Here is a 72,089-nt window from a genome sequence, read left to right as displayed (position 1 = left end):
GCTCACCAATGGTTTACATCTTGTGGTGAACCCTCTGTATTCACTCTGGTGAAGTCTTCTCCTGATTGTTGACTTTGACACACATACACCTACCTCCTGGAGAGTGTTCTTGATCTGGCCAACTGTTGTGAAGGGTGTTTTCTTCACCAGGGAAAGAATTCTTCGGTCATCCACCACAGTTGTTTTCTGTAGTCTTCCGGGTCTTTTGGTGTTGCTGAGCTCACAGGTGCGTTCCTTCTTTTTTAGAATGTTCCGAACAGTTGTTTTGGCCACGCCTAATGTTTTTGCTATCTCTCTGATGGGTTTGTTTTGATTTTTCAGCCTAATGATGGCTTGCTTCACTGATAGTGACAGCTCTTTGGATCTCATCTTGAGAGTTGACAGCAACAGATTCCAAATGCAAATAGCACACTTGAAATGAACTCTGGACCTTTTATCTGCTCATTGTAATTGGGATAATGAGGGAATAACACACACCTGGCCATGGAACAGCTGAGAAGCCAATTGTCCCATTACGTTTGGTCCCTTAACAAGTGGGAGGCACATATGCAAACTGTTGTAATTCCTACATCGTTCACCTGATTTGGATGTAAATATCCTTAAATTAAAGCTGACAGTCTGCAGTTAAAGCACATCTTGTTTGTTTCATTTAAATCCATTGTGGTGGTGTATAGAGCCAAAAATGTTAGAATTGTGTCGATGTCCCAATATTTATGGACCTGACTGTATGTGGCAAATGAGGTTTAATGTTGATAAATGTAAGGTTATGCACTTGGGGGCTAAGAATATGCATGCATCATACATACTGGGGGGGAGGGTACAACTGGGGGAATCAATGGTGGAGAAGGATCTGGGAGTTCGGGTAGATCACAAGTGTTATGGACCACCTGGTCCACAGGACAGGATTCCCCAGGGCGCGGAGTCTAAGCCCCAGTCCGCTTGTTCACCAGAGCCCCTGATTGTGGGGATGGGCTTGGAGCGGACAGTGACCAGGTCGCGGCCCCTGAGTACACCCACCTGAGGCAGAGGAATCACCAGAGGTAATGACAGGTGGAGAGCCTGGTGTGAAGAGGCAGACAGGTCTGGAGAATAGCAGCTAATCTGTGCGGGTCAGATGGATGGCTGAGCAATAGCGTGGTCAGACGGGCCGTGTCGGTAACGGGAGGACAGCGTGGTACAAGACAGCAGGCACAGAGGAATCAGGTCACTCGCTGGGTCTGGTAACAGAAGTTCAGATCAGAAGGGATATCCAGAAGAGTAGTCAAACGAGCCAGAGGGTCAGGGCAGGAGAATATCAGCAAGGTCAATTTCAAGCAAAGGTCAGCAACAGTCAGGAATTAACTCACAGATCACAGGAACAAGATCAGACCATACGGCAACTTGTGTCTGTGCAGGGCTGGTTTAAGTAGTCCGCCCTGCGCCTGACAGGCGCAGCCTAGGTCCTAGGCCCAGCGCCGTCATAGGTGACGGGTGTGCCTGGGTCCTAGTGCCCTGCTGCCTGCATGCCTTGACAGACACCTACGCATGTGCAGACCCATGCGTCACGATGGTCCCTGACAACAAGCTTAATAATGGCATGCAATGCCAAGCTGCGTTTTCTAAAATGAGAAAAATCCTCTCTTGTATTAAAAGAGGTATAGACTGCAGAGAGAGAGAGATATCATATTACCTCTGTACAAATTATTAGCAAGACCTCATCTGTAATATGCAGTTCAGTTTTGGGCACCAATTCACAAAAAGAACCTTGGGGAACTGGAGAAAGTACAGAGAATGGCAAGCAAACTGATAAGAGGCGTGGAGGAGCTCAGCTGTGAGGAAAGATTAGAGAAACTGAATTTATTCTCTCTTGAGAAGAGGAGATTAAGGGGGGATATGATCAAAATGTATACATACATCAGTGGTTCATATAGTGAACTTGGTGTAGAGCTGTTTACCCTGAGGTCATCACAGAGGACAAGGGGGCACTCTTTACATCTGGAGGAAAATAAATGTAATTTACAAACATGGAAAGGTTTCTTCACAGTGAGAGCTGTGAAAATGTGGAATAGACTCCCTCAAGAGTTGGTTCTGGCCAGCTCAGTGGATAGCGTCAAAAAAGGCTTGGATTCTTTCTTAGATACACAGAATATCACTGGATACTAACATTTATAGGTAAAGTTGATCCAGGGAATATCCGATTGCCTCTTGGGGGATCAGGAAGGAATTTTTTCCTAGCAGGAGCAAATTGGATCGTGCTTTACGTTTTTTTTTGCCTTCCTATGGATCAACTGTGGGTATAGGATTATAACTTTTTTTTTTTTTTATGGTTGAACTGGATGGACTTTTGTCTTTTTTCAGCCAGACCATGTAACTATGTAACAAGGTCAAGGGTATTACCACTGGAGTGCGTGAAACTGTGTGTCCATTGTGTCAGGTCAAAAGATGAGGTTAAACTGGGCTATTGTCAGGGCAGGGTCACGCACTGACTGACGACAACCACCACCCACAGACCGGAGTCCTTCAGGGCGCGGAGTCTGAGTCCCAGGCTGCCCTTCACCAGGGCCCCTGATGGTGGGGATGGACTTGACGCAGCCAGGAACCAGGTTGCGGCCCCCGAGACACCCCAGCTGTGCTAATGGCCGCCGCCAATGGCGTGTAGTTGGTAGGGACCAGATAGACAAAGAGTAGTCGGGTAGGCCGGGTCGATAACAATGGGACAAACGGTACAGAACGGTAGACAAGAATAACAGGTCACAGGCCGGGTTCAGCAACGGAAGGTCAGATCAATGGAAAACGCAGAGAATGGTCAGTCAAAAGCCTAGTCAGATTCCAGGAGAGCCACGAGAGTATAAACAGAGCTATAGTCACACTAACACACAAGACACGAATGCAAAGGGCACGTGCGGACAACAGGCTTATATGTGATCAACCACACCCCTCTGGGGGATGGCCCGCAGAGGCCTGAAGGCATAAAAGACTCCCACCATGCTCTGCAGAAATCCAAGATGGATGCCAGCACACGGAGCAGCATAACCTCTGGGAAAAGGTAGGACCTTGACAGTACCTCCTCCTCAAGTACCCCTCCCCCTCCGCGGCTCAACAAAAGGCTTCTGAGGAAAGCGGGCATGAAAAGCGCTGAGGAGGGCAGGAGCATGAACATCCGCAGAAGGAACCCAGGAATGTTCCTCGGGACCATAACCGCGCCAATGAACCAGGAACTGCACCCGGCCCCACACTGTGGAGACCACGAGAGAATCTCGGCCGTTCGCCAATTAAAGGTCGGATTGTGCCTCTGGAGCCAGGGATACCCCAAAACCACTGAATAGCGCGGGGAAGAAATTACCTGAAAACAGGCCAACTCCCTGTGAACCGCCCCAATAGCTACTTCAACCGGCAGAGTCTCATGGGTAACCTGCGGCGGTTGCAGGGGCCTGCCATCTATCGCCTCAAGAACCAATGGGGTAGCTCAAGCCTGCAGGGGAATGGAGTGCTGGGCGGCAAACGAGCTGTCCATAAACAACCCGCCGGCCCCAGAATCTACCAATGCCTGGGCCGTCACCAAGCCCTCCACCCAAGAGGGGACAACGGTGATCAATGGTTTATCCTTGCGGAACGCCGGGGACGAGGAGACTCCACCCAAGATCTGTCCCCGACAGGATCTCAGGTGCGAGCGTTTCCCGGACGGACCGGACAGGACTGCCGAAAGTGCCCACCAAGGCCACAGTACAGACAGCGACCCTCCCGACGCCGCGCGGCCCGCTCTCCCTCGGAAAGGCGAGCAAACTCCAGCTGCATGGGCTCACCACCAGACAAGCCATCCCCAGGAGGCGTGGGAGGAGAGGGAGGAATGGGTGGGACAGAAAACGCAGGCGCCAGTCGGTTGGGAGGCCTCCGCAGGTGTTCCTTAAATGAAGGCCTCTCCCTGAGCCTAGTGTCAATCAGAATTAGGAAGGAAATGAGTGCTTCCAGCTCCACAGGTAGTTCCTTGGCTGCAATCTCGTCCTTCAACGCATCGGAAAGACCATGAGAAAAAGCAGCTACCAGAGCTTCATTGTTCCAGCCCACCTCTGCCGCCAGGGTATGAAATTCTATAGCGTACTCGGCAACAGTCCGTGAACCCTGATGCATGGACATGAGTAATTTGGCAGCCGAGGCGGAGTGCGCTGGCACGTCGAATACCCTACGGAAGGCGTCGACAAAGCCAGAAAACTCGTGAATCACCGGGTCATTCCTCTCCCATAAGGGATTTGCCCAGGCCAAGGCCTTGTCTGAGAGCAGCGAGATGAGGAAACCCACCTTTGACCTCTCAGTCGGAAAAGCGTGGGGTATTAACTCAAAATAAATGCCCACCTGGTTGAGGAATCCACGACACTGACTCGGCTCACCCCCAAAGCGCTGTGGAAGAAGGGCTGAACCAGTCATACCTCTGGGTACCGCAGCAGCCACGGCGGTGGGTGCAACCACCGGAGCAGCAGCGGGAGCAACCACCGGAGTGACGCGGTGCGTGCAAGCAGAGTTTGCAACGCCTGAGCAAACTGAGCCAACAGGAGATCCTGTTCATCAAGTCTGGCGACTAACATGGGAAGCAGAGGTGTACCTGCACCGTCAGGATTCATGGCATTCGTGTAATGTCAGGGCAGGGTCACACACTGACTGACGACAACCACCACCCACAGACCGGAGTCCCTCAGGGCGCGGAGTCTAAGTCTCAGGCTGCCCTTCACCAGGGCCCCTGATGGTGGGGATGGACTTGACGCAGCCAGGAACCAGGTTGCGGCCCCCGAGACACCCCAGCTGCGGTAATGGCCGCCGCCAATGGCGTGTAGCTGGTAGGGACCAGATAGACAAAGAGTAGTCGGGCAGGCCAGGTCAATAACAACGGGACAAACGGTACAGAACGGTAGACAAGAATAACAGGTCACAGGCCGGGTTCAGCAACGGAAGGTCAGATCAATGGAAAACGCAGAGAATGGTCAGTCAAAAGCCGAGTCAGATTCCAGGAGAGCCACGAGAGTATAAACAGAGCTATAGTCACACTAACACACAAGACACGAATGCAAAGGGCATGTGCGGACAACAGGCTTATATGTGATCAACCACACCCCTCTGGGGGATGGACCGCAGAGGCCTGAAGGCATAAAAGACTCCCACCATGCTCTGCAGAAATCCAAGATGGATGCCAGCACATGGAGCAGCATAACCTCTGGGAAAAGGTAGGACCTTGACAGCTATTAACACTAACAGGAATGTTAAAGTCACCAAGAATGATAGTGGGTATTTCAGAGGAGAGAAGCTAGGGTAACCAGGCAGAGAAGTCATCAAAAAAGCATGATACTGGTCCGGGAGGCCGGTAAATCACTGCAGTCCTCAGAGAAATTGGAGAAAATAGACAAATACAGCGCATCTCGAAAGAAAAGAGGGATAGAAAGGGAGGGGTAGGAAGGACATGGAAGGTGCTCTGTGGGGAAGGAAGGAATCCAACTCAACCTCCTTTCTGTCCACTAGGTCTAGGGGAGTAATTCAAATGGAGGCCACCATAAGAGAGGGCAGCAGGAGAAGCAGAATCTTGAAGCCAGGTTTCAGTTATGGCAAGTATGTTAAAGCAATGGGAGATAAAATGGTCTTGCACAGATGTGAGCTTGTTACAGACTAAGCATGCACTCCAGAAGGCACATGAAATTGGGGGGCTGTTTTTTGGAAGCAGGGGAACAGAAATTAAACTGAGTAGATTGCGGCTGTTGCCAGAGGAGGAAGAGTGCCTGATTTGGGTTTTCAGTTAGAACAGTGGTTCTTAACCTTGTTGGAGGTACTGAACCCCACCAGTTTCATATGCGCATTCACCGAACCCTTCTTAATTGGAAAAATAAAATATGATTTTTAAAATTCAAAACATAGGTATATATTTATACATAGGTGCACAAAATGAACAAAACCGTTAAGAACAAAACCATTAAAACATGATTTTCACACAAAAACATAATAATGAATATTTACTGCACGAATCGTATGAGTCGGGTGTGGGTCTTCACCTCCGCCGAACCCGCGAGACTGACTCACCGAACCCCTGGGGTTCGATCGAACCCAGGTTAAGAACCACTGAGTTAGAAAATGGACGGCCAGGATTGGAGGAAAAGTCCCCAGAGATTAGGAGAAGAAGGAGGGTGGGGAAAATAAGATGGGAGCGGGATGTATATGAGCACATGTTTGACTTCCCTGGTGTTTATGTCAGCGTGTGGGATCAGTATTTGCAAGAGGTGATGGGTGCAGTGTAAGGGAGAGGGTAGGAGTGATGGTGATATGTATAAGCTGTGGGTGGAGATGAGTGGTAAAGTAAAAACAATTTGATGACAGAGAACACTAATGTGGGAAGGAAGAGTAGAGGGAGCATATTAGTGGAAATCAGGCTTCATAAGAAAGAAAATATCAAATGTTGATTTGCTTGCTGTTGTATCTTCATTGCTCTTGTATCTTCATACAGCTTTAGTTATCCTGCTTTAGTTAAATTGATGTGTTAAAACTGAGACAACAGTCATTAAAGAAACACTCCGAAGAGAAAGATAGTGGGCACAATTCACTAAGCGGTATCTTACCGCATCTGAGTATGCGGTAGGACACTGCACAGCATTTAAAAAAAAATGTTTGAATTCACTAAAAAAATTACTAAAATATGCAGTAGTTACTTTATCAAGTCATGTGGTATTTTAGTAGTGAAAACCATGCATTAATGTTTCAGCTGTCAGTGGGGTTCCCCACTGACAGCTGAATGTAAAAGAAAGAATTGCTGGCAATGAAAAAAATTGTTTAAAAAACGGTGTGGGCTCCCCCCCTCCATCCATAACAAGCTCTTCGGGTCTGATATGGATTTTGAGGGGAACCTCCATGTCAAAATTTAAAAAAAATGGTGTGGGATCCCCCCCAAAATCCATACCAGACCATTATCCGAGCATGCAGCCCAGCAGGTCAGGAAAGGGGGGGAACGATTGAGCACCCCCCCTCCTGAACCATACCAGGTCTCATGCCCTCAACATAGGGGGGTGCTTTGGGGCAGGGGGGCTCCTCCCCAAAGCACCTTGTCCCCATGTTGATGGGAACAAGGGGCTCTTCCCCACAACCCTGGCCGATGGTTGTGGGGTTCTGCGAGCGGGGGGCTTATCGGAATCTGGAAGCCCCTTTTAGCAAGGGGGCCCCCAGATCCCACCCCCTCCCTATGTGAATGAGTATGCAGTACATGGTACCGCTACCCATTCACAAAAAAAAACCTGTAGTGTGAAAAAAGACAGGAGACAGTCTTTGACAAGTCCTTTATTAAAAGAAGGAAAATAAAAGAATGTCCCCCGTAGTAGATCCAACGTTAATCGTGCTGTCCGATGCCGCTACTTGAACAAAAAAAAAAGGCTCCGTTCACGACGCTGGCTCCCGCCGTCTGACTGCTCCGCTGGCTTGACAGTTCTTAACCATTTGCTGCCCGGCCAATGGCCGTTTGGCAGCCGGAAAAATCCCTCAGCATTCCTGGTGGACGCCATATGGCGTCCTCCCGGGCATGCGCAGTTTGCGCGCCTGCAGAGCCACGCAGCGGCGCGATCTCTCAGCGGCCGTGTACCTCGGACATGGCCGATGACAGATCTGAGTACCGGCCCCATTGCCAGTACCATGTGACCTGCTGTGACCAATCACAGCAGGTCATATGACAGTTGTATACAATGGATGGCTTCATTCATGCCATTCATTGTATACTAGTGTGCCTAGCTGTGAATGGTCACAGCGATCACATGCACAAGCTGGACCAATCACAGCCCAGCTGTGTCATGTGATTAGCCATGGCCAAATCACAGCTAAGCACAAAAAAAAACCCCTGAATGAATCAATGGCATTCAGGTAAATGCTTGCTTATAGCAAAGTAATTCTTTGCTATAAGCAAATTGTGTAAAAAAAAAAAAAAAAAAATACTGATCACTTCCCCAAAGTAATACAATGTTACTATGGTAACATTGTGCTACTTTGGTCATAGTGAAATATGAAAAAAAAATCTTAAAAAAAAAATTTTTTTTTGGAAGATTTTGAGAACAGGGCTAGGCGTTCCAATCTGCGAATCCGCAGTATACCTAAAATCATGGAAGACCTTCAATCCTCTATCACGGCATTATTCCAAGAACTTGTTCCATCCATCCCCACTGAACGCCTAGAGATGAACAGAATCCATAGAACCCTAGCCCCACGTCCAGAAGAGGGTCCTCTGAGAGATATACCAAGGAACAACTACTGATGGCTTCATGCCAGGAGACCCTGGCTATCCAAGGACACCGCTACCAACTTTTCCGCGATCTCTCTCCGTTCACCTTGCAACAACATCGCATAGCTTATCGGTGGGGGTACCCCTTCTCAATTCCTTTCTCTTACAATGGATTCTCATTCCTGCAAAGCACCTGACGATCTTCATGCTACACTTCAAGACCTGCTCCTAACACCTGTTGAAACTACCATTGACGGCTCCAGATGCAGAGCGGCATCTTGCTCCCCACAAAAGCTTCCATCCTCCCCAGGACCTAAGACCCATAACCACATCCATAATAGAGGCCGTTACATGTCACTGGTCCCTGCTACTGAAGATTCAATGGACTAATAAAGTCACTGTGGATACACAGGACACTACTCCTACTACTGTCTTACTACTCACGTGAGCCTGCCAATGTTTATTCCAATACTATATTTATGCCTGGTGACTTTCCAAACACAGTTGAAAATCTCTATGTATCTATTAGATAGCTAAGACCTATACATTTTATATTTTCCCCTACCCTGAACCCCCTTTCCCCATATCCCATTTCCCAACCCCCACCTCCCCCCCTTCCCCTTTTCTTAGCCCTCCCTTCTAATCTTCCCCCCATCTCTATTTTTATCCCCCCCCCCTTATTTTCCACCTTATATGTTCTATGACTAGAGTTGATCGTACTTACACTGTGGGGCCTAGGCGGCACATGGACCTCCCACAGTGACTACAGGCATTGTGGAGTCCAGGCGTACTGACTAGCCCCACGGTGTAACAATATAGGCTTTCCAGTGTCTCACACCATGAGCCTCCACATTATTTATGATACCCAATCTGGCCTCTGGACGGCTGTCCAAGGAGCCCCCATGACGTCCCATGATTGTCCTTTCGGGAACGCTTGTGGTGGCATTTGACACCCTCTCCTGGCCTTATTTACACAATATACTACAGTGATGGGGGTTCGGAGGGCACTTTACAAATTGGATCTCTGCCCTATATACTAACCCTAAAGCCTCTGTATACTACTCGAGCTTCCGTTCGGAACCCATAGAACGTGGTACCCATAAAGGATGCCACCTCTCCCCACTTCTATTTGCTCTAGCAATTGAACCCCTAGCTAAACTTATTCATTCCAACCCTAATATTAAAGGCCTGGACTTTAGCGGTCTACAACATAAATTCTGCCTTTTTGCGGATGATGTCCTAATCTTTATGACATCCCCCGATTTCCACCCTCAAACTGCTGGACACATTATCTCGCTTTGGTACAATATCTGGTTTGGTGGTTAATCCACAAAAAAAAATCTGCTCTTAATATTTTCCTTCCGCCTTCTTTATTAACCCAGTTACAAGCCACCTTCCCTTTCCCCTGGTCCACTTCCTTCATATCTTACTTAGGGGTCAAATTTATTGCAAACCCTTCAGACCGATACGCCGCAAACTATCTTCCCATGTTATCTCACCTTACAAACCTAATGTCAAAATGGTCATCCTTAACCTCGGCCTGGCTGGGCAGAGTGACGGTACTTAAGATGACTGTTCTTCCTACAATTCTCTATCTCTTCAGAGTCCTACCCATACAAGTACCATCTCATTTCATACGCTTTCTACAATGCAGGGCTTCGCACTTTGTCTGCAACAAACGTAAAACATTCCAAACTCACACTATATACCCCTAAATCTAGAGGAGGACTCAGCATGCCCAGCTTCTTAAAATACTACTATGCTGCACAGCTAGTACAACTGCCTAAATATCATGCCACTAATTCCCAATTATTTGCAAGACCCATGGCCTTCCGCCAACAGAATTGTTTTGTTGCTTGCAAATTAAGCATTTCTTCATTTCCCAGTTACCTCTGACAGCCTTATCCACTAGATTTTCCAGCCTGTAAGACAGACCCTCATAGACGGGGACTCATCTTGGAACTTTATACATGTCTTTTGGAGCCCTTAACAACACCCTTGCCTTACACTAGTAAATGGGAAAGGGAACTTAACACCACTCTGGTGCAACATTTAGGAGGCAACAAAATCTTACTCCCCTAATATTGTAGCTATGGAAACTAATTATAAGGTGCTAACCAGATGGTACTTGGTCCCTGCCAGGATCTCTAAGTTTCTCCCACAATATCCTCCTCAGTGCTTTAGAGCAGCCTTTCTCAACCAAGGTACCCTGGGGTGCCTTGAGGTTCCTTCAGGGGTGCCTTAGCAAAATGTCTAAAAATTGCTCAAAACCTTTATACAAGCCAGCAGGTGGAACAAGCCTGACTTTTAGTTACACAAACCCACAGGTTTTTATTGTGCACCATTACAACCTTCTAACTGCCAGCGTCCTGACAACCAATTACATCATCAGTTGATAAGGAGGATGTCAGCTGCCTGCACAGCATCCTAGTTTGACCCTCTCCTGCCCCTCTCCATCAGTCCTGGGGTCACATTAGCTCAGTGATGGATAAAAACTTAGGGAGAAAATAAACACTGAAATACTACTCAGTACCAGTGTGCAAAAGTGTATTTGCTTTGGAAGAATAAATCACCTCTAATTTTGGGTGTCCTACATGTGTGGATGTTGCTATGTTATATAAAACTATTTGAATAGTTTTTTACATTTCAAGACTGTCCATAATTGTAAAGGGTGTCTTGGGACTGTCCATAATTTTAAAGATTGCCTTGACTGAAAAAAAGGTTGAGAAACACTGCTTTAGAGGATGCTCTAGTTTAGATATGCACGGCCATATATGGTGGGAATGGTACATAGTACAGATCTTTTGGTCTGCAGTGTTTCGGATCCTCTCAACAGTCTTTGAAGTATCACTAACTCCTGATCCCACAGTGGTTCTACTGAATAACAAACCCTTGGGCCTTACTCATCCCCAATCCAAACTTCTTTTTCAAATCACTAATACCTCCAAACAAACCATATTGAGGGCCTGGAAATCTCCCTTGTTAAATATCACAGCAATAAAACAGGATTACGCAGGTGATGATCCACGCTAAAACCGAAGCAACCATTCTGGACAGAGTGCCTGCTTACGAAAAACTATGGAAACCTTGGGTCACTCACTTTTTGCCTCTGGATTTTGATGATACTCTACTGCAACTGTGATGGTTCGACAGTAAATTAAAAGACCCAAGGCACCCCAGCTGCTTATGGTCCTGGCCCCTCCTAGGGGACTCCTCTCTTTATCTATCACTTTACCCTTATCTCTTCATCTGTATCCCCCATACACCCTCTACATCCCCCCCCTTTACTGACTCCTGATCTATCCTATACTCTTTTCATATTCTTTTTACAGGTTCTTTGATGCAGTTTTTGGGTACTTCCCTGGTGGTAGTGTAATGCACAGCCTCTCGCCCCTTCGGAGTAGAGTACCCATATGCTTCAGGATAGGTGATTACTTTATAATATCTAATTCAATTTAGTTGCTCAGATCTCCAGTTCATCCTGTCATATAGGTTTATGTTATTTCTCACCAAGTTTAAACACCCTGTATCATATGTTGTACTATTTGTCGATATGTATAATATGTTCTCTTACTTGCTGTTTTTTTTAGCCTATGTTGGGCTGCATCATATTTCATACTGATTTGTGTTTGTATCCTATCATTTTAAATGAGAATGGGAAAGATATTGTCCTCATTTGAGTCAGTACCCTATGTGCAATTCCACTCCAGACCACTGCAAAAGCCCTGGATTTCCGTATGTCTCTGTCTCATCCAAAGTACTGCAGAGCCTGAATTGGTGCTTGGTGACTCAGAATTTGGAGAAAGGGAGATCCTTTTGGCTGGTGGTGTGGAAGGTGGTTACCACCGATGATGGGTTCTACCCATCAATGTCCTAGGCTTGCTCTGAGGTATTGGACATTCAGGCTTCAGCGCTCGCCAGTAAGGATTCAGTGCGACAATGCCACAGCAGTGGCATACATCAACCACCAGGGTGGTACCAGGAGCTGGAGGGCTCAAGAGGTGAGTTACATTCTGACTTGGGCAGAAAGTTATATGCCAAGTTTGTCAGCAGTGTTCATTCTGGGCGTAGAGAATTGCCAGGCGGATTATCTCAGCCACCGACGGTTGATTCTGGAGGAATGGGCTCTGCATCCTGAGGTTTTCTCTGCAATTTGCCAGTGATGGAATTGCGCAGATGTAGATCTGTTGGCATCCAGGTTAAAAAACAAGGTCGACCTCTTTGTTTCCAGAATGAGGGACCCACGTGCGGCAAGAGTGGATGCTTTAGTGATTCCTTGGAGTCTGTTTTCCCTAATCTATACTTTTCCTCTGGTCCCTGCTACACAGGATTCGAGATGATTCTGTTCCAGTGATTCTGATTGCCCTGGCTTGTCTCAAGGTCCTATATTACACACGGCTTTATGGCTAAATTTGTCTGCATGGCTATTGAAGCCCAGATCCTAAAGGATAGGGGGGTATCGGATTCTTTCATTCCCATTATGTTGGGCACTAGAAGATGGTTTATAGGAACATTTATTATAGAACATGGAAAGCTTACATTGCCTGGTGTGAGGTCTGGAAATAGCATACATGGAAATATGTGATTGGTCTGATCCTATCCTTTCTTCGATAAGGTCTGGAAAAGAAATTGGCTGTTGGTACTATTAAACACTTCACAACCGCGCTATAGCCGAAAGACGGCTACAGCGCGGTTATACAGTTTTGGGAGGGCGTCATATATCATCCTTCCAGAATGCGCCCTCCCACACGCCCCAAGAGGCACGCACCTGGTGCTGTGATCGCTGTGTCCTATGGACACAGCTGATCACATGATGAGGTAAAAGGCCAATCACAGTGGCCTTTTACCATGTGATCAGCTGTGTTCAAAGACACAGCAGATCACCGGTTATCGGCAGCACTTTCACAGTGCTATAGGCAGCACTGTCACAGAGTAAGGAAGGTACTGCCGATAACCGTCAAATGCCCTGATAATCAGTGCCCAGCAGTGCCACCTATCAGTGCCCATCAGTGCCACCCAGCAGTGCTGCCCAGCAATTTCGCCCAGCAGTGCCATCAGTCAGTTCCGCCAGTCAGTGCCACCTATTAGTGCCCATCATTGCTGCATATCAGTGTAGCATCATCCAGGCCTCCTCATCAATGCCCACTATTGCTGCCTCATCAGTGCCACCTCATTAGTGCAGCCTATCAGTGCCCATCAGTGCTGCCTATCCCTGCCACCTCGTCAGTGCCCATCAGTGTAGCCTATCAGCCTCACCAACACACGTCAATGAAGGAGAAAAATTAAAATTTTATAATAGAAACAAAGAAAAACTTTTTTTTTTCAAATTGTTTTCTATTTTTTTGTTTATAGTGCAAAAAATAAAAACACCCAGTGGCATTTAAATACCACCGAAAGAAAGCTCTATTTGTGTGAAAAAAAAATATAAAAATGTCATATGGGTACAATGTTGCATGACCGCGCAATTGTCATTCAAATGTGAGAGCACTGAAAACTGGCTTGGGCACGAAGGGGGTTAAATTCCCTTTTAGGCCAGGTTTCAGCTTTGGCTATTTCTTTCCAGAGGCCCATTGCATCTCACTCTCTAGTTTATGCACTTTGGCAAGGAGTAATGTGTTTAGCTCCACCTATTAGGCTACATTTATGTCCATGGGACTTAGTGTTTGAGGTTTTGCAGAGACCACCATTTAAGCCTATTAGGGAGATTCTGCTAGACCCAAAAGGTTTTGTTTCTAGTGGCAATAACTCCTGCAAAAAGGGTGTTGGAGTTGGCAGCTCTTTCTTGTAATGAACCTTTTCTGATTTCGCATCAGGATAGGATGGTATTGCAACCTCAACCGTCTTTTTTTAACCAAAGGTGGTTTCTAGTTTTCATTTCAATCAGGACATTGTTCTGCCTTCATTTTTTCTCAGGCCGCAGTCAACAAGGGAGAGATCCTTGCATACCTTGGATGTGGTACGCGCTATAAGGGTCTTCCTGAAGTTGATGGTGCAGGTCAGGAAGTCGAATGCTCTTTTTGTGCTGCCTGATGGCCCCAGGAAGGGGCAGTCGGCATCCAAAGAAACTATTTTGCATTGGATTTGCCAGATGAACATTTAAGCTTATGGTTTGAAAGGTAAGGTCCCACCCTTTCAGGTAAGAACTCACTCTACCAGGACCATCTTGGGCAATCGTCATCAGGCATCAGTTGCTCAGATTTGTAAGGCCACTACATGGGCTTCTGTTAACACGTTCACAAGGTTCTACCTGGTGGACAGCAGAGGACTTGCGAACGGCTGAGTAGGGTTTTTTGTGTGATTGCTGGAGTTGGCTACCATGGTGTCACCCTCCCCTCAAAATATCTTTATTGCTTTGGGACATCCCACATAGTCATGAATAGCCTGCTCCTGTGATGTACGATAAAAATTGGAATTTTTCTACATACCTGTAAAATCCATTTCTTGGAGTACATCACGGAACACAGAGGTCCCTCCTCTCTTTCTGGAATTTCATTGCTTGCTACAAAACGGAAGTACTTCCTGTGGAGGAGGGGTTATATAAGGGAGGACTCATCTCTGATTGGTTGGCCAGTGTCCATTCACCTATAGGTGGCATATAACCCACATAGTCATGAATAGCTTGCTCTGTGTCCCATGATGTACTCAAGAAATGGATTTTACAGGTAAGTATGTAGAAAAAATAATTTGTTTTGTAGAAACTTTATTTGAAGTGCACAAAAGTGACAATTCATTCATTTCATTGTACAGCAGCGTGATGCACTGCTGTACAGTCACATGTGATTCTGTACAGTGCACTGTGATGAAATGTCTGCATTTTAGCGCAGTTCCAACCTGCTTTGCAGTGAAAATAGGACACACAGTAAACAATTGTTTTCTGTGTGTCCTTGCAGTGACAGGCATTTTATAGTGCTAGAAAACGCCGGTCACATTGCATAGCGTGACTTGGACCTCAATCAACTGGGTATTTTTAATCCTTATTCTACTAGTCTAGTAAATAGATAGGAAGGTACAGTTAGGTCCATACTGTATATATTTGGACACAGGCAGAATTTTATTACTTTTGACTCTGTATGCCACCAGAATAAATTAAAACGAAACAATCCAAATTAACTTGGAAGAGCAGACATTCAGCTTTAATTCTAATAATAATAATAGGGGTTGAACATAAATATCAAGTGTTAGGAACTGCAACCATTGTTATACACAGTCCCTCCATTTTCAAATATATCAAATATAATTGGACAAATGAATATAATCATAAATAAAATGTAAATGTTTTATATTTTGTTGAGAATCCTTTACTGGCAATGACTGCCTGATGTCTGGAACCCATGAACATTACCAAAGACTGGGTTTCCTCTTTTCAGATGCTTTGCCTGGCTTAACTGTAGCTGTCTTTAGTTGTTCTTTGTTTGTGGGTCTTTCTGCCTTTAGTTTTGCCTTCAGCAAGTGAAATGCATTCTCAACTCGGTTGCGATCAGGTAACTGACTCAACCATTGCAGAATATTCCACTTCTTTTCCTTCAAAAGCTCCTGGGTTGCTTTTGCAGTGTGTTTTTGATCATTGTCCATCTGTACTGTGAAGAACCATTCAATCAACTTTGCTGCATTTGGCTGAATCTGGGCTGACTGTATATCTCTAAACACTGCAGAATTCATTCGGCTGCTTCTGTCTTCTGTCACATCATCAATAAACACCAATGACCCAGTGCTACTGGAAGCTATGCATGCCCATGCCATCACACTGCCTCCACCATGTTTTACAGGTGACATTGTGTGCTTTGGATCATGAGCTGTTCCAAGCCTTTTTCACACTTTTTTCTTCCCATCATTCTGGTACAGATTAATCTTAGTTTCATCTGTCCAAAGAATGCTTTTCCAGAACTGGTCTGGGTTTTTTAGATGTTTTTTGGCAAAGTCTAATCTGGCTTTTCTATTCTTCAGGCTTATAAATAGTTTGTACCTTGCGGTGAACCTTCTGTATTTGCTCTCGTGAAGTTTTCTCTTGTTTGTAGACTTTGACAATGATAAGCCTGCCTCCTGGAGAGTGTCCTTCACTTGTCTGGATGCCTGCGATCATCCACTACTGTTGTCTTCCGTGGACGTCCATGCCTTTTTATGTTGCTGAGCTCACCAGTGCGTTTTTCTTTCCTCAGAATGTACCGAACTGTTGATTTGGCCACTCCTAATGTTGGTGTTATCTCTCTGATAGATTGGCTTCATTTTTGAAGCCTTACAATGGTCTGTTTCACTTGCATGGACAGCTTCTTTAAACGCATGATATAGGTTCCAAGCAATAGATTCCAAATGCAAATACCACACTTAGAATCAACTCCAGACCTTTTATCTGCTTAATTGATAAATAATGGAGTAGCCCACACCTGGCCATGAAACAACCTTTGATTCAATTGTCCTATTATTTTGGTCTCTTGAAAAAGGGGGGATGGCTACTCTTAAGATCTGTAATTCCTAAACCATTCCTCCAACTTGGATGTACATACCCTCAAATTAAATATATATAGTCCTAACTGTATATTATGCAGTATTTACTTGTTTTAAGCCTTTTGTTTTTTACATTTCTTCAGTTTTTTGTTTCTAGCCTAGGCAAATGATGTCATACATTTCAGGAGTCTTAAGAAGGGGAAGAGGGATTTTGGAAGGAAGGAAGAAAATGCTACATGAATCATCTGCCCTTACTGAAGATGGCTCAGCATCAGTGATTTCTCAGCAAAATAAAGCATGGAGACACAGAGGATGAGATTACTTTGAATATTAAAAATTTATTAAATATAATTATTATCCCAGGACCTTCTGATGGTGACTGAACAAGGGCTTGTATAGAATAGGCCATTTTGTTACCCATAGGAGCCATTCACCCTGTAGCAAGAAAATCTGAAAATGCCAATGTCGAAAACTTTCCGTTTCTATCAATCAAATATCCCACTTCCTACGATCATTGTGGCCAGACTTCACAATGGGCCTTATGAGAAATGGTATACACAAAATATGGGTCAAAGAGGGGAAATTTCCACTATACATGGGCTTCTGTTTGACACCTGCATTAAATTCTCTTACATGAGAATATAGGACACTGACCTCGACCTTTAAAAACAGACAGAGCCTTGGCATAATTGTTTCCAACTATCTTATAACGGCATTTTGAATGTATCCTTGATAGAGGCCAATGGGAAAGTATTTACCAGATGGTATTTGGTCCCCTCTCGCTTGTTGAAACTTTACTCAAGCTCATCGTCTCTCTGTTTTAAGGGATATCAAATCCAACGTACGATGTTCCATGTCTGGTGGGAATGTCCTCGACTTTGGAGTTTTGGGAACAGAGTTTTTTTTCCTTCTACTGTGTCAGGCAGTAACTCTACTCACTGAGCTACCTGGGATGCTGGACAACACTTTGCCTCATCTATTGGATAATCCTGCCTTGTGCCTTGTTTGCTCTTGAACCTTGAACTCCTTGCTCCTCCCATGAACTTCCTATATAAGCCATGTCCTTGGACTTCCTCCTTGCCAGATTATTGTGCCTTTCCAGCCAATATTCCTGCTACTGTTCCTGCTGCTGTCTACACCTCCGCTACTGACCTTTGGCTTGTTCCTGACCACGATTGATCTGCTACCATTTGTGACCGACCCTTGGCTTGTGACCGACTCTGCTTTCGTCTGATCCCTAACCTGTTGATCCGCTATTGGTTCCCAGTCTGCTCATTCCCTGGTGGGGTGATCCTGAGATCTGCGACCTGGTATTAACACGCAGCCCAATCCATCTCCACCATTAGGAGCTCTGGTGAATACCGGTTAATACTTAGACCCCGCACCTCAGGTGAGCCTGCGTCATTCCCAGGGGGATCCGCTGGTGTACCTATCCTGCTGGTTCCAGGTAAGCCTTTTACTGCTATAGCAACTGGTCTCTGAACCTGACCTTACACCGTGACAGGTAGGTCATTGGAGTCTCCATTCCGCCATCACTACAGTCATGGCCGAAATTGTTGGCACCCTTGATATTTCTCCAGGAAATCATGTATTTCTCACGAAACGTATTGCATTAACACATGTTTTGCTATACACATGTTTATTCCCTTTGTGTGTATTGGGACAAAACAAAAAAAGGGAGGAAAGAAAGCAAATTCGACATAATGTCACACAAACCTCCAAAAATGGGCTGGACAAAAGTATTGGCACCCTTTCACAACTGCGGATAAATAAGAATGTTACAAGCATGTGATGCTCCTGTAAACTCACCTGGGGCAAGTAACAGGTGTGGGCAATATAGAAATCACACCTGAAAGCAGATAAAAAGGAGAGACGTTCACTTAACCTTTGCATTGGTTGTCTGTCTGTGCCACACTAAGCATGGACAACAGAAAGAGGAGACGAGAACTGTCTGAGGACCTGAGAACGAAAATTGTGGCAAAATATCAACAATCTCAAGGTTACAAGTCCATCTCCAGAGAACTAGATTTGCCTTTGTCCACAGTGCGCAACATTATCAAGAAGTTTGCAACCCATGGCACTGTAGCTAATCTCCCTGGTCGTGGACGGATGAGGAAAATTGATGAAAGATTGCAACGCAGAATAGTCCGGATGGTGGATAAGCAGCCCCAAACATGTTCCAAAGACATTCAAGCTGTCCTGCAGGCTCAGGGAGCATCAGTGTCAGCGCGAACTATCCGTCGACATTTAAATGAAATGAAACGCTATGGCAGGAGACCCAGGAGGACCCCACTGCTGACACAGAGACATAAAAAAGCAAGACTACAGTTTGCCAAAATGTACTTGAGTAAGCCAAAAGCCTTCTGGGAAAACGTCTTGTGGACAGATGAGACCAAGATAGAGCTTTTCGGTAAAGCACATCATTCTACTGTTTACCGAAAACGGAATGAGGCCTACAAAGAACAAAACACAGTACCTACGGTAAAATATGGTGGAGGTTCAATGATGTTTTGGGGTTGTTTTGCTGCCTCTGGCACTGGGTGCCTTGACTGTGTGCAAGGCATCATGAAATCTGAGGATTACCAAAGGATTTTGGGTCGCACTGTAGGGCCCAGTGTCAGAAAGCTGGGTTTGCGTCCAAGATCCTGGGTCTTCCAGCAGGACAATGACCCCAAACATACGTCAAAAAGCACTCAGAAATGGATGGCAAAGAAGCGCTGGAGAGTTCTGAAGTGGCCAGCAATGAGCCCAGATCTAAATCCCATTGAACACCTGTGGAGAGATCTTAAAATTGCTGTTGGGAAAAGGTGTCCTTCCAATAAGAGAGACCTGGAGCTGTTTGCAAAGGAAGAGTGGTCCAAAATTCCGGGTGAGAGGTGTCAGAAGCTTATTGATGGTTATAGGAAGCGACTGATTTCAGTTATGTTTTCCAAAGGGTGTGCAACCAAATATTAAGTTAAGGGTGCCAATACTTTTGTCCAGCCCATTTTTGGGGTTTTGTGTGACATTATGTCATATTTGCTTTTCTGCCTCTGTTTTATATTTGTTCCAATACATACAAAGGGAATAAACATGTGTATAGCAAAACATGTGTTAATGCAATACCTTTTTTGTGTGAAATACTTGATTTTCAGGAAAAATATCAAGGGTGCCAACAATTTCGGCCATGACTGTATGTGTAGCTCCGTTGAACAAACCACCTGAGAAAATGTCCCAAGCTACTCAGAGACTGATATTCTTTATATTCTTAGTGGTCAAATTAACTGTCTCCAGATTGTGGAAAAAGGCTTCAATCCCTGTTTCTCAAGTACTGCAGAAAGTTTCGTAGACCACATTACCTCCCTCACCCTTCTGCTTCTCCTAACTTCTGGAGCTATAACCCCGGACCACCATCATTTAACAGTACCTAACACACCCATCACACTGCACCCTCTGGCTGCAGCCACAATCCACACAATTTAGTTTCCATTACTCTACTTTCTAAGGCCAGACTCCCTTTCTCCTGCACCCTTTGTAATGCCCGCTCTGTCTGTAACAAACTCACCTCTCTCCACAACATTTATCACTAATGCATTTAATCTACTCACCATTACTGAAACCTGGCTTCATAAATCCTTCTCTGGACTTACAGTGGGAAGTGGGAATCCTTCTAGCCACATATAGCACCTATCAGGTACTTCGCCCACCTCCCCCTCTATCACTCTCATTTTAGGCACATTGCATTTGTCTTTTCTCTCAAGTCGCTCTAAGGATAACTGTGATCTACCAGCCCCCTGGACCGGTATCAGCCTTCTTTGATGACTTCTCTGCCTGGCTACCCTACTTTCTCTCTCCTGAAATCCCCACAATCATGCTTGGTGGTTACAACATCCCTGTTATTACTAACACTCCTGCTACTTCCATACTTCTCAGTCTAACCTCCTCTTTTGACCTGAAGCAATGAACACATGCTTCTACTCACTCTGACTGCAACACCCCTGACATTGATCTCTCCCACCTTTGCACTCTGTGCAACCTCTCCAACAATCCTTTCCCTCTCTCTGATCACCACCTTATTAGTTTCACTCTCTCCTTCTCTTCTACCTCCCTTCCCTCTAACCGCCTTACAATTACCTGTAGAAGCCTTTGTCATCTCCATCCTTCTCTTCTCTACTGTGCTGTGCTACTGACCACTTCTATGACAAAATCTCACCCCTGTCTTGCCCCAACCTAGCCACTTCTATCTACAACACTTCACTTTCATTCTCTCTGGACAGACTGGCTTCCTCACTACACACAGAATCAGGCCCCGACCCTGTAACCTTCCTTGGAAAACACGACACCAAAATTCTGTAAAAACATAGCCGCACTCTTAAGCACCAATGGCGTAAGACTAAGTCTCAGAAAGATTTCAACCAATTCATATCTGCCCTCCAAAAATACAATTCCTACCTCCTCACTGGCAAGCAGACCTATTTTATCACTCTCATTAACAATTTATCATCCTGTCCCCGACAACTCTTCTCTACCTTTAACTCTCTACTTCACCCTTCACTGCCTTCTCCCACTAACTCACTCACTGCCCAGGAGATTGGCAATCACTTCAAACATAAGTTTGATACAATTTGTGAGGAGATCTCTGCTGTACAAATGCCTTCTCAACTTAATTCTCCATGTCCACAGGTACAATCAGTACTTTCCTCATTCAACCCTGCCACTATAGAAGAGGTTGCTAAACTTTTTTTCTAACATCCACCTAACCACCTGCCCACTGGACCCTGTTCCCTCACAGATACTATGTTCACCCTCTAGCTCTATCCTACACTCTCTAACTCATATCTTCAATTTTTCCCTCTCTTCTGGCATCTTTCCCAACTCTCTAAAACATGAACTAGTTACCATACCATACTTAAAAAGTCCTCACTAGACCCCACCAATCTTAAAAATCTATGCCCCATCTCCTTACTCCCCTTTTTATCCAAACTCCTTGAACGTCTACATCCGACTGAGCAACCACCTCACTGAGAATAACCTTCTTGATCCCCTTCAGTCTGTATTTCACTCTCAACACTCTACAGAAACTGCTCTCCTATAACTCACAAATGATCTGTTAATGGCTAAATCCAATGGACACTACTCTGTACTCCTACTCCTGGACCTCTCTGCTGTCTTTGACACAGTTAACCACCCCTCCTCCCCAAAAAAACTCCATGTTTTTGGTCTACATGACTGTAATATTCACTGGTTCCCATCCTACTTATCCAACTGCACCTTTAGCGTTACTTACAATTCTACTTCCTTCTCTGCTCTTCCTTCAGGGTCCTCCAAGGTTCTGTTCTTGGATCTCTCCTATTCTCAATCTACACCGCCTCCCTGGGTCAGCTGATAGCTTCCCATTGTCAAGGTCCTACCTTTTCCCAGAGGTTATGTTACTCCATGTGCTAGCATCCATCTTGGATTTCTGCTGAGCATGATGGGAATCTTTTATGCCTTCAGGTCTCTGAGGTCCATCCCCCAGAGGGGTGTGGCTGAGTACATATAAGCCTGGGATCTGCACATGCTCTTTGCACTTGTGTCTTGTGTCTTTGTCTTGCTACAGCTCTGTGTATACGCTCGTGACTCTTCTGGTATTCTGACTCGGCTTGTGACTAAGACCATTCTCTGTGTTTCCCTTTGATCTGACCTTCCGTTGCTGAACCCGGCCCGTGACCTGTGATTCTCTGTCTACTGTTCTGTACTGTTTTGTCCCGTTGTTATTGACCCGGCTTGTCTGACTACGCTATTGTCATTCTCACCAGCTACACGCCATTGGCGGTGGCCATTACCGCAGCTGGGGTGTCTCGGGGGCCGCGACCTGGTCCCTGGTTGCGTCAAGTCCATCCCCACCATCAGGGGCCCTGGTGAAGGGCAGCCTGGGACTTAGACTCCGCGCCCTGAGGGACTTCAGTCTGTTGGTGGTGGTTGTCGTCAGCCAGTGCGTTACCCTGCCACTAGGCCTACCTGTCCGTTCCACAGCCCTGCCCTGACATTACACAAGTGCCATGAATCCTGACGGTGCAGGTACGCCTTCACTTCCAATGTTGGTCGCCAGACTGGATCAACAGGATCTCCTGTTGGATCAGTTCGCTCAGGCGTTGCAAACTCTGCTGGCACGCACCGCGCACCTTACTCCTGGTGTTATTAGGCCGGTGGTCGCTCCCGCTGCTGTTCCGCTTGCTGTGCCTACCGCCGCGGCTGATGCGGCACCCGCGGTGTCCAGAGGTATGACCGGTTCAGCCCCTCTTCCACAGCGCTTTGGGGGTGAGCCGAGTCAGTGTCGTGGGTTCCTTAACCAGGTGGGGATTTACTTTGAATTAATCCCCTACGCTTTTCCGACTGAGAGGTCAAAGGTGGGTTTCCTCATCTCACTACTCTCAGACAAGGCCTTGGCCTGGGCGAATCCCTTATGGGAGAGGAATGACCCAGTGATTCACGAGTTTTCCGGTTTTGTCGATGCCTTCCGTAGGGTATTCGATGTACCGGCTCGCTCCGCCTCGGCTGCCAAGCTGCTCATGTCTATGCATCAGGGTTCACGGACCGTGGCCGAGTACGCCATAGAGTTTCGTACCCTGGCAGCAGAGGTGGGTTGGAACAATGAGGCTCTGGTGGCTGCGTTTTCTCAGGGTCTTTCTGATGCATTGAAGGACGAGATAGCAGCCAAGGAATTGCCTGTGGAGCTGGAAGCACTAATTTCCTTCCTGATCCTGATTGATACCAGGCTCAGGGAGAGGCCTTCACTCAAGGAACGCCTGCGGAGGCCTTCCAATCGACTGGCACCTGCGTTTTCTATCCCACCCATTCCTCCCTCTCCTCCCACGCCTCCTGGGGATAGATTGTCTGGTGGTGAGCCCATGCAGCTGGGGTTTGCTCGCCTTTCCGAGGGAGAGCGGGCCGCTCGGCGTCGGGAGGGTCGCTGCCTGTACTGTGGTCTTGGTGGGCACTTACGGCAGTCCTGTCCGGTCCGTCCGGGAAACGCTCGCACCTGAGATCCTGTCGGGGACAGATCTTGGGTGGAGTCTCCTCGTCCCCGGCGTTCCGCAGAGATAAGCCACTGATCACCGTTGTCCTCTCTTGGGCGGAGGGCTCGGTGACGGCCCAGGCGTTGGTAGATTCTGGGGCCGGCGGGTTGTTTATGGACAGCTCGTTTGCTGCCCAGCACTCCATTCCCCTGCAGGCTCGAGTTACCCCATTGGTTCTCGAGGCGATAGATGGCAGGCCCCTGCAACCACCGCAAGTTACCCACGAGACTATGCCAGTTGAAGTAGCTATTGGGGCTGTTCACAGGGAGTTGGCCTGTTTCCAGGTGATTTCTTCTCCGCACTATTCGGTGGTTTTGGGGTATCCCTGGCTCCAGATGCACAATCCAACCTTCAATTGGCAAACTGCCGAGATTCTCTCGTGGTCTCCACAGTGTGGGGCCGGGTGCATCCGTGGGCCGGTTAAGGTGTTGTGTGCCTCCTCAGACTCTGCGTTGCCCACTGATTATGGGGAGTACCAGGACGTGTTTGATAAGGTACGCGCTGGTGCCTTACCTGCTCATCGTCCTTACGACTGCGCCATATCCTTGCAACCCGGTGCCACTCCTCCGCGTGGCAGGGTGTATCCTCTCTCGGTTGCGGAGAATAAGGCCATGGAGGAGTACGTTGCGGATGCACTTTCCCGGGGGCACATTCGTAAGTCTACTTCCCCAGCAGGAGCGGGCTTTTTCTTTGTAAAGAAGAAGGGTGGTGAATTGAGGCCTTGCATCGATTATAGGGGTCTCAATCGAATCACCACTAAGAATGCATACCCGATTCCCTTGATTACTGAGTTGTTCGACCGCCTTAAGGGGGCAACAGTCTTTACCAAACTTGACCTTAGGGCGGCGTACAACCTCGTACGGATCAAACAGGGGGATGAGTGGAAGACCGCGTTTAACACCAGAACCGGGCACTACGAATACCTGGTGATGCCCTTCGGGTTGTGTAACGCGCCCGCAGTGTTTCAGGAATTCATAAATGATGTCCTTCGTGACTTGTTGCAGCAGTGCGTGGTAGTTTACTTGGATGACATCCTGGTTTACTCTGCCTCCATGGAGTCCCATATCCAGGATGTCAAGCAGGTGCTGCAACGATTACGTGAGAACGAACTTTTTTGTAAACTTGAGAAGTGCGAATTCCATCGATCCCAAGTTGCCTTTTTAGGCTACATCATTTCTGCGGAGGGATTCTCCATGGACCCTCAGAAGGTTTCGGCAGTTCTGCAGTGGCCTCGTCCCAATGGTCTTCGGCCCATTCAGCGCTTTTTGGGTTTTGCCAACTACTATCGGAAGTTCATCAGGAACTTCTCCACGCTGGCAAAACCTCTCTCAGACCTAACCAAGAAGGGCAGCAATCCTCACGAGTGGCCATCCGAGGCCATCGTAGCTTTTGAGGCTCTGAAATCCGCCTTCACTTCGGCTCCGATACTGTCTCATCCCAATCCTGGATTGCCCTTCGTCCTTGAGGTTGATGCATCCGAGACGGGAGTAGGCGCTCTCCTGTCTCAACGTCGGTCGCCCGATGGACCCCTACTTCCCTGTGGGTTCTACTCCAGGAAGCTTTCCTCTGCAGAGTGCAACTACCAGATTGGAGATAGGGAGTTGTTGGCAATCATTCTGGCTCTCAAGGAATGGAGGCACCTGCTCGAGGGCTCCGCAGTTCCGGTCCTCATTCTTACCGATCATAAGAACCTGACTTACCTTTCGGAGGCCAAAAGATTGACACCCCGTCAGGCCAGATGGGCCTTGTTCTTGTCGCGGTTCAACTATGTGGTCTCCTATTTGCCTGGTTCCAAGAATGTCAGGGCTGATGCATTATCGCGGCAATACTCTGAGTTGTCCAGGGAGGACTCTGAGCCAACCTCGGTCATACCTCCAGATCATATCCTGGCTGCCATTCGTACCAGTCTGACTTCTCCCCTTGGGGAGCAGATTTTGGCGGCTCAAACTGACGCTCCTCCCGAGAGACCGGAGGGTAGATGTTTTGTACCCGAGGGGTTGCGCACCCGTCTGCTGCGTACCTACCATAACTCCAAAACTGCCGGGCATCCGGGGAGAAACCAGTTGTCTTGGGTCGTCTCTCGGTTGTTCTGGTGGCCAACTCTCCGTGCCGACATCGCCTCTTATGTAGCGGCATGTTCGATCTGTGCCCAGAATAAATCTCCACGGCATCTTCCAATGGGTCTTCTGCAACCCATTCCCAATGGGGAGCGTCCTTGGTCACACCTGGGCATGGACTTTATTGTAGACCTCCCTGTGTCTCGGGGCCATACGGTCATCCTCATGGTCGTCGATCGTTTTTCCAAAATGTGCCATTGTATTCCACTCAGGAAATTACCAACAGCGCAAGAACTGGCCACGGTCTTTTCCAGGGAGATTTTTCGCCTGCATGGGTTGCCCAAGGTGATTGTCTCGGACCGCGGGAGTCAGTTCGTGTCCAGATTCTGGCGCGCCTTCTGCTCCCAGTTGGGCATTAGTCTCTCCTTTTCTTCAGCCTACCACCCGCAGTCCAATGGGGCTGCGGAGCGTTCCAATCAGGCCTTAGAACAATTCCTTCGGTGTTATATCTCGGACCATCAGGACGATTGGGTCGATCTCCTGCCTTGGGCAGAGTTTGCCAGGAACTCAGCGGTCAACTCCTCCTCCGGGATGTCCCCCTTCATGGCCAACTATGGGTACCAACCCGCGGTATTACCTGAGAGGTTCTCACCACAGGACATTCCGGCTGTGGAGAACCATCTTGCTGCCCTACGTTCTTCATGGGGGCAGATCCAGAGGGCTTTGAGGGACTCGGCTCAGCGTCAGAAGTTCCAGGCTGATCGCAGACGGTTGCCCGCTCCTTCTTACCAGGTCGGCGATCGGGTGTGGTTGTCTACTCGTAACCTCAATCTTCGGGTGCCCACACCCAAACTAGCTCCCCGTTTTGTCGGTCCTTTTCGCATTCTCCGCAAGGTGAATCCGGTGGCCTATGCCCTTGCCCTTCCACCTGGGATGCGGATCTCCAATATCTTTCATGTATCACTGTTGAAACCTCTGATCTGCAATCGCTTTACTACCTCTCTGCCTCGGCCCCGTCCCATTCGGGTTGACGGTCATGAGGAGTATGAGGTGAGCCGGATCCTGGACTCTCGATTGGTGCGCGGCCGATTACAGTTCCTGGTTCATTGGCGTGGTTATGGTCCCGAGGAGCGTTCCTGGGTTCCTTCCGAGGATGTCCATGCTCCTGCCCTCCTCCGCGCGTTTCATACCCGCTTTCCTCAGAAACCTTTTGTTGAGCCGCGGAGGGGGAGGGGCCCTTGAGGAGGAGGTACTGTCAAGGTCCTACCTTTTCCCAGAGGTTATGTTACTCCATGTGCTAGCATCCATCTTGGATTTCTGCTGAGCATGATGGGAATCTTTTATGCCTTCAGGTCTCTGAGGTCCATCCCCCAGAGGGGTGTGGCTGAGTACATATAAGCCTGGGATCTGCACATGCTCTTTGCACTTGTGTCTTGTGTCTTTGTCTTGCTACAGCTCTGTGTATACGCTCGTGACTCTTCTGGTATTCTGACTCGGCTTGTGACTAAGACCATTCTCTGTGTTTCCCTTTGATCTGACCTTCCGTTGCTGAACCCGGCCCGTGACCTGTGATTCTCTGTCTACTGTTCTGTACTGTTTTGTCCCGTTGTTATTGACCCGGCTTGTCTGACTACGCTATTGTCATTCTCACCAGCTACACGCCATTGGCGGTGGCCATTACCGCAGCTGGGGTGTCTCGGGGGCCGCGACCTGGTCCCTGGTTGCGTCAAGTCCATCCCCACCATCAGGGGCCCTGGTGAAGGGCAGCCTGGGACTTAGACTCCGCGCCCTGAGGGACTTCAGTCTGTTGGTGGTGGTTGTCGTCAGCCAGTGCGTTACCCTGCCACTAGGCCTACCTGTCCGTTCCACAGCCCTGCCCTGACACCCATGGCTTCCAATACTATCTCTAAGCTGACAACCCTCAAATTTATCTCTCTCAGCTCCCTCCTTGAGTATCCTCATGTGTCACTAATTTACTAACAGACTTGTCAGCCTGGATTTCACACCACTTCCTCAAACTCAATCTATCCAAAACTGAGCTCATAATTTTTCCTCCTCCATAGGTCTCTTCTCCTGATTTCTCTGTCAAAATCAATGGCACAACTATCAGCCCGTCCCAACACACCAAGGTTCTAGGTGTAATCCTGGACTCTGAACTATTCTTTGGCCCCACATCCAATCAATGTCCAAATCTTGTCGACTCAACCTCCGCAACATCTCCAAAATACGTTTCTTCCTAACCAATGACACTGCAAAGCTCCTAGTTCACTCCCTGGTCATCTCTCTCCATGGCTACTGCAACTCCCTCATCATAGCATTACCTTTACATAGGCTATCCCCCCTTTCATCCCACGGGCTGGAGGAAATAGTGTGAGCTCAGTTTTGGAAAGATTGAGTTTGAGGAAGTGGAGTGACATCCATGCCGATATGTCATTTAGTGGGTTAGTAATGCAAAAGGAGACTGAAGGGGTCAGGTGAGGAGTAGAAAGATAGATTTGTGTGTCATCAGAATAGAGATGGTACTTAAAGCTATGTGAGTTTATCAAGGTCAAGAGGAAAGTGTTGAGGGAGGTTTAGTATAAGGTATGCTAAGTGGGATGGATGTCTATGCAGTGGAGATGCCCCTACGAATTGCATCAATCTTGTTTTTGAAATGATTTGCAATCTCGTAAGCAGTGAGTGAGGTACTGGGTGGAGGTGGAGAAAGTAGAGAGTTGAAAGCAGAGAAGAGACGATGAGGACTGGATGACAAGGTATTAATAAGAGTGACAAAGTAGGCTTGTTTGGCAGCATTGAGGGGGGAATTGTATTTTAAGAAAGCTGATTTATATAGGGTGAAAGCTTGCCAAGATTTGGTTTCACGCCACAATCACTCCAGTGCACGACTATGTCGCTTAAGATTTCTGGTGTCGTCAGTCTGTCACGATTGTAATGGTCGGAGTCTGATACTTTGTGTAGTTAGAGGAGCAAGCAAGTCTAGTGTGGATGAAAGCAAACTGTTGTAGACAGCAGTGGCCAGGTCAGGGCAGGACGGGAGAAATTCTGTCATAGAGGTGGTCAGTTGCAGAGTGGAAAAGAGAAGGGTTTAAGCTTTGAAGGTTTCTGCGGGTATTTGTTCGCTGTTCGGAGGGATAGATGTTTGAAGACAAGGACACTGTGAAGGTGATGAGATTGTGATCAGAGAAAGGAAAGGGGGTGTTGGTGAGGTTGTAGGGAGAGCAAAAATGGGAGAAAACAAGGTCTAATGTGTTCCCATCAGAGTGAGTGGAGGACTGTGTCCATTGTGTTAAGGCAAAATATGAGGGTAGGTTGAAGAGTTGGGATGTAGCTCGGATGTTAACATTAATGGGGATGTTAAAAACTTCAAGAATGATAGTGGGTATTTCAGAGGAGAGAAAGTAGGGTAGCCAGGCAGAGAAGTCCAGGAGGCCAATAGATCACTGCAATCCTCAGAGAAATAGGAGAAAACAGGCGAATGCAGTGAGTCTTGAAAGAAGAGGAGGATAGAGAGGGAGGGTTATGGAGGAAAAACCCAGAAATGCAAAATCACATATATGTACATCTCTTCAGGGAAGCCTACCCCACCCCCTGCTAACTTGCCAACCTCCTCCACTCTTTCTACCACTCCATCCCCCACAGCTATCTCCTCCTGTGCCACCATCCCCTCCCTCCTAGATTGTAAGCTCGAAAGAGCAGGGCCCTCGATCCCCTCATGTTTTGCATTGTATTGGTATTGTTCTGTCACATGTTATGTCCCCCTTTGTAATGTACAGCGCTGAGCGAACTATTGGCGCTTTATAAATACTGTATAATAATAATTATAATAATAATGTATATACGTGATTTTGCGCACCCCTGCTGCCCTGTAGCAGTATATCTGCTATAGGGCGGTGGGAATGCGGTTGAAAAAACATAAATATGATATACTTTCCTATCTATTTACACTGGGGGGAACTGACTTGGTGTCACTGTCATATGACGTCCTCCCATTCTAACCGCGCATGAGCGGCGATCGGTGGTGCGCAATGGAAAGAGCCGAAGAGGTCGGCTCGGTCATGTGATAAGCTGTGTCCAATCACAGCTGATCGCATGTAAATGGGGAAATGCCAGTTATCGGCATTTCTCTCCTCAAAAGCTGTTACGCTGACAGCTCGAGAGGAGAGCCGGTAATCAGCATCCCTCAGAGGGGACATGTACACTGATCATCAGGGCACTGATGATCAGTGTGCCCTGATGATCAGTGTAGCGCCAGCAGTGCCACCTGTCAGTGTCCATCAGTGCCTTGTGTCAGTGCTCATCGATGCCACCTGCCAGTGTCCATCAGTGCCACATTTCAGTGCCTACCAGTGCACATCAATGCCACATATCAGTGGCCATCTGAGCTGCCTTTCAGTGTCACCCATCAGTGCCAGTCAGTGCCACCTATTAATGCCAGTCAATGCCACCTATAAGTGCTGCCAATCAGTGCCACCTATCAGTGCTAGCCAGTGCCGCCTATCAGTGTGTATCAGTGCCGCCTATCAGTGCCCCTTAACAGTGCCAGTCAGTGCTGCATATCAGTGCCAGTCAGTGCCACCTATCAGTGCCATATATAAGTGCTGCCTTTCACTGCCCATCAGTGATGCCTGTCAATGTCCATCAGTGCCACCTACCAGTGCCTCCCCATCAGTGCCACCTATCAGTGTCCATTAGTGCAGCCTATCAGTGCCCATCACTGCAGCCTCATTAGCGCACATCAGTGAAGGAGAAAAATCACTTATTTACAACATTTTATAACAAAAACTAAGAAAAACTTTTTTTTTCAAAATTTTCAGTGTTTTTTGGTTTGTTTAAGAAAAAATAAAAAACCCAGAGGTGATTAAATACCACCAAAATAAAGCTCTGTCACAAAAAAAATGATCAAAATTTTATATGGGTACAGTGTTGTATCACCGTGCAATTGTCATTCAAAGTGCAACAGCGCTGAAAACCTTTTTTTTGTTTTGGATAGAGGGATTAGAACTCTAGTCAGATTTCATTGGTGTCTATGCCCCTGTTAGTGAGATCCATCCTATTTGTCCTGATTATCATTAGCATTGACAGTTAAAGTAAAAGAAATCCCCAATTTTGGGATATCCCCAGAAAAGCAATTTAGGGGAAATCTTCCAATAGGGAAACTAATTCTGGTGACCTGGGGGTCCCCAAGGAATTCCCTTCATTTCCAGGGATTTCCTCTCACTTCTTGTTTGGCTATTAGACAAGAATTGAAGGGAAACCTCCACAATAGGACAGGTGGAAAAAAAAATCTGACGGATTATAACCCCCCCCTGCTCTATTCAAAATGAAACGTTTTGCCTATAGTTCTACTTTAACTGCTTCAGCCCCAGCCACTGCATTAGTACGTTTGCAGGGAGGCACGGCTGTGCAAAACCATGTTTTAAACCGTGGTTTTGCAAAACAAGTAGGGGGCGCACGAAAGGCGTGCGCCCACCCTACCTGTCCCGCGGGTGTCAGCAGCGGGTCTCGGCCGCCGGGTAACGGCCGGTCATTACCAGCCGTTTCCCCGCGATTAGCGGTGACCGCTGACAGAGAGCAGGGCTGCATTGTTTACACACAGCCCTGCTATCTGTCAGTTGCCTGTCAGCTCCTGACAAGCTGAAGAGGGAGAGAAGAGATTCTCTCTCCCGATCCGCCTGTCCCCGTCCAGGTCCAGCACACACCCCTGCCCCCTAGTAAAACACTCCCCTCACACAGTTAACCCTAAAAAATATTAACCCCTTCCTCCCCAGTGCCATTAATACAGTGTCAGTGTTTTTTTTTTCACTGATCACTGTATTGGTGTCACTGGGGATGTCAGTGACCCCAAGTCAGTTCCCCCCCAGTGTCAAAATGTCCGCCGCAGTCCCACAGTCCTGCCATAAGTCGCTGATCGCCGCCATAAGTCGCTGATCGCCGCCATATGTCGCTGATCGCCGCCATTATTAGTATAAAAAAAATTAAAAATCCCAGTATCTTTCCCGCCAATTGTAAACGTTATAACTTTCATGTAAACCAATTAATTTACACGTATTGGGATTTTTTTTAGCAGAGACATGTCGCAGAATGCATTTTGGATGAAATTTGTGACAAAATTTGATTTTTAATTTTTTTTTACTGGACATGTTTTATAGCAAAAAGTCCAAAATATTGTTTTTTTTTCTCAAAATTGTCAGCTTTTTTTTTCATAGAGCAAAAAATTAAAAACGCACAGGCGATCAAATACCACCAAAAGAAAGCTCAATTTGTGGGAAAAAAAGGATGTAAATTTAATTTGGGAGCAGTGTTGCATGACCGCACAATTGTCAGTTAAAGTAACGCAGCGCCGTAACACAAACCTCTTCTGTAACCGCTTCCTGACCACTCTACAGCAGAAATACTGCTACAAGGTGGCATGGGTACACAAAATCACATATATATATATATATATACACGTGATTCGCGCTCCCGTGGTTTTCACACCCCTCCCAGATAGCGTCAGATTGCCCGTCAGTACACCAGTCATCACATTTAACCCCTTGATTGCCAGGAGCACGCTCATGTACAATAAACCTCCATTGCTAGTATAGTGTCTGAACGGGTCAATATCTTTGATCAGGTCAGCACTATACCAGCGTTCACATTAGTATAGCGTCCCCAAAAACGCAGCGTTAGCGGGATCAGCCCCAGCACCTGCCAACACCTGCGTTTAGCCCCTACGCTTACCCCCCCTTCTCCCCCAGCAAGTGCAGTGTCAGTAGGTCACTGTCACTTGATACATTGCACACAAAACCGCAGTGTTCGCAGAATCAGGCCTGATCTCTGTTAGCACTTGGTGGTAAATTTTGATGACTCTCATATGCAGCAGAGTGCCAGTACTAGTGCCGCTCTACCTTTTGGTGAACTGGCGAGTACCAGCGGTCTAGTACATCCTGGTCTTTCACATACCTCCTTGATTTTTGGAGCTGTTTTTCACAAAATATCTGTATGCGTTGATTGTGGATCAAAGCAGTTTATATGCACAACAATTTATTGCCGCCAACCAAAATTCAAACCTTGCCAGACCATTCGCATGGAAACTCATTACGGTTTTCAAATTTACATTTTTTTTGGGCCTAACCCTCAACATGGGCATTACTAAAAGAAATGAATTGAGGTTGTATTGGTCCGCAGACCCGATTCATCATATGCCGTGTTCTCTGCTGCCATGGCCAGGCATAGATATGAGAGTATAATGTGTTTTATGCATTTCAGCGACAATACACTCTGTCATCCTCGGGGTAACCCTGAATTTGACCGGCTCCACAAAATTCAGCCCCTCGCAAATCACCTTAACCTAAAGTTTGCAGATGTCTATACTCCCCAGCAAAACATCTGCGTTGAGGAGTCCCTTATTAATTTTTCTGGCCACCTTGCATTCAAACAATGTCTCCCCTGCAAGCGTGCCAGATATGGGGTCAAGATGTAGAAGACCAGTGAGAGGACAACAGGCTATACTTTCGTATAAGTTTCGGATTTACGAGGGAAAAGATAGTCACGTGGAGCCCGCCCGGATGCCCAGACTACATGGGGAGCAGTGGCAAGATAGTTTGGGACTTGGTGTCATCATTTCTCCATATGGGGTACCACTTATACGTGGACAATTTTTATTCAAGCGTGCCACTATTTAGACATTTATTCAATCTTGGAACTGGCACTTGTGGCAAAGTGTGACCTAATGTGTGCCCACCATTAGAAGTGGGTGGATGCAGGGCGGTATATTCTAATGGTGGGCATACCACACACTTTTTCTGGCAGAGATTTCTTCTCATTTTTTCATTCAGTCCACTGGCTGCATACAAAAAAAAAAAAAAAGAACATAGCAAATATAACCAACAAGGACCAGCGATGTACTGGTACATCACTGGATTTGAATGGTTATACCAGGCTAATGCCTACAGCTGCAGGCATCATCCTGGTATCATTTTTTTCAGCCGGTGATCGGCTTTCATGTAAAAGCAATCCTAGTGGCTAATTAGCTAGAGGATTGCTTTTACAAGCAGTGGGAGATGATGTCCCCCCTCCCCTGCTGCCTTCCAAGGCCTTCTCAGGCAGTCCCGTGCCATCAGGGGAACCTGAGAATGCAGCCGGTGTTTCTGCCAGCTAACCATAGAGCTGATTGGAGACCAGAATGGTGCCAATCATCTCTATAGTCTAAGAATTCGGAAGCTACAAGCATTTCATCACTTCAGTTTCGCAGGATATAAACAGAGCTATTTGTAAATTGTGAAAGCATCTGATCACACCGATTTTGGTTTGATTAGATAATGTAAGGGCAGAGGAGATATCTAGAGTCTGATAGACCCCAGATTTCTCAAAAAAGAATATAACAATGCCCATTGAAGTTATAGGGGGTATTTGCATTCCCTGTTATAGCATTAAAAGTGATAAAAAAAAATGAAAGGTACAATGTAAAAATAATAAAACAAAAATCAAAATAATTAAAAAAAACAAAAAACAAAATTGCCCCTCCCATGCGCCCACACCTGTGTGCACAAACCTTGACCTTGTGCCGTTATGTAAACAGCGGTTGCACCATACATGTGAGGTATTGGCGTGAACGTCAGATCAAGGGCAGTAATTCTAACACTAGACCTCCTCTGTAAATCTAAAATGGTAGCTTTTAAAGGCTTTTAAAGCGCTGCCTATGGATATTAAAAATGCTTACAGTTTGTCGCCATTGCACGGGGCATGCGCAGTTTTAAAGCATGTCATGTTTGGTATCTATTTACTCGGCATACCATTATCTTTTATATTTTATCAAACAATTGGCCAATATATTGTGTTTTTGTGCATTAAAAGTTAAAGTGTATTATTTTTTTAAAAATTGCTTTTGAAAAATCGCTGCGCGAGTACTATGTGACATAAAAAATTGTAGTACCCACCTTTTTATTCACTAGGGTGTCTGCTTTAAAAAAATATATAATGTTTGGGGGTTTAAATTAATTTCCTAGCAAAAAATACTGATTTTTTTCATGTGAACAAAAAGGCTTGGTCTTCAGGTGGTTAGAAGAGTGAATGATGTGTGGCATAAACTTCTAATGCTGGGCATAAAATGCCCCCACCCCCCAAAACAACCCCTTTTTGGAAAGTAGTCACCCCAAACTATTTGCTGAGAGGAATGTTGAATCAATAGAAGAGTTTATTTTTTTACCACAAGTTTTTGGAAAATGACAAAAATAAATATATTTGTTTTTTTTTTTACACAAAATTGTCACTTAAATGATTTACTGCTCACACATGCCATGGGTATATGTGGAATTACTCCCCAAAATACATTTTGCTATTTCTCCCGAGTATGGAGGTACCACATGTGAGAGACTTTTTGGCAGTCTAGCCAAGTACAGGAGCCCAAAATCCAATAAGCACCTTCAGGCTTTTAAAGGGCTTTATTTCCTCATTACACTTTCAGACTACCTATCTCAGTTTCGGAGGCCCTGAAATGCCAGGATAGCACCTAACCCCCCCCAAACTACCCCTTTTTGGAAAGTAGATGCCCCAAGGAATTTGATAAAAAGCACGGTAAGTATTTTGCAGATCTCATTTGTTGCCACAAGTTTTTGGAAAATGAAGAAAAAAAACAAACATATTTTTTCTATTTTTTTTATATTTCAAACCCTTGTGAGAAAAAATGAGATCTGCAAAATACTCACCATGCCTCTTTTTAAATTCCTTGGGGTGTCTACTTTCGAGAAAGGGGTCATTTGGGGGGGTTTGGGGCTATCCTGGCATGTCAGGGCCTTCGAAACTGTGATAGGTAGTGAGGAAGTGTAATGAGGAAGTTACACACCTTCAGGCTTTCAAAGTGGTCATTGGATTTCAGGCTCCTGTATGTGGCTATGCTCCCAAAAAGTCTCACACATGTGGTATCCCCCATACTCAGTAGAAGTAGCAGAATGTATTTTGGGGTGTAATTCCACATATACCCATGGCTTGTGCAAGAAATAAATCATTTAAATGACAACTTCGTGTAAAAAAAAAAAAAAAAAAAGTTTTTGTCAGTTTCCAAAAACTTGTGGAAAAAAAATAAATCTTCCATGGACTCAATATGCCTCTCAGCAGATAGCTTAGGGTGTCTAATTTCCGAAAAGGGGTCATTTGAGGGTGTTTGTACTATCTTGGTATTTTAGCACCTCAAGAAATGTGATGGGCAGTCAGAAAGTAAAAGCTGTGTAAATGCCATTATCTATACCATAGATTGTAGATGCTATAACTTTCACACAAAGCAATCAATATACACTTATTGGGATTTTTTTAACCAAAAACATGTAGCAGAATACATTTTGGCCTAAATTTATTACAAAATTTTAGTTTTTTTAGAAATTTTTCATGACCAAAATGAGAAAATATTTTTTTCAAAAAAAATTTTTCTTCAAAATTTTTCTGGTTATAGTGCCAAAAATAAAAAGTGCACAGGTGATCAAATACCACCAAAAGAATGCTCTGTGTTAAAAAAAGGACATAAATTTATGTACCGTTTTGCATGACCGCGCAATTGTCAGTTAAACTAGCGCAGCGCTGTATAGCAAAAAAATGGCGTAAATTGCAGTATCTATACCATAGTTTGTAGACGCTATAACTTCCACACAAAGCAATTAATATACACTAATTGGGATTTTTTTTACCAAAAACATGTTGCACAATACATTTTGGTCTAAATTTATGACTAACTTTATTTATGACTTACTATATATTTTTTATAGCTGAAAGTAAAAAATATTGTTTTTCTTCAAAATATTTGGTCTTTTTTTGCTTATAGCGTGAAAAATAAAAAACGCACAGGTGATCAAACACCACCAAAAGAAAGCTCTATTTGTGTGAAAAAAAGGACGTAAATTTCGTTTGGGTGCAGCATTGCATGACTGCGCAATTATCAGTTGAATTAGTGCAGCGCCGAGTAGAAAAAAAGAGGCCTGGTCATTAAGGGGGGTAAATCCTCAGGAGCTCAAGTAGTTAAGCTCACTGTAGAAGAGGAAACCCCAAATAGTATGGCGCATAATTAACGAAGTGAGAGCACAGCAATAGACCCTGAGACTTAGCACGGGAGACTACTATAGTAAAGTATACGGTCCTCACTGAAAGGTCCGCTTTGGAAGGTCCTCGGTTGCACTGTTGGCAGAACTCATTCATTTCTTCTGTTCTCCACTAGTGTAGGCTGAGGTGACGTCACTTGCCGGCCGGCTTTGCTGGGCGCGGCTTTCCTCCCGACCTCGCCTGGCTCCTTCACCTCACGTGATCGAAAAAAGGCGCGGCCTGGCGCAAAGTGGGCGTAACAACCCGCCCATCTCTTCAGGTTAGAAAGCCAGTTTGACTGACAGGTCTGGTCAGTCCCTTTCATCCAATAGCCTCGCAAAGAGGAAAAAGACTCGTCCCCGCCCACCAAGCGGCTGCCTGGGGGTGGGAGGAGTTTGCGCGCGCGTTTGTTGTGGGTGGCACCATACTGCTTGAGCGCACACGGCATGCAGCAAACAAAAGGGGTGCCGGACGAGAGCGCGCACGACTCGAGAACGAGCAGAGGTGGCAGTGGAAGCATGCAGGAGCTCCGGGGGGAGGAGGAGCCGGGTGGAGAGGGCCCCCGGGGGCCACATGAGGGAGACGTCAAAGGAGAGTCGGGCCCCCGGGGGCCACACAGAGAGCACTTGAATCACGATACGCTGACGTCAACTGGACTTGATTTGTCCCAATTGGAAGCCGACTCCGGAGATGTCCAGGAGTGTCCGCGGAGCCTGGGCCCTGTGGATGTCCAGCCTGCAGAGCAGTGTCCGATGGCTCCGGTGTCATGTGTCCGACCGGCAGAGGTGGATCCGGTGGACGCCGAGCACAGGGATGCTCCTGAGGAGAGCCCCGAGCCGGGGGAGTCGCACACCACATACACCTTCAAGCCGTTGTTCCCAACGGAGCCTCTCCTCAGACCCCTGCTCACCGTCCAGGCCAGCCTGTACCCAGCACAGGGGCAGCCCTATGACAAAGCCGCCTTTCTACCTCCAGGGATGAGCCCCTCCTGTGTCCACCTCTTCCCCCCAGAGCCTGCAGACGACGAGTTCCCGCTCATGCTGGACCCCATCTCTTCCCTGGGGCTCCATGACGACCCGGATGGAGATGAGGCTGCTATGGAGCTGACTGGCTCAGGCTCGCCTAGCCCAGAACCTGGGGAAGACCTCTTCGGTGGGATAGCAGCCGACCACTTGCTGGTCCACGAAGTCCGCAGAAGAGGAGTCAACATGACCGAGGGGGTCCCGGTGCCCAGCTCCGAGCATGTGGCGGAGATTGTGGGCAGGCAGGGTCAGTATGTGAATTTTACACTATCTTTGTGGTGGAATTCTACTGATGCCCATTGATTGGTGGACACTGGAAATGGGGCCTTCTCCAAGAACTGTGCTTCAGGTATGGATTTGTTACATAGTTACGTTGGCCCACCTGGGATCAATGTAAGTATGTATATGTTGTACCTGTGGGAGATGGACATCCCTGTAGTAGCTGCCACTACTACAATAATCGCTGTCCTCCAGATCCCGTGCTGAGTGGCAGACCTGCACAGTAAACAAAGGGGGTTGCTTTAAGCAGAACTGAAGATCCACAGTTATTTGCTGGGAGTAAGGCAACCCATAGACTATTCAATTTTGTTTTCCTTTTTGGTTGGAAGGAAAGCAAATCACTCGATTTCTCCACCAGTATTGCTAATAGAATGTCTCCTACAGCGATATTGTGTTCTCCCTGTGCCGGAGGGCGTGTGGGGAACCTTCCCGGCCAACAGAACACGATTACTGCTACTGGCTGGTTGTAAAAAAAAAAATACAGTAGGCTGCAGGTACCAAAGTCGGTCAATAGATCGACTTTGGTACAGTCAGCCTACCCATCCATGGATCAAATCTCCTCCAGTCCCTTCTAAACCAGATAAATTTGATCCATGTATGACCGACATGAGCTGTTTTTTTGCTTTTTATATTGCAGAAGGGACATGCAATAAAATTTGCCTACCTGCTTTGCTCTGTGATTCCCCTGCACATAAACTGGTCAGCTTACAGCAGCCGGCCTGCTCCCTGCTGGAGTGACAGCCTACTGCAGGAGTGATGGTATTCCATGTCGGCAAATGAGGATGGCCGAAAACCTGCACACAGAGGAATATTGCTGCACTGGCGACAGTTGGGATTGTTGTGGGGGAAATCTGAGTGTTTTCTGTCTTCAGTTCTGCTTTAAGTTGGCCATAGATTGAAATTCTGTCAGTTCACCAAGGACCAGACAAATTTTGAGTCAGCTCTGTTTAGGTGTAGTTGACCTAATGGTCCATTCTTCTCACACAGGACTGTTGTTAAATTGTATTCAATCACATATGCAGCCAATCGGCTGCAGCATTGATCAGTGTATTCTAGCAGCAGAGGAGTACCACTGTCAGAATGCAATAGAGCAGGGGGGGGGGGGGGGGATTCCTTCATCTAACTCAAATGTGCGGGATGAGGTATCCATGTTTTTTTGTTTATCAGTTGGCCGGTCAAAAAAAAAAAAAATCCCATCTATGGTTATCCTTACTTGGCATGGGTACCATTCACTGAACGCCTCGCGTTTTCGTATCGTTACCCTTGCCTCTCCACTTCATCCAATGAGCGAACACCTCATATTAACTGAGAGGAGTACAAGGTGTTCTGTGTTTAGCACCTGTGTCAAGCAAGGACATCTTCTCCCCCCAGATTTCTAGAGAGCAGAGTAACCAGTAGGCATGGGACCTGGAAGACAGCAGTGATTTCTTTTTAGCTTTCATAGGTATGGTATATGCATAAACATATTGGTCCAGGCTGGACCATTGTAACTATGCAGTGAAATCATACTTGGAATTCAGCTTTAAAGCGGAACTAAATGTAAAAAATTGCAAACATGCAATACCTCTTCTGCACTAAAGTACACTTACCTGCCTATTTGCAATCCTCTGCTGAATGTACACTAAGCTGCGCATTGACCGCTCGCTTTACATTCCTGCACACTGCCAGTGTGTTGGGATGACTGCATTCCCACGCATGCATGGGAGTGACATCATCATGCAGCTGCTTATCACAAAAGCTAAATACCAGAATTCTGAGAGAAGATGCCAGAGAGGGACCTCTCGGACATCATACTGTTGGAACTGAAGTATGTGTCTTTAGTTTCACGTTAAAACCCATTTCTGGGCAATATTTATTTTGTTAAAACAGAATTAAACCCATTGTTATGGTTTCGCAAAACCATTACAATAAACGCATGTTGTGAATGCTGACGGTCACAGTTGCCAGCGTGCCCATGTTGGCTATCAACTGTCAAGCCATTCATTGTGATCTTAACTGATCACATGTGCAGCACCATGGCAACTGCAGCACAAACAGTTCAAAATGGCAGGCTCCTTGCTGTAAAGGATAGGAACATTTAGTTCCGCTTTACGTCATTTCATCACCTGTTAAAGTTGGTTATACTCACTTTACTACCCCTATTCAGGTTCCTCCATGATGCTTCTTTTGCCTGTGGTGACTTAGTCCAGTGCTGCACATTAAAGTGGAACTAAACCCCCCTATCCTTTTCAGCCAAGGAAGCTGCCATCTTAGCCTCTATTTGATCTGCAACTGCCATGGTGCTGCACATGTGATCTGTGATGACACCATCCATTTGATATTTTGGCAGCTTTGTTGAGAACATAAGCAAATGTGACAGCATTCCTGGCATGCCGGGAATGTAACTGTTTTTAGAAAATATTAAATTCATGGGTTTGGCTCCACTTTAACTCTCAGTAGCTGTCATTATTTTTCTGGATCCTGAGCAGACCCCTTTACTGGCCAGCTAGTGTCCACTTAACACAGTCAGTGACCCATCCTGGAAGGAAGCTGACTTGGGAAAATTGAGGGAATAAGAATTTTTTTTTTTTTTCTGTTTTTTTTTTTTTTTTTTTACCCAGCAATCTGAAAGAAGGGATGGCATGGATGGGTTTAAGGGGTTTTACTTTTATTCTGGAGTTAAAAAAAAAAATAAAACCACTAGCACAAGGATTAAAGCATGCAGTCAAACACAAGTCTTGAGGTTACGTTATTTTCCAGATCATCTTTATATCGGTCCAGTGCAGTGTTTTTTTTTTTTTCTTTGTTTTTTAGCCACTTGCCCTCCAGAGGATTTACCCCCCCCCCCCCTCCTCTCCTCCTCTCCTGACCAGGCCATTTTTTGCAATGCATTACTTTAACTGGCGATTGCGCGGTCATGCAACACTGGACCCAAATTAGATTTCCTTTTTTTTTTTTCCCACAAATTGAACTTTTTCAGAGGTATTTTATCACTACTGGTTTTTTATTTTTGAGAAAAACCCATTTTTTTACTTTTTCCTATTAAATATGTCCAGTAAAAAAGTTTTAAAAATCAATTTCGTCATACATTTAGGCCAAAATGTGTTCTGCCACATGTCTTTGCTAAAACAAATCCCAATACATGTAAATTAATTGGTTTACATGAAAGTTAGTGTCTACAAATAGTGGTATATATATACTGGGATTTTTCCAGATCAGCGACTTATAGTGGGACTGCTGCAGTCATACTGACACTGGGGGGGACTGTCAGTGACATTCCCAATGACACTAATACAGTGATCAGTGCTAATAAAAAGCACTGACACTGTACTAATGACATTGGGCAGGAAGGGGTTAACATTTGGGGCGATCAAAGGGTCAACTGTGTGCTGTGTGTTTTGCTGTGTGTGCGCTCTTTACTGTGTAAGCACATTGTTTTGTATTGCTATGCAGAGTTCTGTTTTGTTTACATACAGACCTCTCCCCCGTCAGTCATACTCGGCCATTGCCGGGTGCTGGCGGAATCACCATCTGGGACTCTGTCATTGACAGCTGAAGCCGCCATTAGTGGCGCGGGTAGGGCCTCCAACCTGGAAATGCAAAATCACGTATATATACGTGATTGTGCGCAGCCCAGCCACCCTGTAGCAGTATTTCTGTTATAGGGCGGTGGGGAAGTGGTTAAACAGAATGAACAGAACAATCATTAAACTAACCAATACGCAGTTCTCTGCAAGTCTGTGGAAGAGAGGATTTAAAGAATAGTATGCCAAAATGAAAAGCAGAACACCAGGCCTAATTCCGGCATTTTAGGTAACTCCCACCCCCCCACCCTTTCATCCAGTGTATGGGACTTTAAGACTGCATGTACATCACTGACTATCACTTAACAGAATTAATGCACCAGCGGCGTCAAATGCAGCCAGATTTTGCACGCCATACTAATTTTAATAAGACTATTAATTTTAATAAGCGATACTATCACGTTATCCATGTAGGATAAAGTGGTAGTATCGCTGGAAAGAGCATCCCCGAACCCTCCTTTATTTACTTTGTTTGCATTCCCTCCTTGCTCCTCTTCTACAGCTAGCAACACTACCAGACACTTCAGGGTATGGAGAAGCAAGTTATCTGCTCCATTGTGACAGTGCCTGGGCTAAGCAACCAGTTGCTAGGCCAAAGCAGATTCATATGACTAGGGTAGTGATATCACCACTCCCCTAAGTTGCTAATACAGTTGGTCTCCGAGGCAGCTGCAGAGGAGCAAGGAGCTGCAAAGTGACGTAGGTAAGGTGAATCTATGGGGTGGGGTTATGACCTTTCTAGAGACACTGCCACTTTGCCCTGCATTGGCAAGGTGACAGGTTTATTTAAGTCCATTTAAAACTATATGTCCAGCCAAGACTGCCATGTTAAAGTCCAACTCCAGGGACAAAAAAAAAAATACCCTTGTAGTGAAGTCTAGGGGTAGAGGAATAGGATATATTTACCATGTTCTTTGTTCTGTCAAGCTCTCGCCATCTGTGCAACCAATCCCCAACTGCGTCTTCCCTTACATGCTCCTGGCCTTGTTCTTCTAAGCTTTTCCAATAGTCCTACGTTGTCATAACAGTGAGTGAACACCTATATACCAGAGCGAAGGAGGGAGGATTGAAGCTTGCCAGAGTGAGGGGTAAGGTAAGTAATACAGCCTCTTCCTCTACCCCCTAGAGTTAGTCTTTAACCTTTGCAGTGTGAGGTCCACTGCAAGGGTTTTCTTTTCATCCTAGAATTGGGTTTGAAATGAATTGGATAACTGACCTACAACTTACAAGGACATTCATGGCAAATTAAGAGTCAGTCTTGTAAAAAGAACCCCTTCACATACTTGGAAGTTGGCCACTAAGTCCCAAGCACTGCATCCTCCATATGCAGTAATACTCAAGCCTAGTACTTTAACCCTTGTGCTGCTAGAGCCTTTTTTTTTTTCTTTTCATTTTTGCACGTTTTAGGGCTGATAATTACCCCCAGAAAGCAGAGACCCTGAAGAGTAAAGTGATAGCTGTTGTAATTTTTAAATTCAATAAGGTAAACAGTAGTGCAACTTTCTTGTGACATTAAAAAAAGTAAGCGGATGAAAAATGGATGTACACAGAACTAAATGGAAGATAAATTGATGTAAACTGGATCTGTTTTTTCTTAGCAAAAACGTGACTAAACTCATGCAACAGGCAGACTGCCCAGGTGAAAGGGGCCATAGTTTTACCGTATTTGCCGGCGTATAAGACGACTTTTTGACCCTTGAAAATCTTCTCAAAAGTCGGGGGTCGTCTTATACGCCGGTACACATGTTTAGGGGGGCTGCGGCATTAAGTACAGGGTTTTGCAGGGGCTGATGTCTCTTACCTGGATCCAGTCCCACGACGATCCGGTCCAGGAGGCGCGGCGTCTCCTTCAGTTCGGCCACTGGATGTTCGTGCGGCTGCTCGGCTCCGCCTCCTCACCGGTGATTGGCCGCCAGAACTGTAGCTCAGGAAAGGCACACAGGCGGCCAATCACCGGCGAGGGGGCGGAGCCGAGCGGCCCCGCGAAAATTGAGTGCCGGAGCAGCAGGTAAGTGTTCTGTGTAGAGGTGCTGCTGCAACCACATATGCTGACTGCAGCAGCACCATACGAGAACAGGGTCAGCAAGTCTCAGTGGGAGGAATAGTGCACCATCATTGGTGTCACTGATACCAATGATGGGGCACTATTCCTCCCACTGACACCAACGATGGGGCACTATTCCTCCCCCCCCACTGACACCAATGATGGGGCACTATTCCCCCCCCCCCCCCCCACTGACACCAATGATGGGGCACTATTCCCCCCCCCCCCCACTGACACCAATGATGGGGCACTATTCCCCCCCCCCACTGACACCAATGATGGGGCACTATTCCACCCCCCACTGACACCAATGATGGGGCACTATTCCACCCCTCACTGACACCAATGATGGGACACCATTCCTCCCACTGACATCAATGATGGGGCACTATTCCTGCCACTGATACCAATGATGGGGCACTATTCCTCCCACTGACACCAATGATGGGGCACTGTTCCTCCCACTGACACCAATGATGGAGCACTATTCCTCCACTGATACTAATGATAGGGCACTATTCCTGCCACTAATGCCAATGATGGGGCACTATTCCTGCCACTGATACCAATGATGGGGCACTATTCCTCCCACTGATACCAATGATGGGACACTATTCCTCCCACTGATACCAATGATGGGGCACTATTCCTCCCACTGACATCAATGATGGGGCACTATTCCTCCCACTGACACCAATGATGGGGCACTATTCCTCCCACTGATACCAATGATGGGGCACTATTCCTCCCACTGGTGTGCATTGGAAGAGGGGTAGTCTTATACGGCGAGTATAGCCCAAACACTACATTTTAGCAGGAAAAGTAGGGGGGTCGTCTTATACGCCCAGTCGTCTTATACGCCGGCAAATACGGTAGGTGTAAATATTATGCCATCTAATTTAATTGATTGTGGCTGGAGACAGAGTAAGGTGATTGTGGCAGGTGGGGATTTGAGAGAACGTGCAGGAGCCAGTTAATGACCATGAGGGAAGAAGGAAGTGGGAAGGCACAATACCAGCTGCATATAGCTGATAGGTAAGGAGCTGAAGGTAGTAAAATGGCAGCAAATTGTGGGTCAGGGGGCGCAAAGGAGGTAGAGTGAAATCTTCATAGCAGGAGGTGGAGAGAAGTGCAAGTTGACCATGAAACATTGGGAGGAGACAGAGCTTTGGCTCATTCCATATTAGGAGTGAGAATATAAAAATAGTCACGAGTTAGGGGAAGGAGAGAGTAGGCAGAACGACAACTGATTGTTAAAAGGAAGGAGATGCAGCTGATCTTGTTCCAGTGAGAGGATGCAAGGGAGAAACTTGTGTTGGACTGGAATAGGAAGGAAAAGCACCAGATAGGTACAATAAGTCATGAGTAACCCCTGGTTCACATCTGTGCGGGCCACAATTTGCGTGGGCACGAGAGCCCATTTATTTGAATGGACTCCCGTGCCCCGGGACACGCAGGGAAGAAGTCCCTGCGCTGCATGGGAAGCCTAGCCTAGCGCGGGAACCGAGGTTTCCAGTACAGTTTTAATTTCCAGTGTGGGCACCATGCCATTAGAATTAATGGCACCTGCCTACGGGTCCGGCATTTCTCTGTGTGGGTGGTGCAGCTGCAGGTTTTTGTGTGGGTCCCACAACGACACCACCCGCACAGATGTGAACCAAGTGTAATTCTAAATAACTAAATGACTGCTATTTACACCCCGCCCAACAAGCTCTGCCTGGTATCTGTAATATTATTATTATACAGTATTTATAAAGCGCCGATAGTTCACTCAGCGCTGTATATTACAAAGGGGGACAGAACATGTGACAGAACAATACCGATACAATGCAAAACATGAGGGGATCGAGGGCCCTGCTCTTTCGAGCTTACAATCTAGAAGGGACGGGATAGTGGTACAGGAGGAGATAGCTGTGGGGGATGGAGTGGTAGGAAGAGTGGAGAAGGTCGGTCAAGTTAGCAGGGGTAGGCTATATGGGTATGGTTGTCAAATATAACCTTGCTTGGAACCAGCACAATAATGGATCATTTGTAGTTCTTATGTGTTAAATGTTTAGCACGGGGGTCAGCAACCAGTAGATTGTGGCCTGGTATAGAACGGTCTGGGCTTGGTGACCCACCATCCCAGAGCATCAAACAGAGTGCAATGCCGAGGAACTACTTGTAAAGTTGGAGCTGTAGTAGGGAGCAATTGCTGCATATGCTCATGCCTCCTCTGTAGTGCTGGCTCCTGTCCCATGCAGAGTGATACCAACTGAACTCAACCTCTTATCCCGGCTAGCGGTCTGCAAATTGGCGCGAGCAGCAGAAAAGAAGAGATCTTCAGGTCAGGCCAGGAACCAATACACTGGGCATAATAGTATAGGGCTCCTTTCCAACTGATATATTTATTTCAGGTACTTATATATCAATTTACGCAGTGCATTACATATATATTGTACATTCACATCAGTCCCTAACCCTCAAGGGGCGTACAATCTAAGGTACATTAACTAACTTACATTCATACATACACACTAGGGACAATTTAGACAGGAGCCAATTAACCTAGCAGCATGTCTTTGGAGTGTGGGAGGAAACCGGAGTACCCGGAGGAAACCCACGCAGGCACAGGGAGAACATGCAAACTCCAGGCAGGTGGTGCCATGGTTGGGATTCGAACCAACGACCCTAGTACTGCCAGGCAGAAGTGCTAACCATTTAGCCACTGTGCTGCGGTTTACCTACACCGTGGGTGCAGTGTACCTGCAGGTTTCCTGTGGGTTTTCTGCGCTTAGCCGTAGACCTCTATTATATCCTTCGGGTTTGGTGCACTTTCTGAAACTGTACCACACCTGCAGGATATAATAGAAGTTTATGGCAAAGCGCAGCTAACCTAGGAAAGTCAGATACACTGTGGTGCAAGTGAACTGCAGCACGTCAGTGTGAAAGCAGCCTTTATAGGGGGCTCAAAACAGTAAGGGGTTGTTTACATTTGCAGTTTGGGAAGGTGGATGGGGTGGTAAAACCCCATAGAGAAGACACGTTTTTACCACGCTTGCCCCAACTGCACCCCCTATAGCTAGGGCTAGGGGTGTACACATGCCTCAGAAGGAGTTATACACCGTCATGGTTGGTGGGTGTAGCACCTGCCAAGCATGACCCATTTAAGTGAATGAAGCTGCTCTGCAACCTTGTGCATTACAGCAAACAAGGAATTAAAGCAGGCAGCATTTTGTTGCTTTTTCACCACCTGTTTTGACTCCTTGGACCCTGCAGTTGCGGGATGCTTGCAGAGGGGTTGCTTAAACTTGGTTTATCAGAACGAATCAGTCATTGCTCTTATTATTTTTGTTATACTGTATTTGTTAGTGTTACAGTAGTTTTAGTGAACTTCACCTAGAGAAGTACATCTCTCTGAACTGCTCCTCATTTTGAAACTTCTTTTCAAATATGAAAAGTCTGTGATATTGTCTTCATTTGTGTTTTCTCTGATTATATATCTGACTTACATTAAATTTTTACAGGATGCAAAATTAAAGCCCTGAGAGCCAAAACAAATACTTATATCAAGACCCCTGTACGAGGAGAGGAACCCATCTTTATTGTGACTGGTCGTAAAGAAGATGTTGAAATGGCAAAAAGGGAGATCTTGGCAGCAGCTGAACATTTTTCCATCATAAGGGCCACCAGAAATAAGATGAATGGAATTGCTGGAGCTGCACAGGGGCCTCCAAATTTACCAGGTCAAACTACTATTCAGGTCCGTGTACCATATCGTGTTGTTGGCCTTGTTGTAGGACCAAAAGGTGCTACAATCAAGAGAATTCAACAGAATACTCATACTTACATTGTGACACCCAGTCGAGACAAGGAACCCATTTTTGAGGTTACAGGAATGCCAGAGAATGTAGACCGTGCTAGAGAAGAAATTGAAGCTCACATCACTATGCGGACAGGCTCTCTAGTAGATAATCATCCAGACAGTGATTTTCACTCTAATGGAACTGATGTTTGCATGGATTTGCTAGTTGGAGGCGCAGGCATATGGTCCAAGCAGCAAATTCCTCGCCATGGCTCTAGTGGATCACGCACAGAAAGCCTCGGCTCATCCATGGAGAGCCCATACTATGGGTCATCTGGCAGAGAACAAAGTCCAGCAAGCCCATGCAGGTCTGTTGTAGGTAGAAGCTTTGCACTAAGTGGGAAAACACTTGGTAGTCAACATACTGTGGGCATAGAGGATTGTGAGCTTGGTTTGGAATATCTTGCACTAGATTCAAATACACCTACAGCTGTTTGGTCACCCTTTGAACCATCCAGTGGACATATTCAAACTTTCAGTGGTTGCCACACTCAAAGGAGAAATAGTGTGTTTAGTGGAAGTTCTACACCGCTGCTCTCTCCTTCTTTACCTGATCATGGCATTGGACTGGAACATCCTCTTGCCCGTCGGATACATAGTGATCCAGTTAGTAGTATTTCATGGCTGCCAAGCAAAGAATCCTTGTCATCCTTCTCAAACAGTGCTGGCTATTCATCATCCTCTTCTCTTCCTGGCAGTTCTTCAGTGGCATCTGGCTCTCCCACTGAATCAAACAGCTCAGATGGCCAGCGCAAGAGTGGACGAGACTGCGTTGTTTGCTTTGAGAGTGAAGTAATAGCAGCCTTGGTTCCCTGTGGGCACAATCTATTCTGCATGGAATGTGCTATCCGGATCTGTGAGAGGCAGTTACCAGAGTGTCCTGCCTGCCATGCCCCTGCCACCCAAGCAATCCGCATATTTTCTTAATTGCATGCTTATCCAGTGACAACAGCCCATTTGGCATGCATTAAACCCTGCAACACTTCAAGGGTTCCATATTTTTCATTTATGATTTTAACACAATAGGGGGATTCTTGACACATTACCTTAAAAATAATAGGGCATATTGTCATGGTGGTAACCCCCACCCCCAGAAAAATAAAGCTACATTTTACAGAACATTCAGTCACTACTTAAACCTCATTCTTATCAGCCAAGATGTGGGAATCCTAGTTGATGCCCTTCAATTTTCTTTTTATCCCAGTGTTCAGTATATAGAGAATAAAACGATACAATAGAACTGCACTTCTCTATCTAGTAAATTATAGACAAATGAGAGAACATCTCTTCTAATGTTGAACTATTCTTATTGCAGTTCCCCAAATGTTTGTTAGATGCAGGTTCTGTTTAATTCAGTTTCTTAAAACATCTAATCAGCAGAAGAGACCCAAACACAAAACCTCATAAGACATTTTATTGCATCTTTTAATCAGTATTAAAAATATAATCTTGTAGATAATATAGCACTATGATGTTAGTTTTGGATAGAGTAGGGATGCTTTTTTTTTTTTTTTCTTTTTTTGCCTGTGTACCATTGAGGAAATTTCCCTTAACTTCCTGTCCCTGAGATGCAACAGGAAGTGAATGGAAATGTCCCACAGTGAGGGGAATCCTGTATTGAACAGTTGTCTCTGGAACATGTGCCCCTCTTAGAGTGAGGTGAAAGCAAAAATTTTTGAGCTGGACCATAGAACACAGGGTGAAAGGAAATCTTCTGTTTTGGTGAAAATGGTTTCCAGTCAGAATGGGGACTCTGCAATAAAATCTTGATAGTTCTAACCCTTCCCTACTCTGTCCAAACAAACAAAAATGGTTTTGCCTACTGATACTTTGGGTTCTTTTTATAAAGCATGGAATGTGACTTTCACAAACATTTACTAGTGGAGAATCAACCATTGCCATTTAACACGTGCACCTAGATGGTTCTCCGTCAGAGAATGTTTGTAAAAGTAAATGCTCTGCTTTAAAAATAGACCCCCTTTAAAGTGATTCTAAGGGCGTAAGGTTTTTTTACCTTAATGCATTGTCTGTATGAAGTTATAAAACCTGTGATCAGGAAACCGAGCCCCCCTAAACATTTACACGAGCCCAATCCTGATCGAGTGCTGTTCCCAAGATCAGCGTCTCTTGTCTCCCTCTCTCCTGACCGGACATAGAGGGAGAAGTTCCTGTTTCTGTCAATTCATGTTGGGGGGGCAGGATTGGGCCTGTATGAGTGCCCCCATAGGAAGTGGATTCCTATGGGGGCATTCACCAGAGAGGAGGAGCACCAGCTAAGTCCCCAGAAGGGGAGGTTCAGGGTTGCCCTGTGCAAAACCATTTCACGGAGCAGGTAAGTATGACGTTGGTTTTTTTTTTTTTTTAAACGTTTAGATTATCTTTTAGTAGGGACATTGAAAGGAGTTTGGCTGATATGAAATTGGAGAACATTCAATGGTGACTTTTTTTTTTTGTTAGTGTGTGCTCGAGGGCAGTCACCCTCCCTTTTTTTTTTTTTTTTTTTTTTGCCGCAAACCTGGTCCATATTAGTTGTTTTCAAGACTGATATGCATGCACTTGGTCCACCTTGACTTTCTATGTAGAAAAGGAAATTTAAAGATGTTAGCCCTGGAGTAAGCACCTTAAAAGACAGGTCAGCGATGGAAATTTTCTTTCTTTCTATCCTTGTGACATTTTGAATCATTTTATAGTTACACAGTATTTTCCCCTAATCCATGGATGGTCTAATACTTTGGCGAAAACTGGTAATTTTGAGCATCACAGTTTGTGAATAATCTTGACAGACTACCAGAGTTTGCCTTTAAAGGAGATTGAATACTTTTCTGTGAAATTGTACATGGTTATAACCTATTACTGGGTTGCACTTTGTTGCTATAATATCAAGCAAGCACATGTATGATAATTCTAGGCAAAAACTGCCAATGAGATTATCCCTTCCATGTTTGCAGTGCAGCCTTGAAACTGAATGGAAGGATGATCTGGTTTCTATGGGCAACAGTATTTTTTGTTAACGGTTACACACATTCTCAGGTTCTTGGAGCCAAATGTATGTCCTTTAATTACATGACAAAACAGCATTTCTTTATTAGGACACTAGTTGCTCTAAAGACAAAAATCTACAGTACAGTTACCATTTGAAATCTTCTTTTGTAACCTGTGCTTTAATTATCGCACATTAGTGTACTTATTTTTATGATGTAAAGTCACGGTTTTTTATTGGAGGGTTCTCACTTTTGTAGGCAAGCTGGAAGCTGCACAGCACAGATTTCTGCACAGATCATTCTGTGGACATTGGCTGTTAAGTGTCATAAGGAGAATTCAGGTATATACTGCCTAAAAGCTACTAGATTTTCTCTAGAATTACAGATTATAGTGATTACAAATAAAAGACCTACCAACTTGTAGTTCTGCAGCTAAAAATCTAAATGCTCTCAATATTTATACACTCCTAAATCTGTATATTTACAGGATTTTCGATCTACAAAAGCAGCCACCTTAGGATAACACTGGGGTAGACTGAATGATTAGGAAGGTTAAATGCCAATAATAGAAAACACTTGCTGGTACTAACTGTTGATGTCAACAACGTATATAGAATGTTAATATAATTTTCTTGTTTGTTTTTTAGTACAGTGTACATTTTAAAACTGCCATTCTACCAAAGTGTGTTCAACCTTTAAAAATGTGGCTGGGCATGCCACTGAAATGTTTGCGAGGTGGATGTAGGTTCCTTGTTAGTGCTTTTGCTATTCTAAGAATCCAACACAAAGTTTGTCCACCTCCAGTCTGCCTCTAGCCATTTTTAATGATAGCATATTATCTTCCTTGCAGGCCACTTGATTGAAAAAATAATAATTTAACATACTGACCACAAAAGTTAAAAGCGTGTACCATATGGAGAATTAAAATGCCAGATTCCATTGGCTGATTAAATGGCCCCCAAGACAGTTCATGTCTGTCTTTGTTCAAAACACTTATAGGAAAACCTCACTGCTTGAAGATGATGTTAAAGTTGTAAAGCAAGAACTTAAATAACAGCAGTGGATTTTGCACCATTAAAACAAATTGCTATTGGCAGCTATCATCATCATTGTTGCTTCAAATAACTCCTTTTAATATATATTCTTTTACTTTCTCTTCAAGACATTTACTTGTATGTGCTAGTGGCTAAACTCCTTTTTCTTGTTCATTTTAATTATATTGGCTGTCTGCTGAACCAATCTGTATGTAATAGGGGATCAAATCCTATTGCTTGTAGCAAATGTGTCACTTATTCATGGTAAATTTAACAAGTTCTGTTTAGTCTACCCACTCTGCTTCGAACATGTACCTTGCCCCTGCAGCCCTAAGTAGAATGCCATGTGTGAGATAAAACGGGGTGAAGGACTTTCCCCCATGTGATGGTGCTTGGGTCTGGTAGGAACAGGTCAGCGGAAGGCATGAGAGAAGGTAACATGCTATTCATGTTTGAAAGAAGACTATTTTTAAGAGCCCTACATGCCAAACTGTGGCTCGTAAATATGAAGGGGGGGGGGGGGGGGGAGTATTCGTAACGGAGAAAGTGGGCTATGAGAACCGGTTTGTTTTGCCCTGAAAAATGACAGGTTTCATTTATAGGACCAGGAAGCTTAAAATAGAAATCCAGTCTAATCTTAAAACTGACTCCTTCCACTTATACTAACCTGTAAAGGAAAATGCATATACTTGCCTATTTGAAGGTAGCTTCAGTCCTGTGTCATCCAGTACCAGCTACAGAAAGAGCGCTGACAACAGATTGGCCATAGTAAGCCTATGGGTGACATCCACACAGAGGCATTAAAAGCTGTTGTCACGTGACCAGACCAGCCTGCAAATAGACAAGTTTATGCATCTTCCTGCTACAGGGTAGTTATGAATGTTTACTGTGACCATGTATGTAAAATTCCTATTCCTGAACAGAAGTAGCTATTTTATCTAACACTACCATTTCCTGTTAAATACCTACAATTTTGGTTTGCGGTTTTATCCATAAAAAAATCAAGTGCCACATGTAATATGTTTGCTGGTCCTTTTAATGATCATCAACATTAGCACAACCTAAGTTTTACGAGATCACATTATAGTCTTTAAATTGAGATTGCATTAGAAAATTTTAATGTTTTACTGCACTAGTAATGCATGGAAAGGATTTTTGCTATTTATTTCTCGTTCAATACCTCTTGGCAGTTTTTACTGCTGGTGGGGTCAGCAGGTTCCTCAGGTGGCCCAAAAGAATACCCCTGCCATTGGTGAACTTATAATTGATGACTGTGTTCATTCCTTTTTTTTTTTTTTTCTCTTTTTTGTATTTGGAGCTATTTTTTTATTCCACCTTTTCTGTTATAGAAATCTATGTTTTTGTTTTCTTTGAGGGGAGAGGGGTTATATTGAACTTTAAAAAAAAATGAATATTTTATTTTGAGGTATTAAGCAATGTTTTAACATTGAATTTATTTACATCTACAGAACCCAAATGGGTAAAACTGTTTAAAGAGTTTTTATTTTTTGTAACGTATAACTTTCTTTAATAAAACATTTTTTAAAATAAAGCTTCACTTTGTCTCTGGTATGAATAATGTTTTCAAATGTTAGACATAGAAAACTAAAAATTTTTAATGCTTTTGCACCATTGTAATCGATTTTGAATTTGGACTAATGAGCAATCAAAAATTCACAGATATGCTTTGGCCTTTTTTTCTTTTAAAATTATTTTATGACTTCTCTGTTTTTTAAGGAGCATGAAATCTACAGAATACATCTGTGAAGATGGAAAACTTGATCATTTTAATAGAAAATATATTTTTAAAAAATCAGTTATGTCCCTTTTGGTCGTAAAACAAGCGAGGCCTGCTAGAGACTGTCACCCACTGATGCCAAATTTATTTTTTTTTGGTTCCAGAAAGCTGAAACTCGAGCACATTCCCACAAGCGATGGAACAAGGTCAGTAAGTTGCGGTCACAGCAAGGGCATGTTGGGTGGGCAGCAATCGCCAAGTTCGTGGAAAAATGATAGTCCAGGTGAATGATCTTGAATTGAGTTTTGCGCCATGTTTCACTAAGTACAAGCGAAACAATTTTCCCAAGTCATCTTCCAGGACAACTTCACATGAGAGGTTCCTCCCACCAGGGAACACATGATCCATTTTTTCCTGTAAGCCTCTCTCCACAGAGGACCCTCAGTATTGATGTTTCCTCCGGCAGTTACGACTCCCGTTTTTTTTTTGTTTTTTTTGGGGGGGGGGGTTCGTTTATGGCCTTCTGGTGGGGTACAGAGGCCTCCTGGATGGGGCTAATCCTCTCTCTTCAGCAAGGCAAGGGCCTTGCGGGGTGGCCTCACTCAAGGTTCCCTTTGGCTTGGGGGAGACGGCACCCCTTCCTATGGTCCCATGGGCTCACCAGGGGGGCTAGGCCCTGCCCGCTGACCTATCAGGTAAGGGACCACTACCCTGTGGGGCAAACTATCCTCTGCTGCACGCTATCTCCGACAGGAGGCGTGAGTCGATGACGTCACTCCTGAGCGCCGGGACTCGCGAATGTCACTTCTGGCGCCCGAGGAACAGGAAGCGGACCGCCACCCACTTGGTTATTGGTGGCAATCCGTGAGTTTGCCCCACGCCATGGCTGCCCTGTCCACTGTGGCTGTAAAAGGAGGTCAGCGCAACCGGACACCAGGCGGGGCGGAGCCCCCCCACCCTACAAACAGCCATGCCGAGGGTGGGATGCAGCCAGAATGGAGGCGGATCTGTCCGAGCTGGGGGAGGCCAGCAACAAAGTAGAAGCTTGTCGGCTGCCATGACTCCCCCCTCTCTATACCCCTCATACTTCCTCCTATATGCTGAATCTCGGAGGGGTACGAGGCCCTCCTTCCCCCTCTTCTCTCCTCCCTCCCTTCCAGCACCTCGGGGATTTCAGGTCTGCCAGGGGGTGTCCCTCAGGGCCCTCGGCTTACAGGAGGCCTATATCTTGTCTCCCTGTCCTTAGATGGGCCCACAGGAGGAGGATAGAAGGGAAAAGGAGGCTCTTTATGAGACAGAGTGCGCTACCTGCAAAAAGAAACTCGCTAGCGCTTGGAAAAAGCAGCTGTGCCAGGAGTGCATCAATAAGCTGATCAAGAAAGAGTTGGGGTCCCACTTCAAAGATTTTCTACAAAATATGACACAGAAGATGTCCAAAATCTTTCTAAACTTCAGAGAACAGATGCAGGAATCACCCCTGGACAAGCCTCAACCCGACACCTCAGGCATTTCCCCACCAATTAAGAAAACCGGATCCGGGCGCTATAGCGGTTCGAGAAGAGGAACTTTCTGGCACTTCCAACTCGGAGGAAGGTGAGATGGAAGACCAGGATCACAGGTTGCAAAGGTTCCTTTTTTCAGTAGAAGATACAAAAGGCCTCTTGAAGGTAATCTACGGTACTCTAGACTTGGAAGAGGAACAACCGGATCTCTCTCTGCACGACCAGCTATATGCGGGGCTACAAAAAGAGAAGTGGCTGCACGTTCCCGGTCCATTCCAGCCTATGGTCTACCATAAAAAGGGAATGGGAAGAGCTGGAAAGGAAAGCCTTTTTTTCCTAAAAACCTTAAAAGGCAATTTCCATTTAAGGAGGAAGACGCGTCTATGCGGGAGTGTTGCCCAAAACCAGATGCTCCCCTTTCAAAGATTTCGAAATCCACGGATTTATCTTTCTAAGATGCAGGTTCCCTAAAGGACCCAATGAACCGTAAGGACAACACATTTCGCAGAAGTGCGTGGGAAACGTCCGCAGTTAACTTTAAACCAGCAATAGCAACAACCTGCGTTTCCAGAACCCTATGTAACGTATGGCTGGGCCAGCTTCGCTCTCACCTTGAACAAGGCATGCCGGCTGCGGAAATTCATAAATCGCTACTGGTCTTGGAAAAAGCAGTGGTCTTCTTTTCAGACGCATCGGTTGAAACCATCAAATATACAGCAAGATCAACTGCGCTCATAAACTCAGCCCGAAGAACTATTTGGTTGAAATCCTGGCAGGGGGACATCGCCTCCTAATCCAGGCTCTGCGGCCTGTCCTGTGAGGGAAAGCTCCTCTTTGGACCTGAACAGACTTTGGTCCTCGAGAGGTCTTCCGACAAAAGGAAAAGATTTCCAATCCCCAGCAGGCAAGCGGGACGGAAGTTTTTTTCGTCCCAACAGGCAGCACGCAACAAGAGAGGCCAGATTTCAGGGTCAGAAGAAAGACTGTGCCTCAAAAAGAGGAAAGGAGAAGGGAGGTTTTCTCTTCAGCCCTAACCAGGACAGAATCAAAGCTCAGTCCAAGTGACTGGTGGAGGTGGGAGGAAGACTGGGACACTTCCACACTCAATGGCTACAGACTACCCTAGAATGCATTCATCCTAGACACAATTCAAACCAGCTACAGGACAGACTTTTCACATCTCCATCCTCACAGGTTCTTTGCGACTCCACTGCCAAGGGAGGAGGGAAAGGTGGCCGCACTCGTGAACCTCTTGGAAGAAATGCTCCAACAGAACGTGGTCAGTCAGCTGGAGGAAGAAGGGATGGGAAGAGGACTCTACTCCCATTTTTTTTTTTTCTAAGGAGGAAGATGTCTGGGAAATAGAGTGGAGCTCAACCTAAAGTAAGTGAATGAATGAATTTGTAAAACCCAAAAAATTCTGCATGGAGACGATCTACACGACAAAAGAAATCCTCCCGCCCGAAGTATTCATGGCATCAATAGACCTAAAGGACTCATACCTTCACATCCCAATAAGGGAGGAGTCAATAAAGTTCTTAAGGTTTGCACTAAAGGGCAAGAATAGAACGATCTTGTTCCAATTCAATGCAGTCCCTTTCGGTTTCTCTTCAGCACCAAGGATATTTACAAAAATTCTAGTGGAACCTCTGCAAGCCTTGAGGCTAGAAGGGATAAATGTTATCCCCTACTTAGACGACCTACTCTTGTTTGCAGACACGGAAAGAGCTCTGAAATGCCACGTGGAGCATACAATATCCTTGGAAAACCTAGGATGGCTAATAAGTACTGAGAAATCACAGTTAGTCCCTTCCAACGGAATCACATATTTGGGATATATTCTGGATTCCACAAACACCTGCTTATACCTGACTCCAGAAAAAGCGCTCAGACTACAAGACACAAGGAGCCTCCGGGGGACGGCAACTTGTACAATCAAACGCCATGAAGCTCATCGACCGCATGATAGCAGCCATACTTGGGGTACAATGGGCGCAACTACACTCCAGAATGATACAGAATCATGTCCTCTCCCACTGCGATGGCAGCCAAGCGTTTCTGGATTCCAGCATTCGTCTCAAGTGAGTCATTGGAGTGTTGGGGAAACATCCACACGCTGGAAGATGGCAACAATCCAACCCAACAAAAATCACCACAGACGCAAGCATGCGGGGGTGGGGAGCACACATGGAGGGTCTCCTGACCCAGGGCAAGTGGGACCTGGAAATTGCAAAAAGGTCATCAAACATCAGGGAATTACTGGCACTTTTCAGAGCACTTAGGGCCTTTCAGGAGAAAATAGAAGGGAAAGAGATTCAGATCCTGTCGGACAATATGACGGCCGTCGCATACTTGAACAGACAAGGAACCATGAGGTCCCCAAAACTGAGAACTGGCAGAAACCCTCCTGAACTGGGCACAAAGAAGCCTAAAATATATCACGGCGGTCCATCTGAAGGGAGACCTAAATCTGCTAGCGGACCAGCTGAGCCAAGAGGAAATCAACCAGTCAGAATAGTACCTCAGCCGCACAGCGTTTGCCCAAAGCTACAGAAAATAGACTTCTCATGCCAGGGTCATCCTGATCGCCTCATCCCGGCCCAAAAGGTCATGGTTCTCCTTCCTTAAACTGAGCCTAATGGACCCGTGGACGATGCCACCCACGAACGACCTACTAGTGCAGGGGGCAGTGGTAGACCCACAACCGGAAAAGCTGTCCTTGACCGTATGGCTTCTGAGCAGAGCAGGCTAGCTAAAAAAAAAGCTTATCATAGAGAGTGGTCGCCACCATCCTAGTCGGGCAGAAAAAGTCTACAAATGCCATTTATGACAAAATCTAGAAGTTCTGGAGAAATAAGAATGAGTTGTCAGGAGCTCCTATCCTAAATACAGTACTCTAATTCCTTCAAGCAGGGGCAGACAAGAGCTTAGCCACTAATATACTCAAAGTGCAAGTAGCTGCTGTAACTTCCTGGAGCTGAAGTTAGCTGAGGATCCCCTGGTGGTCAGATTCCTGAGGGCTATCTCCAGACGCAGAGTCCTGTATGTGCCAAAATATCCTCTCTGGTTCCTGTTGAAAACTTTTTAAAACTGTGCCTAGAATCCCAATCGAACCCTTGGGAAAATGCTCTCTCAGGCACTTGACCCTTAAAATCACCCTCTTGATAGCACTAGTCTCCACTCGCAGAGTCAGCGAACTGCAAGCACTGTCAGTGATAGAGCCTTACTGCACAATCCTGTTGGACAGGATTATCCTTACAGACCTGGCATTCCTACCAAAGGTTGCATCGCATTTCCATAGAACACAAGCAATTGTAATGCCATCCTTTTGCGGGAGCCCGAGCAACGCCAAAGAAAGAGAGACTACAACAAAATTGATGTAAGAAGATGCCTAATTCTGTACATTGAGCGTACTAAAGCATTAAGATGCTCGTCCAGCCTCTTTGTCTTATTTCAAGGACCAAGGAAGGGATACAATACCTCTAAAGGCACCATTGCAAGAGCGATAAAAGAAGCCATCTCAGAAGGATACAAAACTGCGTCAATGGCACCACCACCTGGCTTGAAAGCGCACTTGACTAGGGTCACTGCAGCTACCTGGGCAGAGAGCTGGCGCCTCCCCCGACAGATCTGCAGGGCCGCAACATGGTCCAGCTTCAGCGCCTTTGCCAGGCGCTAGCGGTTGAACCTGAACTTCAACAAGGACCAAGTGTTTGGCAGGAAGGTCCTGCAAGCGGCTGCCCCGCCCTAATGTACGTATTCAATTCTCATGTGAAGCTGTCCTGGAAGATGACTTTGGAAAACAGTTATTTACCTGTTAACTGTATTTCCAGGATAGCGTAGCTCCCTCCCGATTGTTGTATAGCTATATGCTGGTGTTCTGTCATCCAATTGACTGGACATATATTGTTCCTACTGTTATCTTTATGCTTTATCCTAGGCCTTCAGTTATATTCCTGTACTGAGGGTCCACTGTGGAGAGAGGCTACTTATGGGAAAAAGTGGATCGGGTGTTTCCTGGTGGGAGAAGCCTCTCTCTCATTTGAAGCTGTGCTGGAAGATTCCTAGAAATACAGTTAACGGGTAAATAACTGCGTTTTCCTATATCCCGATAATTTGTCTAGAACATCATCCGTAGAAAATATGGGGTTAAGGGTTTAAATGGCGTAAGGTGATATTTTGCAGATTGATGAGGGTAGATGTCTGAGATGGAAAAACTGTCTTTTCGGAGCAATATCTCTATGAAGGAACGCTGGAAGGGAAATTGTTTAGGGGAGTAGCAGGACCGCAGATAGTTTACCAGCTGATGATGGTGGAAAATATGGGATCCTGGCAAAGAGTACTGAGCAGCTAACAGAAGGGTTTGAGTGAACGTTGGGTATCATCAAAGACTGACATAACCTTAGTAAGTCCATTATGTGACCAATGGGAAAATGCTACGTATTTACTAGCTGGAGGTAACATAGGGTTTCCAAATATAGGCAAGTATTGGGATATTCTGGCTGGTAAGCCAAGAAGCTTCCGCATTTCCCTGCATGCCAATACGGTGACTCTGATCAATAGATTCGATCAAAGAGACACAGGTAGAGATTTAAGGTTGGAATGCAGAATGGCAGAGATGGAACAGGGACACCAGGGCTTCCTCTAAAGAGTAGTTAGAGCAGCGGTTCTCGACCTGTGGGTCGCGACCCCTTTGGGGGTCGAACGACACTTTCACAGGGGTCGCCTAAGACCATCAGAAAACACATATTTCCGATGGCCTTAGGAACCGAGACACCGCTCCTATATCCGTCTCTAGGTGTGGGCGGGATGACATGCCGTCCCTGTCATCTGGACACACCCCCGGGATCAATCCTCACCGGTAATTGGCCGCCGGAACTGTAGCTCAGGAGAGGCACACAGGCGGCCAATCACCGGCGAGGAGGTGGAGCTTGGAGAGGAGGAGCCGAGCGGCACCGTGAAGATCGAGCGAGTGAAGAGGAGGAGAGCGGCCGGAGAAGGAAGACATCTGACCGGTAAGTGTCTGTACCATGGGAGAGGGAGCGAGCGAGCGAGCCCAGGCTGGAGCAGGGGTCAGCAAGGTAAGTATCATTGGTGTCAGTGGGAGGAATAGTGCCCAATCATTGGTGTCACTAATACCAATGATGGGGCACTATTCCTCCCCCCACTGACACCAACGATGGGGCACTATTCCTCCAAACCACTGACACCAACGATGGGGCACTATTCCTCCAAACCACTGACACCAACGATGGGGCACTATTCCTCCAAACCACTGACACCAACGATGGGGCACTATTCCTCCCCCCACTGCAAAATTACAGTTATGAAGTAGCAACGAAAATAATTTTATGGTTGGGGGTCACCACAACATGAGGAACTGTATTAAGGGGTCGCGGCATTAGAAAGGTTGAGAACCACTGAGTTAGAGTAATGAGATTTCATGGTAATCCAAGCGAGACCCTGGCAAAGGATGCAGGACAAATTGTAAAATCTAATAATTGGGAGGCCTGCGCCACCCTCACTCCTGGGGGAGACTCCACTTCTGTAACGCAATGTGAGATTTTTTTACGTTCCCATAGAAAAACTTTTAGGGCCATATGAATCTTCTGTATATCAGAATGCTTTAACAATATAGGAAGTGTTTGTAAAGGGTAAAACAGTCTTGCAAATAATTTTGTCTGTCCCCCCCACATCGCCTTGTGAACAGGATGCAAGGTGTCTGGGATGAAGTCCGTGTTTAGTTTATAGAACTCAGCACTGAAGCCGCCAAGACCGGGAGCCTTTGCAGAGGGCAAGTTTTTAATTGTGATTGGAGTGCGGAGACGCAGTTGAATACGGCACCCTAATCATGGCTTCCCTGTTTTTTCACAGGTAAATTGCTGCTCTCATCTGCTCTCTCCACTCTAAACTGCAACTTCAACAACGCATATTCTTTCTGCAAATCTCAGAACAAATAGTATATATATTTTTGTCTGTGTTGATTAGTTCTCAAGAAGTTGTTGCACTATTTTATGACTGTGGCCTGTGTCTGGTCTGTGTTTGTGAAACATCCCCCCCAATTCATGTGATTCTTATCAGTTCCTAATTGGGGCGGAGAAGAGTGCTCATTTGACCATCTCTATAAATTTTTATCAGCTCATGGGGGGAGGTCACGGATGGAGGGCAGAGTAACAGATGGGGTTCAGTTTTCTGTGTGAGTGCAGTTTTTGTTGGAGTGCGGAGATTCAGTTGAACACAGCAGTTTAAAGCAGGATAACTCAAGCAGCAGGAAGATGCAACAAAACTGGATAGACTGCAAGCAAACACCCTGGGAAACATCTCCTACAAGTGTGAGTCCCACTCCGTGTACCTTTTGTAATATGTTCCCTCTACTCCTCCTTTTCATATTACTATCCTGTGTTCCCAAAATCTCAGTTCTTTATCCCTCTGCTCCACCCTAAAACTTATACATCTCACCCTCACTGCTACCATCTCCCTACTACTGCTCTCATCACCTCCTGCTGATACTTCACTCACCTGCTGACCCGAACACCAGGACAGGAAGGCATGTGCACTCGTGTACATCCTACTCCCATGTTACTTTCCTCACCCTTCTTGTAACTTCTGGGGATATCTCCTCAAACCCTGGTCCTCCACTATTTCACCCCCACACCAGGCACCCTCCTTCTTCCAGGAATAGCCGCAATCCCCTCAATTTAATATCAGTCCCCGTGCTCCCAAAAACCACCCTCCCCTTTTCATGTGCGCTCTGGAATGCCCGCTCTCTGTAATAAGCTCACCTCTGTCCATGACCTTTTTGTCTCCTGCTCACTTAACCTACTAGCAATTACAGAAACCTGGCTTCAAACAGCAGATTCTTCTTCTCCCGCAGCACTTTCCTATGGAGGCCTCCTCTGGATCCACTCACCCAGACCCAGTGGTCGGAAAGGAGGAGGCGTTGGTTTGCTTCTATCCCCACTGAGCACCTTTCAAGTCCTCCCTAACCCTCCCTCTCTTTCCTTCTCTTCTTTCGAGTCTCACTGCATTCGGCTGTTTTCTTCCATTTCTCGATGATTTCTCTCCTCTGAACTACCCACTATCATTCTCGGAGATTTTAACATCCCCATTAATGACAACAACCCGGCTACATCACAACTCTTCAACATAACCTCATCTTTTGCATTAGCACAGTGTATACAGTCCTCCACTCTGATGGGAATATATTAGACCTTGTTTTCTCTTGTCTTTGCACTCCCTACAACCTCACAAACACCCCCTTTCCTCTCTCTGATCACACTCATCACCTTCCCAGTGTCCTCATCTTCATACTTATCCCTCCAAGCAGCAAATAATTACCTGCAGAAACCTTCAGAACTTGAACTCTGCTCCTTTCCACTCTGCAGCTGACACTCTGACAGAATCTCTCCCCTGTCCTGCCCTGACCTGGCCACTGCTGTCTACAACAGTTCGCTTTCATCCACATTCGACTCACTTGCTCCTCTAACAACACGAAGCATCAGGCCCTGACCATTACAACCGTGGCAGACTGACAAGACCAGAAATCTTAAGCGACATAGTCGTGTGCTGGAGCGATTGTGGCGTAAAACCAAATCTCACCAAGCATTCACCTTATATAAATCTGCTTTCTTAACATACAATTCCCCCCTCAATGCTGCCAAACAAGCCTACTTTGTCACTCTCATCAATAGCTTGTTATCCAGTCCTCGTCGTCTTTTTCTCTACTTTTAACTCTCTACTTTTTCCACCTCCACCCAGTACCTCACTCACTGCTTACGAGATTGCAAATCATTTCAAAAACAAGATTGATGCAATTCATATGGGCATCTCCACTGCACAGACATCCATCCCACTTAGCATACCTTATACTAAACCTCCCTCAACACTTTTTCCTCTTTTGACCTTGCTACTACCGAAGAGGTCACTAAGGTTTTCTCAGAAGCCTGTCTCGCTACCTGCCTCCTGGATCCTGTCCCCTCACAACTACTACGGTTACCCTCTTCTTCCATCCTATGCTCCCTCACTCACATCTTCAATCTCTCACTCTCTAATGGTGTCTTCCCCTCCCCTCTAAAGTATGCACACATCACTCCCATACTTAAAAAGCCCTCCCTGGATCCCACCAACCTGAACAACTTAAGACCCATCTCCCTACTGCCATTTTACCTCTAAACTTCTAGAACGCTTAGTCTACAATCACCTGAGCTCCTACCTCACTGACAACAACCTTCTTGACCCTTTACAGTCTGGCTTTCGCTCGCTACACTCCACTGAAACTGCCCTACTAAAACTCAGTAATGATCTAACCGCTAAAACCAATGGCCACTACTCCATACTCTTACTACTTGACCTCTCTGTGGCTTTTGATATGGTTGACCATCCCCTCCTCCTCAAAAAAACTCCACTCTCTTGGCCTCCAAGACTCTGCTCTCTCCTCGTTCTCCTACCTATCACAGCGCTCCTTCAGCGTTACCTATAACTCTCTGCCTCCTCTTCTCCACTTCTTTCTGTAGGGATCCCTCAAGGTTCCGTCCTTGGACCCCCTTCTCTTCTCCATCTATGCATCCTCCCTTGGTCACTTGATAAATTCCCGGCTTAAAGTACCACCTCTATGCTGATGAAACACAAATCTATCTTTCTACCCCTCATCTCACCCCTTCAGTCTCCTCTCGCATTACTAACCTACTAAGCGACACATCGGCATGGATGTCACTCCACTTCCTCAAACTCAATCTTTCCAAAACTGACCTCTTAGTATTCCCTTCAGCCCGTGCCCCCTCCCCTGACTTCTCCATCACGATCACTAACACAATCATCAGTCCCTCCCCTCATGCCAGGGTACTAGGTGTAATCCTAGACTCCCATCTGTCCTGTCAGCCCCAAATCCAATCGCTGTCTAAATCATGTAGACTTCACATCCGCAACATCTCCACGATATGGGCGTTCTTAACCTCGGAAACCACTAAGCAACCTATTCACTCCCTGGTTATCTCTCACCTTGGTTATTGTAACTCCCTCCTCATTGGCCTACCTCATCGCAGGCTATCCCTTCTTCAGTCTAACATGAATGCTGCTGCCAGACTCATCCACCTTACTAACCGTTCTGCATCAGCCACCCCTCTCTGCCAATCCCTCCACTGGCTTCCCATTGCCCAACGGATACAATTCAAAACATTAACAATAACATATAAAGCCATTTATAACTCTGCCTTAAATTACATCACTGATCTTGTCTCCAAATATCACCCAAACTGTACTCTCTGCTCCTCGCACGACCTCCTGCTCTCTAGCTCCCTTGTCTCCTCCTCCCATGCTCGTCTCCAGGACTTCTCCAGAGCTTCCCCCATCCTCTGAAATTCTCTACCCCAATTTATCAGACTATCGCCTACTCTGCTCACTTTTAGGCGATCTCTGAAAACCTATCTCTTCAGGGAAGCCTATCCTGCCGTCAGCTAATAATGGAATCTTCTACTCTTCCTACTAGTCCAACCCCTACAGTTACTACCTTTTGTACCACTAACCCCTCCGTCCTAGATTGTAATCTCCGAGGAGCAGGGCCCTCCTATCCCTCTTGTATTGAACTGTATTGTTGCTGTATTGTCTCCCATTATATTGTAAAGCGCTGAGCAAACTGTTGGTGCTATATAAATCCTATATAATAATAGTGGCACATATATCATCTAACATGATGGGAGCATTGAGAGCCTCTAGCTGGGATTGGGAAAGCTTAGGCAGGTGTACTACGGCTAACAAGTCCTCAGCAGCCTTAAGATTGATCGGGTCTTCTGAATACAGAGAAGTGTAGTAAGATGCGAGAAACTCGTTGATATCCGAGGGCATCGTAAGAAGATCGCCCGTGGGAGACTGGAGGGCAGAAATATAAGTAGAAGCTCGGGGGCCAGCACAGAGCCGAGCTAGCAGTTTACTTGCCTTTTTGTGATATCTATAAAATTTCTGGGTGGAGTAGGCTGGTTTGGCTGCCTCCTGGTGTTCAGCCCGATAATCAAAGGTTCGTTTAGCAGATTGCCAGGCCAGCATGTTTGCTGAAGTGTGATTGAGAGAGAGCGCAATGTGCACTTGACAGATTCACTAGCCTGTTGGTATTGTAACTGGGATCATTTTTTAAATTGTGCGGCATAAGAAATGATGCGACCTCTAAGGAACGTATTCCCAGCTTCCCAGAATAGATTGGGGTTGGTTAAGTGTGCTCCATTCGTGTCTTCAAATTCCGCCCAGGCTGTGTATAGATGAGCTTTGAAGTGCTCGCTATTAGCTAAGTAGGCGGGGAAGCGCCGTCAGCTAGTAGTCTTTGGAGCTTTCGACCCAGACAACTGCATCAGAATTGGAAAATGATCAGAGATGGCCATATCAAGTATCGTCGTTTTGCATAATAAGGGAAAGAGACCGTGAGCAGAAGAAATAGTCAATGCGGGAGAATGAGTCAAAAGGGTGTGAGTAGAACGAGTCTTCCTGGGCAGTCGAGTGGTTCAGGCGCCATGTGTCATGGAGGTGAAGTGCATGGATGGACTGTGCTAAAGGAGTAAAAGTGGGAAGCTGAGGCGGTTGTCGAGTGTGTTGCCGTAGACAGTCCCTGGTATGATCGGCATATTGGTGCATAAAATCCCCAGCCAGTATATGGAAGGATTCCGAGATTTGTAGGGCCCATGATATCAGGTCTTGGTAAAAGGTCTGTTGTGGGGAGTTAGGGGCATATACATTGGAGACAGCAATGTGATGGTGAGATGGACGGTAAATTTGCGACCCTCAGAATTTTTGTGTAACAGTATAGCTACCCCTGCTTTACGATCTATGGCAGGAGATCCATATACCTGGCCCACCCAAACCTTCAACAGTCGTGAGAGATCGTTTGGCGAAAGACGTGTCTCCTGAAGGAGAGCCACATCTGCCCTCAAACGCTTCAAATGTCCTAAAACCTGTATACATTTGATTGGAGAGCATAGTCCCTTAACTTTCCAAGAGATTACCTTTAGGTGATCCCTGTCGTCTGATGGAGCCATGTCTGTTACAGTACAGAATAAGAGAATAGCCCACAGAAGGGTAATACCACACCAGGCATTGCCCCAATGAGTCCAGGTTCACAATGGTACCATGCAGTTCCCAGGGAAATGAAGCATAAAAAAAAAGAAGCCAAACAATAAAAGCAGAGCATTTTGTAACAAAAAGGGAGGTACTCCCCAACCAAAACAAGAACTTTACTTTTTTTCCCCACATAAAGCAACCTCATTAAGTCTCACGCACTAGAGACTCCACTACTGGGAATTTACTCAACATACATGAAGGGGGGGGATCTAAAGAGTTGCAAATGAGGGTTGAGGGGGAACCATAGGGGAAGGGAGCTAAGAAGCCTATCTCGCCTACCAGGGGGAAGTGGCAGACATAGTAGTTAGCTGGCAGAGAGGCAGGTAACAATACCATCTGAGGGCAAAGCCCCGACACTGTCAGGGTCAGAAAAAAAAAAGATATGAACCACTGGACATGGGTGATAGGTCAGTGGGTACTACTCCCTGAAAATGCATACGGGATGCAAGATGAACCATTGCTTGGGTCTTCAGGGGGCAAGTCAGCGATTTTCATAGCAATCCTCTGGTCGACCAAAGTGGTCACGTTTGTGGGGCAGCTTTTTTGGGCTTGGTTGGTTTTGGACCACTTTTCCCCTGGGGGGGAAGGCGAAAATGATGTCGAAGGCGCCCCTTGATCCATCGCTGTTTCTGGGGTGGTGTTGAGGTAGTGTTCTGCTTCGGAAGGTGAAGTGAAAGAAAAACGGTCCCTCTCTGGAGGTTGGATATGGAGGACAGTGGGGCTATGCGAGAGTAAATTTGATATATTTGTGGTAGAGAGCAGAGCAAATCGCCGAGGCCTTGTCTTGGGGCATAACCTCTATGGAGTAGTCCGCAAACAGAAGTAGTTGATGTTCGACAGCTAATGTGTGTGTCCACCTGGATGTTTGAAGGATGGCTTGCTTGTCGGCATAGTTCAAGTAGCGGACTATCACCGGATTAGGCTTGGGGTGGGAATCTGATGCTGGGCCAATACGGTGAGCCCACTCGACCGCACATGGATAATGCAGACCAAGTTGTTCCGGAATGGACATCGCACAAATAGTAGCAAGCATAGAGGGAGTATATGTTTCAGGCAGGCCTATAATGCGCAGGTTGTTGCACCGTGAGCGGTTTTCAGGATTGTCTAACCTTTCTTGCAACTCCCTTTGAACAGATGTAAGTCTGGCCACCGCAGCAGATACCGCGATAGTCATCTTCAATGGAGGAGATTTGTTCTTCCGCTTGAGTAATGCGCTGAGCTTGAATGTGGAATTCTTTGTGGAGCTGTTCTAAACCTTTAAGAACTGCATTGTCCACCGCAGCAGTGAGAGTAGGAGTGAGGAGTGCCATAACTGCCTGGGCTATGCCTGCTGGGGAGGCAGTGTCTGGAGGTTGGGAAAGAGAGTTGTGGACTGAGATTCTGGTCCCCTGTGTCAGTGTGAGCTGGAGTCGGGGCCGCCATCTTGGCTGCAGCGGCTGCTGTGTCCCCTTTTGACAGGTGAGGGACAAAGGCGGAGCGAGCATGTGACCACTCTATGAAGCAGTCTATCGGGTTTCCCTATGGGAGCGGGTGCATTGCATTGTGCCTTTTGGACTTGCTAGAAAATTAGAGTACTCCAGGCGAAGGTATTTCCCAGCACAGCCCTCTACCTACTTGCATGTCAAAGTCCTCTCCTCTTCTGATTACTGTCTGTACTGACTCTGCATTTCTGCCCCTCACCTGAACATTTGTATGTAGTTGCTGGGGGGAGGAGGTAAGGGTAATAGTTTTTTTCTTGAGTCACAGCTCTGTTGGGGTTACTAATATATCCAAGATGCAGTTTCCACAAGCAGTCGGGAGGGTTTTTGGATGCCTACTGAAGGGAGACATAATTGTTTAGCGAAGTCAGTGAAGGCCAATGGTATGCAACCTGGTGTGTGTGTACACACACACACACACACACACCTGGGGCTACTAGTCATGTCAGGGGAAACTCCAGCGGCTGCTTCCTGTATGATGAATTATAATTCTAAACCCCAGGCTGCAACATCAGAACTGGTGCAAGGATCATATTATGATGGGTGGAAAATGCCAACTAAAATACAGACATGGGCAAATTTGTTGGTACCCGTACAGCTCATTAAAACAATGCTTTATTCTTCCTCATAGATGATAATAAAAGCAATTGTCTCGTGTATATCTGCATGCCTTTGGTATGCCATAGTATTAGTTTTATTTTTTCAAGTAGTCTTCCAGGGCAATATCTGAGAGTGCGCTCCTCTCACCAAAACAGGAAAGTCTTCTTCCACTATTAGAAAAATGGGCCCAGGCATCAGTTGCTGTCGCTTCCGGGATACTCGCTTCATGCTCGGCCACATGTCTCTTCCGGTTATATATTTCTGTTTCACTTCCAGTGGGGCCTCTTAAAGGGTTAATGTCACTTCCAGTTTTGGAAGAGCAGGAGTTTCATACCCTGAAACCAGCAGGACTGGGGAGCAACAAGAGATGCCCATTTATTGTCAGTATGTTTTCATCTAATAAATAATAAAGTGCAGTGCTTTAAGGTCGGTGCTCTGAATTGTGTCAGTAAGCGTATCCATCAGTTGGTGCTCCAAAGAAATAATATAATTATGCGCTTACCAGAAGCGCATAGATTATGCGCATTGATATAACCAAAGCAGGAGTATCAGAGTGGTGCAGTATATATCTGGGACATCCGTCTCTTATTGGGCAGCTCTGGAGTGAATGGGTGATGTCTGCTCCAGAGGTCTCCTTAAGGATCAGCCACCTGATTACAGGAATTCCCCTTCTCTGGATATTGAAGAACTTCCCAGGTTCTGCACACTTAAAGGCTCCGTAAAGGAGTCCTAAGAAAAGTGCCCATAGCGTAATATTGCCAAAAGTAGTAAATTTATTATTCAGAAAGTTTAACAATAAAATAGGTACACTGACCAGTAGTTAAGATAGCCGCCGGACCAGCATGTGGCTCCGGCGGCTGCACATCATAGCGTGTTGATTCCTTAGGCCTTTCGTGCAACCGCATGTCTTCAGAGGAATATCAACACTGCTGTGCATGGATTAACTGTGTTTAAATAGGCTGGGCGCTTGTATTTCGCGCCGCGGCCATTTTGCTGGTGATCGGCTACTGCGCATGTGTAAGCGCGTCGACGCCATTTTGTCATGGAACTTTTCATACAGACTGGGTAAATGTACCCAGCTGTAAGAAGCCTAATGACAGGTGCCCGGGAACCGGCTGGAAACGAAAAAATAAAATAATGCTACAATACTACCATGTATGCATCCTATATTAATTTAATAGTGACTTCATCTCTAATGTGGCTACTATACCAAGGATAATTACTCCTGGTACATGGTTCAGGGCTATTGTCTTCAATAGATATATACTTCATTATAAGGGTGCTTTTAATTGTGAATAAATATGTATAAAAATATGTATTATATAAATATAAAATAATGAAGCTTGCTTATTAAATTGGGGGTAAAAGATCCATGTAAAATGAACGCCAATCTATATAAACACTAAAAACATATTAAATCAGCTATATAAAATAAAAACAATAAAATTATAATAGTTCTGGCTCTATCTTGCCAAGATAGACCAGGATAGGCATGAATATATCAGACTGGAGATAAAATGATAAACCATGAGCATAGTCCTTGTCGGGAACAAATAAAACCCCCCGTAAATGCTAAAATGTTTCATATAAGACCTAAATATAATAGAATAGTATGCACATGAAAATACAAAATATATAAAAAATTATAAAAATAGCCGTGAATAAGATCAAAATAAAAACTGTAAAAGAATGAGCATAATATCAAGATAAAATTTAGCTATTGTCAGTATAACAATTGAGATCAACCTCTATATTGTGACCCATGGGATATAAAGTGCCCAGTTCATAAACCCACTTGGTCTCCAGTTGAGAGACCGCTCAATTCTTGTGGGTCCCTCTCCAATGCGGAGTCAATATGCCAATCCCTACAAACCTAAGTAATGTGGGGTCTCTATTGTGATGAAGTCTAAAGTGCTTGGATAGAGAATGTTGTTTGAATCCCTGTTTTACGTTGTAAACATGTTCGTGGAGACAATCTCTGTCTCCTTGTTGTCCTACCGACATATTGTTTATTACATGGACATGTAAGCATGTAAACATACCTGCTGTTGCAGGAAATTAAGTTTTTGATCTTATAAGATTTACCTGTGGTATTTGAGGTAAAAGATTCTACTTTCCTTTTCCTACTTGTGTTACATGTACAAATCATACACCTGTTGCAAGGGTGGAATCCACTTAAATTAGAGAATGACACCGTTATAGGTGGATCCACGATGTTGGGCGCCAGGCGATGTCTTATGGCCATCACCTTCCGGAAAATTATTTCATCTACCTATACATATGAGGCAGGGTGGTGCAGCTTAAAGCGGTGCTCCACCCTAAAGGGGAAGTTCTGCTTTAAGACCTTGTCTCCCTGTTAAGAATTGGCACCTTTTGGGGAGTGAACCCAGTTATGGCAGGTACCTGCTTCCGCTTCACTTGCCTAGGTGATTATAAGCAGAAGTTCTCCCCATCCCAAAACAACTCCATAAATTACACAACATTTGGGATGGTATCCATATACTCCATAGGGAATGTTCTCTCCAGTTGTTTTCATGGATACAGCGATTTGTTAATATCAGAGATTTGTCAATAAGAAACCACATTGCATCTGCAGAACACCTCCGTGCCATTCAGCCTTTCTTCAGTTCCCAGAATATTCACTAAGATTCTGGCAGAATTGGAGAAACTGTGTAGAAGGCATTGGAATTATACCATACTTGGACATCTTGTTCTTTGTCAACATGAAACAATTGTTGGAACTCAACCTATACTCGAGCATTTGGTACCTAGAGGAACTGGGGGGCTAATGAACAAAAGTAACACCTGATCCCAGCCAAATGGTGAATTACCTAGGGTATGTCAGATATCAAGGAAATGAAGATTTTTCTGACACCAGAAAAGGAACAACAAACAGAAGAAATAGCATACCTTTTCTTCTTCATGACAACCACGATCAGGAACGTAATAAGGATATTCGGTCTAATGACGTCTTCCATTCCTGCAATTACCTGGGCACAATTATACACACAAATGCTCCAGAATTTCCTTCTAGCTCAATAGAACAGAAACCCCCTCTCTGTACAAAACACAATCTGAATCCCAGAAATGGTAAAAAAATTTTACTGCAAGCAAAGGTGGCTTTGGTATCAGAAAGAAGTACTCAAAATTACCACTGATGCAAGTGCCACAGGATGAGAAGCTCACCTAGGAAACCAGCTAGCCCAGGGCATATGGAATCTGCACTGGTCATGCACATCCTCAAACCCAAGGGAAATGAAAGCATTGGAGCAAGCACTGATATCCTTCTATCCCCTAATCAATGGCAAACATGTCCAAATTCAATCGAACAACACCACAATAGCCTACATTAACCAGCAAGGGGGTACCAGGTCTCCCCAATTGATGAGTTTGGCAGACTTAGTGTTATCTTGGGCAGATGTAAACCTGTGCTGCCAGTGAGCTATTCCCCTAAATAAGGCTGAAAAACGTACTGGCAGATTACCTAAGCAGGAACACCTTTAGGCAAATGTGTGATGGGAGTCACTTTGGGTGGGGGGCCCATGGAGCTCAGCTCACTTTAGAGAGGTGGGGAGACCCCTGTCTCAGCTCCCCATATCCCTCTTATGTGTAAATCACCCTGTGCCTGTTAGGGGTACAGGGTGATCTGTCCTAATATTATGTATACATGTCTAGGAGATAGGTGGGTGGGGGTTGTGGATTGTTTGCCGTTATGTGGTTGCATCCCATTGTTCTATTTTGTCTTGCTTGAGAGAAAACTATTATGGGATGTATGTGTTTCTTGCGTGAGAGAAAACTATTATGGGATGTATGTGTTTGTGTATTAGCTTAGTGGGGGGGGGGGTGTCTCTGGCAGCCCTCCCTCCTGATGGGACTGTCTGCTGGAGTGAAGTTTGAATACCTGTGTGTCTCTTGTTACTAAATGTAGATTGCCCCGCCCTGTGACATTATGCAGGGAGAAGGGGTTGGTCCCTTAAGTGTATATATCTTGTATCTTTGTTCAAATAAACTAGTCTATTTCCTGGTTTACTTAAAATATGTGGTCGGTGTTCGGAAGGGGAAGCGGTATTCTAACGGAAGTACTCAGCGCAGGCTGGGGCGGTTCTGTTACAT

The 72,089-nt window shown here is 45.8% G+C and overlaps 1 protein-coding gene across 1 annotated transcript; it reads left to right on the top strand.

Moving 5' to 3' along the window:
- The first annotated feature begins 37,269 nt into the window (after positions 1-37,269).
- On the top strand, positions 37,270-53,110 carry MEX3D (mex-3 RNA binding family member D). The gene is made up of 2 exons (XM_089687414.1): positions 37,270-38,060; positions 47,206-53,110. Exons 1-2 carry the CDS (start codon positions 37,310-37,312, stop codon positions 48,468-48,470), a joined length of 2,016 nt encoding a protein of 671 aa, XP_089543540.1. The 5' UTR covers positions 37,270-37,309; the 3' UTR covers positions 48,471-53,110.
- Positions 53,111-72,089: the final 18,979 nt, after the last annotated feature.

Source organism: Staurois parvus, unplaced genomic scaffold (assembly GCF_062004578.1).
Source record: "Staurois parvus isolate SC_StPar_1 unplaced genomic scaffold, SC_StPar_1.0 ptg000425l, whole genome shotgun sequence".
In the NCBI taxonomy this organism is placed as follows: Eukaryota; Metazoa; Chordata; class Amphibia; order Anura; family Ranidae; genus Staurois; species Staurois parvus.
Note: the sequence above shows the minus strand (reverse complement) of the source record. Positions and strands in the feature narration are given on the sequence as shown.

Bases quoted from the DNA above. Each gene is read 5' to 3' on its own strand.
- MEX3D (XM_089687414.1), top strand. From the start codon at position 37,310: ATGCAGGAGCTCCGGGGGGAGGAGGAGCCGGGTGGAGAGGGCCCCCGG. The intron at 38,061-47,205 runs GTCAGTATGTGA...AAATTTTTACAG, and splicing joins GGAGATTGTGGGCAGGCAGG to GATGCAAAATTAAAGCCCTG.